This window comes from Nansenia antarctica, assembly GCF_963989245.1.
Source record: "Nansenia antarctica genome assembly, chromosome: 2".
Lineage (NCBI taxonomy): Eukaryota > Metazoa > Chordata > Actinopteri > Argentiniformes > Microstomatidae > Nansenia > Nansenia antarctica.
In genome coordinates, this window is record NC_137675.1 from 8,715,147 (window position 1) to 8,787,235 (window position 72,089).

The following is a 72,089-nucleotide window of genomic DNA, read 5'->3' on the forward strand; positions in this document are numbered from 1 at the left end:
GGGCTTTAGTCAATGATTATACACTTTCAAATGTTTGTAATGAAACGCGTCATGGTGACTATTAGGCCTATCGAGAACAATAATTGACAGTGTTTAGGCCTGCATGTTGATAATGAAATAGATTTGTTGCAAACATTTTGGATGTAAACATACATAGTAATAATTTCAATTTTTCATGTAATTTCCCATTTAGGTAAATGTGTTATTTGATATGCATGCATTTTATCTTGCGTGTTTACAAACACCCCCAATTAAATTTCAAGCATTTCTAGTTGACAGATAATATCTGAACCAGTAAAGCCACTGAGGACCAGCCGACTCACTATTGTTTTCCATTTATTCTTTAAGGATAAATCATTTCTAAAATATTTCACCCCTTGAGTCAGCCTGCACTCGATGGGTGTAACATAGCCAACTTGGCCCTGATGTGACACTTTCAAAATGGTTTGCACGTGTCATCTTATTGACTCTTCCTAAAAGAAAATACACATTTCAAATACATGTCCTTTGCCTTGTAGAGCTGTAGAACAACGCTGTTCAATTGCAAAACGTTGCAAAACGTTATGGCAGCTGAACGCGCCCCCAGGTCTGGAGCAGGAGGCGGAGGGCTGTGCTTGTTTACCAACAGTGTGACAGCTCGTAGCCGCCTGGGAGCTCAGCAGCGACTGGTCCTGTACGACGCAGACCCGACCGGTAAGTCAGAACACTTTTCTTTCTTTATCTATCGGATCTTTACTAGATGTTCGTGGTGGTTGCAAATACCAACATTGGAAAATGTTCTCGCATGTTGTGAACTCGTGCCTTGCTGTGTAACGTTACCTATCCAGCCATCCGGTGAATCCTCTTCAGACAGAGTCAGTGTGTCTGTGGTCTGGGAGGTCTGGCTATGCTGCTGTAGGCTACACTGTCTGCATCCAGGAGCCTCGGAAACGATCGTAGCTCGTAGCTCGTACTCACTTTTGTTGCCAGCTGTTTAGACATTAACAGCTGTGTACTGAGTAATTTTCAAAGGACAATAAATCTATACTGTTATTCAAGCAGCACACTGACTACTTTAAGTTATATCAAAGTTTCAGTAGGATAATGTTATCCCCTGAAAGGATATAACAGAATATTTGCAAAAATCTAAAGGGTGTACTCACTTTTGAGATATACTGTACTGTACAACTCGTTTGGTCTCAGGAGCTGTTTCTCCGATGCTACATCACTACTAGACTGTCTACAACACTACTAGACTGTCTACAACACTACTAGACTGTCTACATCACTACTAGACTGTCTACAACACTACTAGACTGTCTACATCACTACTAGACTGTCTACATCACTACTAGACTGTCTACATCACTACTAGACTGTCTACATCACTACTAGACTGTCTACATCACTACTAGACTGTCTACATCACTACTAGACTGTCTACAACACTACTAGACTGTCTACATCACTACTAGACTGTCTACAACACTACTAGACTGTCTACATCACTACTAGACTGTCTACATCACTACTAGACTGTCTACAACACTACTAGACTGTCTACAACACTACTAGACTGTCTACAACACTACTAGACTACAACACTACTAGACTGTCTACATCACTACTAGACTGTCTACATCACTACTAGACTGTCTACATCACTACTAGACTGTCTACATCACTACTAGACTGTCTACATCACTACTAGACTGTCTACAACACTACTAGACTGTCTACATCACTACTAGACTGTCTACAACACTACTAGACTGTCTACAACACTACTAGACTGTCTACATCACTACTAGACTGTCTACATCACTACTAGACTGTCTACAACACTACTAGACTGTCTACAACACTACTAGACTGTCTACATCACTACTAGACTGTCTACATCACTACTAGACTGTCTACAACACTACTAGACTGTCTACATCACTACTAGACTGTCTACATCACTACTAGACTGTCTACAACACTACTAGACTGTCTACATCACTACTAGACTGTCTACATCACTACTAGACTGTCTACATCACTACTAGACTGTCTACAACACTACTAGACTGTCTACATCACTACTAGACTGTCTACATCACTACTAGACTGTCTACATCACTACTAGACTGTCTACAACACTACTAGACTGTCTACAACACTACTAGACTGTCTACAACACTACTAGACTGTCTACAACACTACTAGACTGTCTACATCACTACTAGACTGTCTACATCACTACTAGACTGTCTACATCACTACTAGACTGTCTACATCACTACTAGACTGTCTACATCACTACTAGACTGTCTACAACACTACTAGACTGTCTACATCACTACTAGACTGTCTACATCACTACTAGACTGTCTACATCACTACTAGACTGTCTACATCACTACTAGACTGTCTACATCACTACTAGACTGTCTACAACACTACTAGACTGTCTACATCATTACTAGACTGTCTACAACATGACTAGACTGTCTACATCACTACTAGACTGTCTACATCACTACTAGACTGTCTACATCACTACTAGACTGTCTACATCACTACTAGACTGTCTACATCACTACTAGACTGTCTACATCACTACTAGACTGTCTACAACACTACTAGACTGTCTACATCACTACTAGACTACATCACTACTAGACTACATCACTACTAGACTGTCTACAACACTACTAGACTGTCTACATCACTACTAGACTACAACACTACTAGACTGTCTACATCACTACTAGACTGTCTACATCACTACTAGACTGTCTACATCACTACTAGACTGTCTACAACACTACTAGACTGTCTACATCATTACTAGACTGTCTACAACATGACTAGACTGTCTACATCACTACTAGACTGTCTACATCACTACTAGACTGTCTACATCACTACTAGACTGTCTACATCACTACTAGACTGTCTACATCACTACTAGACTGTCTACATCACTACTAGACTGTCTACATCACTACTAGACTGTCTACAACACTACTAGACTGTCTACATCACTACTAGACTACATCACTACTAGACTACATCACTACTAGACTGTCTACAACACTACTAGACTGTCTACATCACTACTAGACTACATCACTACTAGACTGTCTACATCACTACTAGACTGTCTACATCACTACTAGACTGTCTACATCACTACTAGACTGTCTACATCACTACTAGACTGTCTACATCACTACTAGACTGTCTACATCACTACTAGACTGTCTACAACACTACTAGACTGTCTACATCACTACTAGACTGTCTACAACACTACTAGACTACATCACTACTAGACTGTCTACATCACTACTAGACTGTCTACATCACTACTAGACTGTCTACATCACTACTAGACTGTCTACATCACTACTAGACTGTCTACATCACTACTAGACTGTCTACAACACTACTAGACTGTCTACATCACTACTAGACTGTCTACAACACTACTAGACTGTCTACAACACTACTAGACTGTCTACAACACTACTAGACTGTCTACATCACTACTAGACTGTCTACAACACTACTAGACTGTCTACATCACTACTAGACTGTCTACAACACTACTAGACTGTCTACATCACTACTAGACTACATCACTACTAGACTGTCTACATCACTACTAGACTACATCACTACTAGACTGTCTACATCACTACTAGACTGTCTACAACACTACTAGACTGTCTACATCACTACTAGACTGTCTACAACACTACTAGACTGTCTACAACACTACTAGACTGTCTACATCACTACTAGACTGTCTAAATCACTACTAGACTGTCTACATCACTACTAGACTACATCACTACTAGACTGTCTACATCACTACTAGACTACATCACTACTAGACTGTCTACATCACTACTAGACTGTCTACATCACTACTAGACTGTCTACATCACTACTAGACTGTCTACATCACTACTAGACTGTCTACAACACTACTAGACTGTCTACATCACTACTAGACTGTCTACATCACTACTAGACTGTCTACAACACTACTAGACTGTCTACATCACTACTAGACTACATCACTACTAGACTGTCTACATCACTACTAGACTACATCACTACTAGACTGTCTACATCACTACTAGACTGTCTACAACACTACTAGACTGTCTACATCACTACTAGACTGTCTACAACACTACTAGACTGTCTACAACACTACTAGACTGTCTACATCACTACTAGACTGTCTACATCACTACTAGACTGTCTACATCACTACTAGACTACATCACTACTAGACTGTCTACATCACTACTAGACTACATCACTACTAGACTGTCTACATCACTACTAGACTGTCTACATCACTACTAGACTGTCTACATCACTACTAGACTGTCTACAACACTACTAGACTGTCTACATCACTACTAGACTGTCTACATCACTACTAGACTGTCTACATCACTACTAGACTGTCTACATCACTACTAGACTGTCTACATCACTACTAGACTGTCTACAACACTACTAGACTGTCTACATCACTACTAGACTGTCTACAACACTACTAGACTGTCTACAACACTACTAGACTGTCTACATCACTACTAGACTGTCTACATCACTACTAGACTGTCTACAACACTACTAGACTGTCTACATCACTACTAGACTGTCTACATCACTACTAGACTGTCTACATCACTACTAGACTGTCTACATCACTACTAGACTACATCACTACTAGACTGTCTACATCACTACTAGACTACATCACTACTAGACTGTCTACATCACTACTAGACTGTCTACAACACTACTAGACTGTCTACATCACTACTAGACTGTCTACAACACTACTAGACTGTCTACAACACTACTAGACTGTCTACATCACTACTAGACTGTCTACATCACTACTAGACTGTCTACATCACTACTAGACTACATCACTACTAGACTGTCTACATCACTACTAGACTACATCACTACTAGACTGTCTACATCACTACTAGACTGTCTACATCACTACTAGACTGTCTACATCACTACTAGACTGTCTACAACACTACTAGACTGTCTACAACACTACTAGACTGTCTACATCACTACTAGACTGTCTACATCACTACTAGACTGTCTACAACACTACTAGACTGTCTACAACACTACTAGACTGTCTACATCACTACTAGACTGTCTACATCACTACTAGACTACATCACTACTAGACTGTCTACATCACTACTAGACTGTCTACATCACTACTAGACTGTCTACATCACTACTAGACTGTCTACAACACTACTAGACTGTCTACAACACTACTAGACTGTCTACATCACTACTAGACTGTCTACATCACTACTAGACTGTCTACATCACTACTAGACTGTCTACAACACTACTAGACTGTCTACATCACTACTAGACTGTCTACATCACTACTAGACTGTCTACAACACTACTAGACTGTCTACATCACTACTAGACTGTCTACATCACTACTAGACTGTCTACATCACTACTAGACTGTCTACATCACTACTAGACTGTCTACATCACTACTAGACTGTCTACATCACTACTAGACTACAACACTACTAGACTGTCTACATCACTACTAGACTACAACACTACTAGACTGTCTACATCACTACTAGACTACAACACTACTAGACTGTCTACATCACTACTAGACTGTCTACATCACTACTAGACTACATCACTACTAGACTGTCTACATCACTACTAGACTACAACACTACTAGACTGTCTACATCACTACTAGACTGTCTACATCACTACTAGACTGTCTACATCACTACTAGACTGTCTACATCACTACTAGACTGACTACATCACTACTAGACTGTCTACATCACTACTAGACTGTCTACAACACTACTAGACTGTCTACAACACTACTAGACTGTCTACATCACTACTAGACTGTCTACATCACTACTAGACTGTCTACAACACTACTAGACTGTCTACATCACTACTAGACTGTCTACATCACTACTAGACTGTCTACATCACTACTAGACTGTCTACATCACTACTAGACTGTCTACATCACTACTAGACTGTCTACAACACTACTAGACTGTCTACATCACTACTAGACTGTCTACAACACTACTAGACTGTCTACATCACTACTAGACTGTCTACAACACTACTAGACTGTCTACATCACTACTAGACTGTCTACATCACTACTAGACTGTCTACATCACTACTAGACTGTCTACATCACTACTAGACTGTCTACATCACTACTAGACTGTCTACATCACTACTAGACTGTCTACAACACCACTAGACTGTCTACAACACTACTAGACTGTCTACATCACTACTAGACTGTCTACATCACTACTAGACTGTCTACATCACTACTAGACTGTCTACATCACTACTAGACTGTCTACATCACTACTAGACTGTCTACATCACTACTAGACTACAACACTACTAGACTGTCTACATCACTACTAGACTACAACACTACTAGACTGTCTACATCACTACTAGACTGTCTACATCACTACTAGACTGTCTACATCACTACTAGACTGTCTACATCACTACTAGACTGTCTACAACACTACTAGACTGTCTACATCACTACTAGACTGTCTACATCACTACTAGACTGTCTACATCACTACTAGACTGTCTACATCACTACTAGACTGTCTACATCACTACTAGACTGTCTACATCACTACTAGACTACAACACTACTAGACTACAACACTACTAGACTGTCTACAACACTACTAGACTGTCTACATCACTACTAGACTGTCTACATCACTACTAGACTGTCTACAACACTACTAGACTGTCTACAACACTACTAGACTGTCTACATCACTACTAGACTGTCTACAACACTACTAGACTGTCTACATCACTACTAGACTGTCTACATCACTACTAGACTACAACACTACTAGACTGTCTACATCACTACTAGACTACAACACTACTAGACTGTCTACAACACTACTAGACTGTCTACATCACTACTAGACTGTCTACATCACTACTAGACTGTCTACATCACTACTAGACTGTCTACATCACTACTAGACTGTCTACAACACTACTAGACTGTCTACATCACTACTAGACTGTCTACATCACTACTAGACTGTCTACATCACTACTAGACTGTCTACAACACTACTAGACTGTCTACATCACTACTAGACTGTCTACAACACTACTAGACTGTCTACAACACTACTAGACTGTCTACATCACTACTAGACTGTCTACATCACTACTAGACTGTCTACATCACTACTAGACTGTCTACATCACTACTAGACTGTCTACATCACTACTAGACTGTCTACATCACTACTAGACTGTCTACATCACTACTAGACTGTCTACAACACTACTAGACTGTCTACAACACCTATTGGTTGATTCTGAGATCTCAAAGTAACACAAGTTTCCTTGTGGGACATTTTGGATTCCTCTACTTTGGAGGAGCACTTGAATGCAGCATAACTCCAGCCTTAGGACTACATCATGAGTGGGCAAAGACGCATATTGGACTATACAAAAAACACTTGACTATGTCTCGAAAGTGGAATGGAAAACAGTCAGCAGAGTCTCTAGCAACCACACCTGCTGTTGGTTGTTAGCCTATTTCCTTCACACACTGTGGCCTGCCCTCACAATTTGCATTAAGTCACACGCACACAAACATACACACATTACTTCCTGTGTCTGTCTTTGAGAACACACACACACACACACACACACAAACACACACACACACACACACTACTTCCTGTGTCTGTCTTTGAGAACACACACACCACACACACACACACACACACACACACACACACACACATTACTTCCTGTGTCTGTCTTTGAGAACACACACACACATCCACTGCCTCTGCCTCTCACAAACCTAGCCTCTCGGGGTGTAACGATTCACAAAACTTTCGGTTCTGTACGTACCTCGGTTTCTAAGTCACGGTTAGGTATGTTTTCGGGGTAAAAAACCCCGAAAACATTTGTATTTGTTTATGTAAATAAACAGTGGTTTACTTAACAACCTATTAATAATAATATAGTACAATTTACTGAAATGTAAATCAAAATGAATATTCTCTCAATAAAGAATATAATAAAATAAACATCTGTTAAGGTGCAGCATTTAGAAAATTAACTGTACTGTACTTGTATTCACATAAGCAGCTTTCAACATCACATTAGGACATTCCAGCTTGTATTGATATTCATTGTATTTTCTCTGCAATATGTGCAGCTGTTGTGCTATGGTGGAAGAAAGACACAACATTTATGACCGCCTAGCACCCTGGACACCTGGTTGATTCCTGTTGCTTTTTGTGCTGCTAAATACATTTTGTGTGCAAACATCCAATTTGGGGGCCCAGTCCAGCTTCACTGATTTCATTGACAATATTTCTAGCATTATCTGTTGTGTCTGGAATTGTGCTTCCTGGCCTCTCCAACTTCCATTCTGACACTACCTCCTTCAGTACCTCTGCCAGATGTGTGTGTGCTGTTCATAAATGGCTCTTATAGTAGGATCAATAGGCTCGGCTGTTCTAGTGTTAAGGGATGCTGGAGGAACCTCCATCTCTAGTATGACCGCGTTCGCCATAACGACTGCTAAAAAAAACTGACTATATCTGTGTGTGCGCATGCTACTGGAAATCGCTCTGGAAATGTGATCAGCACTCATAGCAGCCTCTAGTCCAATCAAATGACTTGGTCGCTCTATGACGTTGAACCACTGTGAGCAAATTTACGAACACACTGACAGCATTTTTTACTTCAAATAAAAATAAAACGCGCTGTACGAATACATGAACCGTTACACCCTTCCTAGCCTCCTGCAGTCGTTTCATACAGAGCATGAAAGCTAGCCAGATGGTTAGCCTTGACTTTGTGTTGTAGAGTTGGATGAAGTAGAGTTGAATGTCTCCCAGACATTGATCCGACATTTTCTGTTTTTCCTACTCAATATTTGTGGTTGGGATTGGATGAGGTTGATGTTAAATGTGTTAGCCTGGACTTTGCCCGGCTCTGCAGAATGAGCTGGGTCACGTTGTTCCAGATCTGATTTGACAGCGCCACCAAAGAAAGGCTCCTTTCACATAGCCTGTCAACGCTGCCTCCAGTAAGCAGTCTGTGTATTGTGTTCGAGCCTTGATGACATGTGAGAAACGGAGGGTCTTGTGGGTAGCTAAGCAACTGGACAGTCTCGGGAGGGTGAGGTTGGGGTCGAGACGGGGTGGAGATTAGCAGGATTATAGATTATACAGGAGGGCATCTGTTAAATAGAGCCTGTAACATCCAGGCTAGGTCCACCACTACTTCCTGGAAACAGTTTGTCTACACGTCCATGTACTATAACTGTACTATAAATGTACTATAACTACTATAAATGTACTATAACTGTACTATAAATGTAGGATACTATAACTAGATACTTCATACTATAACTGTACTATAACTGCTATAAATGTACTATGTACTATAACTGTACTATAACTGCAAATGAAATTATCTTATTTGAAGTATTGAGTTGGGAGTGAACCATTTTGGTCGTCTCTTGGTGCAAAATTCTGCTTGACTACATGGAAGGGGCAAGCCATGCGATAACAAAAATCTCTCTCTCCCTCTCTCAGTCATGTCACGCCGTAGTTCTCGCTTGAGTGGGCACTACCAGACGGACGAAGACTCTGACAGTAACGTTAGCAGCATCTCTTACAAAGAGAGCCCTGTGAGGTGTGTGTGTGTGTGTGTCACACTTGATGTAGAGGCAATAGCATTAGCAAGGTATGCAAATCCTTGTGTACTAATGTTCTCTGTCCCCCCATCCACTCTCACTCTCTCTCTCTCTCTCTCTCTCTCTCTCTCTCTCTCTCTATCTATCTCTCTCTCTCTCTCTCTCTCTCTCTCTCTCTCTCTCTCTCTCTCTCTCTCTCTCTTAGATACAATAAGCGGAGAACAGCGCATAAGGCAGCTTCCTCTCGCACCGCTAGTCGGACTAACAGCACAGCCAGTTCTGCAAGCACTTCCAACATCAGAGATGAGCCAATCATCAAAGCTGTGGATTATATTGGTACTGATGAGATCACTTTGTACTTGCAATCCATCAATCAATGCAGAACAGATTACTTGACACTCCCCTCAATAGTATGTGAACCTCAATAAAATAAAAGTGTTAGTGGTATTTGTAATGTAAAAAAATGTCACTCGTCCTCTTCTAACTATCCTTTTCCCCACTCTAACCCCCCCCCCCCCTCCTCTCTCCCACCTTCCCTTCCTCTTTCTGTCAGGCATGGAGCCCAGGAAGAAGAGACAGGCAGTGGCCCCCTCCAGTATGACCCCAGCACCTGCTACTGTTCTGGCCCCAGCCCCGGCCGTGCCCCCCAGGGTGAGTCTGGCCCCAGCCGTGCCCCCCAGGGTGAGTCTTCCTCCCCCAAGCCTGCACACGTCCAGTGAGGGCCTCTCCAGTCAGTCAAGCCACCGAGCCCAAAGCCAGAGTAGCACTGACACCTCTGGGTACTCTTCCTCTGATGGCTCCCAGAGTAACAGGACTACCACTGCCAGCTGTGGTAAGTACAGTGACAAATTGAATTTAGTTTAAATTAGTTTAGACTGAATTTTGCATACTTTCAGAACTTTCTTATTCCTGCATACACAAAATGCCTACTTAATGGTAGGCAGTATGAGTATTCGTACACAGGACATTGGCCCACAGTTTTTTGTACTTCCTTGGCCAGGCTTGGCCTCATCTCAGGCAGCAACACAGAGGGGCACAATGGATGTGATCTGCTCTTATGGTAAATGATGGATGGATGGATGGATGGATGGATAGATGGATGGATCTTTTTTCATTTGTATGCCTCTTTCTGACCTGAACATGCCATTGCTGAATACACCCAAAATATATTTTTTAAAAATTATAATAATTAAACAAATGTACAATGTCTGTTTTTACCAACAATCTTACAATTAGCACAAAATCTTGCTTCCGCAAACCATTTCACAAACACTTCCGCAAACGTTGATCCCATTGTTTGTGTGTGCGTGTGTGTGTGTGTACGTGTGTGTGTGTACGTGCGTGTTTATTGCAGTGTGCATGTGCATGTTGTGGTGTGTATGCAGATGTGTTGCGTTGCGGTGTGTATGCGCACGTTGGTCATGTGTGTGTGTGTGTGTGTCTGTGCATGTGTGTGTGTGTGTGTTTGCGTGCGTGCGTGCATGTGTTTAATCGAGTAATGTATACTTAACAATTAGCATTATCTCTCTCCTGTAGATCATTTGTTAGCATTACTTGTTTGTTTGTTGACATTAGCCTTTTTCTCTCTCCCTGTAGCTGGTGCGTTGTTCAACATTGGTGTGAGGAAGGCCATCGTGCTTCTACTTCTCTTGACATTCGGTGAGTGTCACTTCACATCCATTTCATTCTAGATTCATAAGTCCTACTTGTGTGGTGTTACTAGCCCACCAGCAAGCTATTCACAGTGATATAGTATATGATGTGACCTCTTTGGCCCTATTAGTACATTTTCCACAAAATATTTTTAGTGCCTTTTGAAGTACATATCTTCTGACCACCTGACCTACCACATCATTAACATGTAGGGTTAGGTTATCCTAAAGACGTTTCCAAGACATAAATAGACTTGACAAACAAATGAATAAAAAATGTGTTTAAACTACAGACCCGCGATTGTGCTGCTAGCAACAGATTTCCACGTTGTTTAATTTCAATTTGCATATCTGATTGCCCTCTTTCCATGGACGTAATTAAAAGAGAAGTTTCTATAAATCACTGTTATAGTATTGTCATTATTACAGATTTGCAACACTAGGTCAACACATAGCGCCCTCCTATGTCTTGGGGAATGGAACTACCAACAAAAAAGCAAGTTAAGAATGTTTTCATGCCTTACTTACGGCAATTGAAAAATGTGTAGCCTGTAGATATACACATGCACAGGGATGTCACACACTGAATAACTAATAAATTGACAGAGGGGCGGGACAAAAACAATATCCGGCATATGCAGTCACACAATTATGTATGAATTACCAATAATTAGGGATGGGAATTGATAAGATGTTATAGATACCAATGCAACACAATCTACAAATAGAATACGACCCACACATGCAGACAAATCATTTTGCATTCATTCAAATTCAGTTTTTTAAGTACAAGTCACTGAATTCTATTTGTGCATCATGATGTGTGGATTTTGAATCTATTTGTAGATCGTGTTTTCTATCTGTGGATCGTGAAGAGTAAACAAACTCTGGTTTTCAAATCAATTTGTAGATCATGCTGTGCATTTACAATACTTTTGAGATCGATAGTGAGTGGTTGAATACTGTCCTTGTTGAATACTGTCCTTGTTGCCACTAAATAAAACTTTACACTCCAATACTACACCGTAGAGTTTGACGTCAGACGCAGAGTTTGACGTCATGACTCATTAGTTTTTGCAACGCAAAACTGTAAGAAAAATATGGCAGCATCAATAAAAGGAATCGATATCCTTGGAGGCGTACGATTCCGATTGATCGAACAATTTGAAACCGGTTCTCAACTGGAACCAGTTCTCGATTCCCATCCCGAACAATAATTTATTTCACCAGTTAACATGGCAAGCTAATATCATGAATTTCAGAGACAGACATTGTAGCTTTGTCACTAGCAGCTTGGGTGCTGTTTCAATCAACCGACAGCATGGAGCATGTTGCAGATTTGTTGAGGATAGTGGAGCATACCACTTGATAACGTATTCAGTCCTATTTTCTATTCTCTGATTCTCCCTTCTCCCTCTGGCTCTCAGGCGTTTGGTGCTTGTTTCCTCTATTGACCATCCAGACTCAGAACCCCAGCACGTTTGTCATCACGCTGCCTTCCAAGGAAACGGTAAGGCAAACTTCATTCATTGTTTAACAGATTTAATTGTCAGAAAAGTGAGGCGAGCGAGGGAAGAAAAAAATAAAGAAAAAACTATCAGAATGTAGAGTGTACGAAGATCCAGCTTAGATGGAAAAGTATGAGAAATATTCTATGCTACACGATTATTAAACACATTAACATTAATGAATTTGGTGTCTGTAGGCTTGATCTTATCTTAAGTTATTGGTGTTTTGGTTATAGAAAGGTGAAACAGTTGTAATTAAGTCAAGTCATATTTATCCAAATCCAGGGGGAGGGGTATACAGTATACATTATTTGTAATGTTTGAGCTTTATTGAGAATGTTGTGATTATTGGCCATGTTTGACCTAAAACCTATAAAGCATATTCAAGTGTAGCCTAATGAATGAATGATGAAATAACAGCTGTTTTAAGACCTCAGTCAGACCTCAGTCAGCCAGTGTGTCTATCTTGCATTGAATAGCACTAAACACAGCTGTAATATGAAATCTGTAGTAGAAATCTTCTCGTTTTGTTAATCAGGTCTTGCCTAAAGCCTGGTACACACATAAAGATTTTCTAAATCTTAACAGATTTTTTATCTGAGAGAGACCCCACACATGAAGATAAAAAATCATGGATTGAACAGTTTTGATCGTATTGTGTGTGGTGTGTACCGATATTCTCAATACAGCACACAACATACATAAAGATCTGTCCTACGACAGTCTAGAGTCTCGTCACTCAAGCCAGAAATCTCGAAAATCTCGAAAGAAGTCAGCTCGCTTCTTGATTGGCTACATTCCATCCACGTCACAATCGGACTCGGGAGAAGGGTTGCCAGATGGGATTGACATTTTCCAGCCTAACCACAGTCTAAAAATTCCACCAAAAAAACTGCCCATCTGGCAACCCTGCTCGAGAGTTGTTGGGACTCGGGAGTTGCCCACACACAAGAGGACTTTTGATCGTAAATATTGAACACGTTTAATATTTAAGATCGTCGGCCCGACCATTTTCAGAGCAGATTGTCAGGAGAAATTGACTCTTAAAGCCTGGTACACATATAAGGATTTTCGAAATCTTAACAGATTTTTTATCTGAAGCGGGGTACACACATACGGATTTTCTGCGATTTCAGCGATTTTCGGATGTCTGAAAACAACAGAAAACGCCCGGTTATCAGATGGATCTTAAAATTTTCCTATAACAGAATCCTGGGGTGTGAGGTGTGTTAAGAGTCAATCTCTCCCGGCAACCTGCTCGGAAAATGGGCGTGGCCGGCAATCGTAAATGTGAAATGTGTTCAATACTTCCGACCAGAAATCATAGGGTTGCCAGATTGTTTGGTGGAATTAGCGGTTTTAGACTGTGGTTAGGGTGGAAAATGTCATTCCCATCTGGCAACCCTGCTCGCCAATCAGGAAGCGAGCTGACTAGTCAGGGTACTACGTTAGATAATAATAACTTTATTTGTATAGCGCTTTTCCTGCAAACGTTGCGGCTCAAAGTGCTTTAATCATTATATAATCTTAATTTAATTATTTTGTAATTTAAAGGCAATATTAAAAGGATGGGTTCACGTGAGATTTCTGGCTTGGGGAACGAGACTCTAGAGTCCGGAATCTGTCGTTCCCCACGCCCATTTTCCGAGCAGGTTGAGAGTTGAGAGTTGATTGCACAATTGAAGAGAATTGACTCTTAACACACCTCACACCCCAGGATTTTGTTATAGGAAAATGTTAAGATCCATCTGACAATCGGGCGTTTTCTGTCGTTTTCTGTCGTTTTCAGACATCCGAAAATCGTGCCAAAACCGGCCAAAAACTCCTTATGTGTGTACCACCCTTAACACACAACAGGATAATCTTGTAGGATAATCTTTAGAGCCATCCGATAATCAGGCGTTTGCTGTCCTTGGTCAGAAGGGGAGAAACTGGCCAAAATCGTCCAGATTACCTTTATGTGTGTACCAGGCTTTATATACAAATCTGAAGTAACTGAGAATCCTAACTTGGAGTTCTCTCTCTTGCTCCGCTGTCAGCTTTAATGTTTCAGCTGCTGTGCTGCTAATTGCACCTACTGCTTGCGCTGAACCTAGAAAATACATAATTTAATTTGGGGGCCATATGCTATCGCCTACTTCATCCCATGCTTTGTGCCATTTTTCTAAGTGACGCAGGGCATCTGTTAAACCATTACTGAAGTTTGTACAGCATAAGGCATAATTGTAGTGTATCGCTGGGCCCTCCAGGTTTTCCTGGTTCATGTGGTAGAGAAAATAGATGAGGGTAGAACATTCCTCCCTTTGCCATCTACCTCTTAACTTTTTGTCTTCATTTGTGTGATATATTGGTTCTCTGCCATAAAGGTGTGTCAAAAGAGCTACACATAAAATGTTCATTGTATGTTACATACAGCATATAAAGGTACGGCCACTTTGTTGTCAAATCGTAACTCTTTACAGAAAGTAGGCAAATAAAAACTATTGTTGTGTCCAAAGCAAATATTTATTATGACCTGTTCACTTGACATGTCGGGATCTTATCTCAGTGGTCTGGGTACTTGATTTCGAGATGCAAGTTAGCTATTGTAGTACTCGAAGACTTGTACACAAACCACGCATGTGTAGTCTCAAAACCACACAAACCACTCCTTTAAATCTCCAATCTCTTTCTACAGGATGTTACTGCTGTCATAAATGCAGCTCTGGAAGACAACATCAATAACATACTGAGAGAGATTGAAATTCTGAAGCATAAGGAACACCAGCAGATACTTGTCTCAGAGGTGAGAAGTCTGACCCTTCCCACTTCCTGTCACTGCTTGAAACGCAAAATGTGGCTGAATCTCAAAAGTCGATTCCTATACACTCTCTCTACTAACCTCTACACAGTAGTTGAAATGTGTCTCTCAAAACTGTAACAGCAAGAAGGCGAATACATTTCCTTGACATGTGAAGATGCGTGCAACTGGACAAGGACTGTCTTATATCTGACCACTGTGTCTAGGAAAGACCATTGGGTTACCCTTTATAGAGCTTTGTTCAGCCAGTATTTACTACGAATTTATGTGGTAACAATGTTGTAACAAGGGTTACTTTCTGGTCATTACCTCAATACATTTGACACAGTTGTGAGTGTCATTAATCTAGAATATCATATAATATCAAGAGTAACTATGCTACACTATCTAAAGTCGTTGATGTACACTAATGTCTCCAGTCAGGTAGAAACAGCAGAGGTATGCCACCAAAGGATGTATGTTGTGGTTGTTTATATTATATTTTATTTTGCATATGTACAGATAACGTGACCAGTCGCAAAAATAGCCTAAAACCGATTTTTGATGCTTTTCATGAGTGTCTCCATTTTTAGGATTGTGGAGAAGATGAAAGCAGGTTTGGCAGCCAAATATCAACATGATCATGTCAGTGTGACAGAGCTGCACGCTTGTTGTAGGTTGTTAGGGTTGCGCCAGATGGTGATGGACTGAGAGGTCAGACAATTAAATCTCCTCCTGCCATAGGCTTCAAGTCGAGTCCAATTCTGAGTTGTTTTGAAAACAGACAGCTCGACAGAGAGAGAGAGAGAGCTGTGGGCAAGATTAGTGCCTGCTTTATACCGGGTGGTAAAATAACTTATACCGACTTTTGAGATTCAGCCATCAGTCTCAGACCCATCGGGAATAAGGCTGTGATTTCCTCCTGAGACATCTACTACCCCCCTGTACTGTCCCTCCTGAGACATCTACTACCCCCCTGTACTGTTTCTCCTGAGACATCTACTACCCCCCTGTACTGTCCCTCCTGAGACATCTACTACCCCCCTGTACTGTCCCTCCTGAGACATCTACCCCCCTGTACTGTTTCTCCTGAGGCATCTACTACCCCCCTGTACTGTCCCTCCTGAGACATCTACTACCCCCCTGTACTGTCCCTCCTGAGACATCTACTACCTCCCTGTACTGTCCCTCCTGAGACATCTACTACCCCCCTGTACTGTCCCTCCTGAGACATCTACTACCCCCCTGTACTGTTTCTCCTGAGACATCTACTACCCACCTGTACTGTTTCTCCTGAGACATCTACTACCCCCTGTACTGTTTCTCCTGTGACATCTACTACCTCCCTGTACTGTCCCTCCTGAGACATCTACTACCCCCTTGTACTGTTTCTCCTGAGACATCTACTACCCCCCTGTACTGTTCCTCGTGAGACATCTACTACCCCCAACTGTTTCTCCTGAGACATCTACTACCCCCCTGTACTGTTTCTCCTGAGACATCTACTACCCCCCTGTACTGTTTCCCCTATGTCTAGCACGACGACTGCCAATGGCCCCAAGCCTGAGCAGAGATTACTTTCTCTGACTGGCTATGACTGGTGGATAGATGATTCACTTACTTAGTCAAATGTATTTGTTGTAAGTCGCTTTGGACAAAGGCGCCTGCTGAATGCCATAAATGTAAATGTAAATTATGTGTTTTTATCACCTCCCCACAGATGGTAAAAAGACTGCAGTCTGACATAACAAATGTGGGAGTGAGAGTTAAGAGGTGAGTCTGTCTGATACCGAACATGATTGCGTGTACTGTCGACTAAAAAACATTATCAATGGAGATTTCCATGATGTGATTTTGTCCAGGACTAAGCCTAGTCTGTTCCCGGGAAACTGCCCCTAAAGGTTTATTGTACTGCATTGTCCTGTCTGTAGTGTGGACTCTGAGCATCGCACACACCTTGATCAGGAGATGGCAGACCTCAGAGCAGAACTCACAGTGGAACAAGCCGGGATCCGCTCCGTCGCTACCGTGCTGGGCCAGGAGATGGCAGACCTCAGAGCAGAACTCACTGTGGAACAAGCCGGGATCCGCTCCGTCACTACCGTGCTGGGCAAGGAGATGGCAGACCTCAGAGCAGACCTCACAGTGAAACAAGCCGGGATCCTTTCTGTCACTACCATGCTGGGCAAGGAGATGGCAGACCTCCGGGCCGAACACACCAGCGTACTGGCAATCACCGCCGTGCTGAGCCAGGAGATGAGGGACCTCAAAAGAGTCACCACTTTCCTCAGACAGAGGGTAGAGTCCCAGGAGGGCCAGACTGCCATGGTAATGCCTGTTTCTCATTCCTGTATGTCTCTTACCATTTAATTTTCTCCAAAATACAGCTATTTCAACAACTGCTTAATAGGTCAGGTCATGCTCAGTGAATACAGTGCTGACATTTTTATGACTGCCAGAGTTGCAAGATTGGCAGTTTGCTGCTGCATGTCTACAAGCATCTTAACTCTTTGTGTGTGTGTGTGTGTGTGCGCGTGTCATGCATTAAACAGTTTGGTCAGGATTGCAGTCCTCCAATGGCAGAGAGAATGCCTGACTTCGCCTTAGAGTCACAAGGTTTGTGATTCACTGCTCATTAGCATCTAGATGTGGTGTTTCATTTGAATGTGACACATGTAAATGCTTACCACATCATACATTATATACTCACTGAGAACTTTATTAGGAACACTATACTAATACTGTGTAGGGCCTCCCTTTGCTCTCAAAACAGCCTCGATTCTTTGTGGCATTGATTCCACAAGATGTTGGAAACATTCCTTTGAGATTCTGGTCCATGATGACATGATTACATCACACAATTCATGCAGATTTTTTAGGTGCACTTTCAAACTGTGAATCTCCTGTTCTACCACATCCCAGACAACGTCACTGACGTTTGCTGAGTGTACTAGAATGTAGACTATTGAATGCTCAGAGCTGTGTGTATGTGTGTGTTTGTGCAGGTGCCAGCGTGGTCAGCACTAGGTGTTCTGAAACCTACCGAACCCGGTCAGCCTGTGTTACGTTGTTTGGGTTTCCGTTGTGGTATCCATCAGAGAGTCCACGGACAGTTATCCAGGTACCAACTTCTCTCTCTTGCTGTCTCTTTCTCTCTCTCTTGCTGTCTCTTTCTCTCCGTCTCTTTCTCTCTCTTTCTGTCTCTTTCTCTCACAAAAATAGGCTAAATAATAATTACGTTTAAAATATAGTATTTACTAGGTATTTTTGGGTGGAGATAAAACAAAAACATGGGTGATGTTGGAATAAAGAAATGCATGACAAACTGGTTAGAGGAACTAGTTTTCTTTTTACTTTATTATAACATCTCAGCTTTGTTTTGATGATTTCTGAATAAGATTAAATTAATATATAATTATAATATTGTAGCTAGTATTCATATTCAAGCTAGTCTGAAGACCCAGTCACATTTAATAATATTAGTTTCCACACAAAGGTTTGGCAGAGACTTAAAACTTTTGTTTGTTAATAGCAAAGCATATTTATATTGATAATCTGACTCCAATGTAATTATCACTAAGTGCAAAGAATATTTAGTGCAAGAGTGGCCAAATAGAATGAATCAAATGAGGCGAGCAGAGAGAGATAGAGATGACCACAGGTCATGATGAGAACCTCATAACAGGACACAGGAAGGAGAAAGAATGTATCCTGTTGCCCATGTTATATAGATTTACGTACTTAAATTAGGAGCTGTTTAGCAGGTAGACCAATCGGAATTCATTTTGACACTTCAGAGGGGGAAAGAGAACTGAAGAAGATACGGGCAGAATTGAAGTTCTCCCACTTCACCGGTAACCTTCTCCAAACCTCACCTCCCATTAGGGTCACCATGTCTTACAGCCTGGTAAGTGCTGGGCGTTCCATGGGGCGCAGGGTTCCTTGGTGATCGCCCTGTCCCACCCCGTCCTGATCAGTCACGTCACCCTGGACCACCTGCCTCGCTTCACCTCCCCCACAGGACACATCGACAGCGCCCCCAAGGACTTCCAAGTCTATGTGAGTCACCTTTAACCTCTTACACCCCAACCTGAGTAATACACATTTCTAGGAGTAATATTAGACAGTAAATTCTGTTAGAAATCTCATAAGATACGTTAGATCCAAAGTATCAAGGAGTGTATTGTGTAGGGCAAAACATATTCTGGAACAGAGGATGTTGTATACTCTTTATTGTTGTCTTGTCTTACCAAAATATGATTTGAGTTACTGTGTGGAGATATGGGGGAATGCATACAAAAGCACTCTAAAACCATTGATTACACTACAGAAAAAAGCTATGAGAATTGTACATACGGTCGGATTTCGTGATCACACAAATAACTTGTTCCTAATGTCAAATGCCTTAAAGCTCATGGACTTATTCAAATTTAAACTGTCACAGTTAATGTATAAAGCAAAGACTCATGAACTCCCAGGTAACATAAAAAAAATATTTATAGAGAGGGATAAGGGATATAATTTGAGAGGTAACCACAACTTTAACAAGGGTTATGCTCGCACCAATCTCACTAACTCATTTTGTGTTGTTTCAGTATTAAGAATGGAAAATTATGTTTATTTATTTATTTAGTGTTGTTTCAATATTAAGAATAAAAAATTATTAGTACTGTTGATACAGAAATGTATGAATTAATTAACTGGATTATATAATTTAAGTATAATTGTTCTCACTTGAGAGTGACGGATAGGGGTAGGACATGATAAGCGTAGGCTTCATCCTACTCTCTTTCGAACATTGATAGGCCTGTACTCTTCGTATTAGTTATTTGTTCTTTTATTATTTTAAATCATGTTCAAAATAAAAAGATTCATTCATTCATTCATACATTAATAAATTAAATCTATTGTGTATGACACTACACAGAGGAATTCAGAGCAATACACTGAGGTTTAATGTTAATGATGCATTTCCCCACATTTGTACTGGTATTCACTGTTGTTGATGCCTCCATTGCTGTTGCTGATCCCCTGTCCATGTTGCTTATTTTGATACTTTATTTTGCCTGGCACAATGAAACCAATGGAATAGTCATTTGAGTAAGTAGTCCAATTGAGTAAACGCTCAAAGTATTTGAAAGCTTTTCATGAACCATACATGCTGCTAGCTCCTTATGATTCCACTTTTGAAGGCTGTTGTGTAGAGTAACTGATGTTACTTTTTCAAATCTCAACACAATGTTTTCCCTGTTGGCCAGCCATTTCACAACTGCGGATCGGTCCTTCAAGAAAGATGTCTCTTTAAAAGTGCATCAAAAGACTCTCTCTTTCTATCTATTCCTCCTTCTCTCTCAGGGAATGTCTACTGAGGGTGAAGAGGGAAGGTTACTTGGAACATTCATATATGACCAGGCAGGAGAGTCCATCCAGACCTTCAAACTGCCTGTGAGTGATAGACTCCACTAAAGTGCTGTACCAATAGATGGATTTCATGTTGGTACGTGAATGCATGAGTTGTGAGCTGAGAGCGATAACATTGAAGTACATAGGGAACATAGTACCAAAAAAAGTGTTCAAACATTCTTAATAGATGTTTGTGGTGATGTTTGTGGTCGCACATGAAATCCATCAATAGAGACACATGTAGAGATGTTCTTCAGCTTGACTACCCTAGCATTCATCCACTCTTGCTCGCTCCCATTTTTCTCCACCCCTCTATCCCTCAACCTCCCAAATGTTGTTCCTTCTTTCTCTCTCAGGACCGTAATGGCACCCCATATCGCTATGTTGAGCTGGCTATCCTCAGTAATTGGGGTCACCTGGAATACACCTGTGTGTACCGCTTCCGTGTGCATGGACAGATTGCATCCTTGTGAGACACACCCCAATCATCCATCCAGAGTGTGTGTGTGGGGGGGGGGGGGACTTTTAGCATCAAGTGTTGTATTTAAAGTGCAGTCGGTAGTTTTATTTCATAGTGAATGGAAATAAAGGACTGACCAGTTAGAACTGAGTGCACAATGATTTGCTTACATAGAACTAAGTTTGTTTTTTAATGTGTATGGTTAAATGTGTATGTGTCGATCGCTCCAGAACTTTGGAGCCTGTACCGACTTTTGGCCATAAGAGACAAAGATGTTTTTTGGGCTTGTATGGAGCAAAGAGGTGCATAGCACAACACAGCTTTTCACAAAGAAGGAACTGGTCCCAGTCCCCACTGTGTCAGCTATACTCAGGGCTCCCAAAGCTTGTGTTAACTCAAACTGCCTCTGACCTGTACACACACACACACACACACACACACACACACACACACACACACACACACACACACACACACAGTTTGACTCAAACTGCCTGACCTGTACACACACCACACACAGACAGACAGACAGACAGACAGACACACACACAGTTTGACTCAAACTGCCTCTGACCTATATACACACACACACACACACACACACACACACACACACACACACACACACACACACACACACACATAAACAAACCCAAATATGTTTTAAAACACACATGCAAACATAAAGGTTTAGTGATTTAAGTCATCGATGTATATTTTGCTGTATTATATGATGTATTTTTTGCTAATATATTGTTCATTACTGTTATAAGACATAAGGTTATAACCTAATGTAAATGTATTTTTAATAACAAAAAGTCTCAAAGCACCTTACACATTGCACATTTCCTTACACCAAAAAATGCAGCGTAGTTTAACCTTTTACATTTCACATGACTTTGTAGCTTATTTTTTCTTTTTGATTCTTTACTCAATTTTGGCTTCTTACCAATTTTACTGTTATACTTGAATTACTGTTTCGTGACCTCAACAAACCTTTGTCAATTTCAGTGTTGTCAGAAGGTAGTTTGTACAATAACAGGGTTTCTACCTCTAAACATTTGTAAACAGCACAGAAGTAACCTACTTATTGATTGATTTAAAGAACCAGGAATGTATTTTATGTTTTTCTTGTAACATGATTGTTTTTGTATATTTGCAGTATTATAGATTACACGTTTACAGTAATTTGAGTACATGTGGTATACTAAATAAAGATGAAGAATGATTGCAATGAAGGTACTGTACATGTGATTAACTCTGAATAGCACTTCTCAAGACGTTAACTACAAGGACTTGTTACTCGATTGTTTAATTGTTTTTGTTTTATTGCTTAAAGATATTAGGCCTTTAAGATGGACTCAGCTATGTTAACATTCGACTCCAGTGAAAGTGATCTTTCTTGCAGTCATGTTTCTTAATTTTGTATTATTTCATGAAGTAGTTTTGATGTATTGAACTACTTTTTCAAAGTAGCTTTAGTTTGGCAAACTATACTTCTTTCAAGGGTAGCTTTGGTGTAATTTAACTCCAACGTAATTGGACATTTTGTTAACTACATTTTCCGAGTAAGTCCAAATTGATGAGGCCTATTTCGCTTAAATGCTCTTTCATAAATAATGAACAATAATGAGGCCTATGCACAGGGGCCTCATTTATAGAACGTGCTTAGATCAAAATGTTGATCTTACCCGTGTCGTACGCAGAAATCCACGTCAACGTAGTGATTTATACAATTTCAATGTGAGTCGATTTGAACGTGGAAACGATCAAAACTCTACGTCGTGTTTTTGACTTGCGTACGCACATTACCTACTGGTTATGCAGTTATTACAGGCATGTGAGACGCTCTGCCTACTGTCATTCATGCAAGTGGCTCGTAATAAAATTAACGATGTTGTTATCAGCCGAGAAAATAAGTTTAATTCAAGATTTAAAGGGAACTATTGTTTATGATTGTATTTCAGTCTTTCTTTATATCCCTCCGGAGCTGTCTATCTCTCTTCAACATGCCTATATATACGCGCTCCACAACGGACCTTGCCCGGCCACGCGCTAAATGATACTGGATTTCGAGTTGAGTCGGGATGAGGGGGAATGGCACCCCCCCTGAAATAAAAACAGTCCAAATCATCCCCCGTCTAAAACTGCCATCCCCCCTTTCCATCCCTTATGTCATTTTATCAATGAACGAGGTATTACTGCCCTCTCCCGCTTCCAGACGCACGCCTACCCTATAATATAGTATTAACGCCCTGTGATAGCGGCTCAAATAGCGGCTGAATGAAGCCAAGTGCTATAATATAATATAATACAGACAGTACATAATATTATCAGTATTGTCTGTCTGTATTATATTACTGAATATATAACAGAATATTAACGCAGTAATAACACTGTAGTAATGCAATAACATGGTAATACAGTAATAATGCAGCAAAAACATGGTAAAACACTAATAATGCAGTAATAACATGGTAAAGCACAGTATTAATTCAGTATTAATCAGGGGTGAAAGTGGTTTGAGTTTCTTACAGGAACTATAGGCTACTACCCCAACCTTCATCGTTTCATATAGTTCTCCTCCTGCCCCCAGCTTCATGCATCCCTGAACACACACATCGTGGTGTTGGTGTCGAAATTAGAAACACTTTAGGGCTGCCAAGTTTCACCAAAAGTTTGGAGTGAGAGTTTTTGGTGGTGGAGCGACCCAAAACTGTGCACGTTTTGGTAGCGGCGGCCCCTCTCTCCCACCCAATTATTTGTGCTAGTTTCCTGCAATTTTAAACCAGCACAAGAAATGAAAATAATTGGAACATTTGATAAAACAAGAGAAATTCAGATAATAATATATATAAGTCTTAATAAACAAATACAGTAGCCTACAGAGTCTAAAACAAAATTGGGCCTCATCAAGTGAACTCAACCCCTTGGTCAGCAGCAGAAAGACCCTTGGTCATCATCTTATATACAGTGCATTGCTCATAGATGGCTATCATGTTATACAGTACATACCAGGGTTTTTCCTGGGTCAGAATCAAGCCTTGGAGGTTGATGTTGTGCGCGCGCAGTGCGCCCAATTTTTCTTTGAGGGACCCCCAATTGTTGTATTTGTATTGTAAATTGTAATTATTATTAATAATAATAATAATAATAATACGATGCGATTTGAAAGTACCAGTAGGCTACCAGGGTTGCCAGGTGGAATTGACAATTTCCAGCCCAACCAGTCTAAAAGCTGTCGAATCCACCCGTCCAGTGTGACCAAAAGTAGCCCAATCTGGCAACACGGCTTGCTTATGGAAGCATATAGTGGACTAAATTCAAATGTTAATGCAATTTGAGATTGCATTTGCATGTTCCACTTTTGCATGCATTCTTTCAGACAATATTCAAATTCAAATGCAATTCTAATGAGCGGATGTGTTTCCTAGAACATATAAATGCAATTGCTAATCACATTATTGCATTACAATTTGAATATTGACTCAAATAACGCAGGCAAAAGTGGCAAATGAATATGCTATTTTGGGATTGCATAGTCATTTTCACATTAGAATGAACTTTTGAATTTTGTCAGCTACAAAGCAGCGCATGACTTTGAAAATTAAATGTCAAATGGCTTTGCATTATCATTTTAATATTGACAGCGAATGTGCAAATCAGGTACATGAAAATGAAAATGCTAATCATTGGAATTGCATTTGAATTTGAATATTGTCTGAAAGAATGCATGCAAAAGTGGAACATGCAAATGCAATCTCAAATTGCATTAACATTTGAATAAAGTCCACTATATGCTTCCATAATTGCTACGTTACATGCAGCTCGCGTGAACACAGGTTCTTCCATTAGCGCTCGCCTCCCGCTTCGATTGCAGACTGAAGTTAACGAGCGTGCAGAAAGATGCCACGAAACTCGTGTCCGGTAGCTTTCTTTAAAGGAATTTCAAGTCCCGCAAAACGAGAACTGGTTGAAATGTGTGAGTCTCACGGCCACCTACTGTAAGGTGCGACTGTCCCCCCGCCCCCGGCGCGACTGTAATCCCGGTCGGACTGTCTCAGTGCCCAGTGCTGCCCACCCAACCACGTCGCGTCGCGTCGGGTCTACTGTAAAGCGGGTTAACATGTTCTTTTCAAAGGTATTAAAATAGACACAAGGAAACATAACGTCAGCCATGTGTTTCCTTGTTGGAAATGATGGATCGTGAATCGTGATTGCTTCTGCACTCTGCAGCAATCGGATTTTGATTGACAGGCAGCTGCATCTCTTCCCCCAACGGCGTTCCGGCACAGAAAGTCTTGCCGGAACGCAGCACCGGACCGTTCCGGCCCACTTTCACCTATGGTATTAATGCAGTAATAACATGGTAATAACACCAATAATGCAGTAATAACATGGTAAAGCACAGTATTAATGCAGTAATAACATGGTAAAACACAGTAATAATTCAGTAATAACACTAATAATGTAGTAAAAAATTAAATAATAACACAGTAATATGGAGTAATAGCATGTTATCAAACACTGTAATAACGCAGTAATAACATGGCGATAACACTAATAATGCTCTGAGACTGGCGGAAGAGGTCATTCAGTGTCCAAAAAACATTTGAACAATGCAAGCGACAGGAATGAATACGAGGTGAGGGTGCCAAAAAGGCTGTTTGAAAATAAACCCTGCCACACGTCATCTCTATTCAGAAGAAAACTAAACCAAGCGACTCTTGTGGGACTCGAAACCAGAACCTTTGAATCCCGACCACTGAGAATGTGATGAAGATGCAAATCTAATCTCATCTAATATCATCTAATCTAAAGATGCAATTTAAATAATATAAAGACACTTTGATTTGAGAAATCAACATCGCCTGTTTCGATATGTAACCCCTTTTTGACTTGTCTCGATAATTAGTGGAAAGTGTGATTTGGCCTTACAGTACAACATAAGGCATGATTTTGTTAACTGCACCCTGTGAGCAAGGTACAAACCTGTGTGGGGAGACTCATTGGATTTTAAGTCCAATGCCTTAAAAACCTGGCCATTACAGCTGGCCGCTGATTTTCATTGTTACTTAAAGTTTTCTTACCTTTCTACTTACAAGGGCAATGGCCCAATGCCCTTACAGGAAATGAAATCACGAAGGCATTGGGAACCACTTTTGCGTTCACACCTGTTAAAAGAAGCAAACCTAACCTCTAAATAGTACAAAGTTAAACATGACACATTTCATCACATTTTAAAGCAAGATTTACACTTTTTACAGTTTCTAAATAATAAAACAAGGAAATATATATGAGCAATAACATATAGTGGGCCTGCGACAGCAAGCACAATACAAAACAACTTGTTCCGTCTGAAGCCACAATACTGGGACCATTCGTGACTGGGTTACAGGCAGTCAAATACTAGGCGAACGTGTGTGCAAGACACAAATAAACTTGGACTTTATGCATTTCAAGTGGCATCTTTGTAATCATGAGGACGTAGTCATGTCTAAGAATGCATTTCACCATGTAAATTCCCCAAATAGTGAAAATACCACCGCTCATCCGTGATCAGACTTAGCTGAGGTGCTGCAGCTGAAAAGTATTGAATAGAGTGCAAAAAATCAGCAGCTGCACACTCAAATCTGTGCAATCATGTTTATTGCGAGCTTTCGGTCTCCAGTCAAAGACCATGTAGACAACAGCTGTAAAACAAGTTTGTATGACGCAGTTTGACAAGACTGAAAAGACACGCAATGCATTTTGGGGAAGTTGAGTAGGAATAGCATGGGTCGAACTCTTACTCAGAGATTCTGGATAATCTAGTTTCTACAACAGCATGTTTGGATACTGGATTCTGATTGGCTAGCAACAGTGGTAAATACCCCAACTCCCTTCAGTTCCCAACCGCATTTCCAATATCAATGCGCCTCCCAATCAATCTGATTAAGAACACCTGTGCTGACTTGGCTCAAAGGCAAGTGAATGTGGCCTAGCCTACAATGCAATCGTTGATCTTGTTTATGGGACTTCGCCTCGTGCCACAACCCTGTACCAGTGGTAAATGTCTCCACAACCCCCTTCCTCTCATGGTAAATTGCTTACATCCATACTAGATTTCTTGCATACTCATTTCACATACTGTACAGTGTGAATCAAGGCTGCCACGATTAGTCGACTAGTCACGACGACGTCGACTACCAAAATCGTCGCCGACATATTTGGTAATCGCCGTAGTCGCATGTTTTTTTGGAGCTGAAATAAGCGTTTTTTTTTTTTTTTTTGCCTAGCACCAGGAGAGCCCCCCCTCCCAAATGTCGTTGTTTGGTACCTGTACTATATCAATGACAATAAAGACCATTCATTTAATTCGATAAGCATTCGTTTTTCTTCCCTGAAGCTGCCACTGGCTAGCGTCTCCCAGTGTCTTTGATGTACATGCGCAGTGTCGGTCATCCGGGGCACACGTGACTTCCCCGGAAAAACAAACAGAGAAATGTCTTCCTGTGTGGGAGCATTTCAAACCACAACGTTGAAAAAAAGAATGTAAAATGTAAAATTTGCAAAGCTGAACTCGCTTATCATGGCAGCACGTCTATGATGCGCGAGCATCTAAAAAGGAAGCACGTTGTGGCAGATGACGAGGAAGACGATGGCTCGTCTCGGTAAGCTAGTTAGCTTGTTATTGGCTAACGATATCGTTACGTTAAAAGCTTTCTTACATTATTTTATGTTGTCATCAAAGCGATACTTATCAAATAGCTAAAAATGTTGTCTTAACGTTACAGTGCTAAGAAGGCGCGTTCTACTATGAGATGAGTGAAGCAAAGCAAAACTTTTGTACTCTGTACAAGTATTTGTTTTTGTTTTTGTATTCTTTTGGTTGCCTAGTGCCTAGCCTACCTCATTTTACTCAGCAGTGTGCACCCTCTACTACTCTTTACATTACATTACATGCAAGTGATGCCAGAAATAAATCTGCAAAGTTCATTAAAATATCTATTTTTGAGTAAACTATCATTTTAATTGTCTTTATTTTTAGTTAGCACATGCCTACAACAACAACTAACAACTTCAAGCTAAATTTAGAAGATGATTTAGAAGATGATAGCTAAATAAGAGCGATTGAGTAATTGTGCGATAAGCTGTAATTTATGATCCGATTAGTCGACTAATCGTTAAAATAATCGGTGACTAGTCGACTATGAAAATAATCGTTTGTGGCAGCCCTAGTGTGAATGCACTGCATACTCAAAATATACGTCATACCTAGTATGAATAGTATGCTAGTATGCCAATCCGAAACACAGCCATAGACAGAGGCACACACAAGAATGCCGTTCTAGCGGCAGCCATAACAACACCAGTACTTCAAGCATCCTGCAACTGCAGCTCAACAATTCATTTTATGGGAATAGCAGGTTTCCAGAGATGAGCTGAGTCCATGGACATAAAGAGGGACATTGTTGTTTCTGCGCTGTGAGCAGGGTTTGAACCTGCGCAGGGAAACCCCATTGGATTTCAAGTCCAACGCCTTAACCACTCGGCCATCACAGCGGTGATAGCATATCTTCTACACCACCTGGTCATTAGTAAAGACAGTCTTTTCAAGAGCGAGATGTGGACCAGTTTGCTTATTGAGGAAGTCTGATATAGACATTTTTTAATATCATTTCACAGAAGGCATGTGATGAAGATGCAATTTACATTACACAAAGACACTTTGATTTGAGAAATCAACATTGCCTATTTTTCCTTTGTTCTGTTTAGATATGTAAACCCTTTTTGACTTGACCCGACCATTAGTGGAAAGTGTTACAATATAAGGCGTGATATTGTTAACTGTTGCATGATATTGTTAACTGCATCCTGTGAGCAGGGTAAAAACCTGTGCGGATGAGACTCATTGGATTTTAATTCGAATGCCTTAAGGATCCGGTGCGAAGGGCAACCCAGCCAGCATGACAAGGTGGCCGAGTGGTTAAGCCGATGGACTGCTAATCCATTGTGCTCTGCACGCGTGGGTTCAAATCCAGTGGCGGGCGGTGCATTTCACACCTAGGCCTTCAGTGATGTCTGACACATTCCTACCTGAATTATTCTACCTCTTAATACCATCGTTATGACGCCATGGCTCTAGAAACTAGACAGAAACACAGTATAACCGGGCGTTGCATCACCTTAACATAGTACAACAAGTACAACAGAGTTATATTAATATTTCCGAAGCATTTTTAATCAATAAATCCGCATTTACAATTAAGAGTGTTAAACTAACATCTTTAAGATCGCTACATTACCCACGTCTGTCGTCTCGTCCACCATAATAGCGACAAAGGGTGCCTTTTTAATCTCCATTTTGATCTTCAGCAATAGCAAAAATCTGGTAGTTTTGTATTTTGCCTGACGTCCCAGTAAACACTTTGTTTGTGGACAGGTGGTAATGTAAATCTGAAAGATTCTAATATAGTAGCATTTACTACACTGCTGGCAAGGCGTAGAATTTTACTAGGATGGAAATCTCCAACTCCTCCTTCAATAGCCATGTGGCTTACAGACATAATGCACTTCCTAAAGTTAGAAAAGATTAAGTTCACGCTTAGAGGTTCAACAAAAAAATTCTACTTGCACTGGCAACCGTTCATTACATATTTTGAGAACCTGACAGCACTTCCTACAAACTGATGCTTTTGTAACCAAGCAGTTTGTTGTCTGCCTTGGCCTCTGAGACCATGACATTTCCAAATAAAACTGACACTAACTTACCTATGAATATATTGTAGCTCATGATCTGACGCCTGAATATTACTTATGTAAGCAGCAATCTCCTACTACATCATTTATACAACCTAGCAGAATTCCTTATGATATTATTCCCCCCCCCCAATTTTTCTTCTACATTTTATTGTTATAATTTGTTCGTGTATATGTATGTATATATGTATATATGTATGTATGTATGTATGTATGTATATATGCAGGGGTGCACATAACTGGTGCGCCAGTGCGCATGCGTCGCCAAAATGCATGCTGCGCGGAAGATCAGCGGCATGAACGCGCTCTTGCGCACCAACAGCTGGGAGCGCTGGGAGAGGAATTTACTTCCTCAAAATCCACCTGCTGACTGCTGCATCACTGCAAGCCCCGTAACGCCATCACAACGACCACGGCGACTCCCCTCACGAAAACATTCGGAAAGTATCGTAACTTGTACTTTCATTCCGCGTATCGCGTATCGCACGGTTATCACGCCAACACGTGACAATTCAGTCCCGAACGACTCGTCGCTAAAAGGAAAAACAACACCAAGGAACTTCACGTTTCTTTTCTCTGAAGCTTTCAAACGTTCAGACGTTTGTTTTACAGCTTTATCGCACTTTATCGCACCTAGACCCCTGACCCAGGGAATATGGTTGGGAATTCTATTAGAAAGAAAAAAAAGACTTTGTTGCACAATCAAAATAATGAGCTATTTAAAGTGATAGCCTACACAACATCCTCTACCATGGTTGAAATTGAGGACAGTGATAACTTACAGCAGTCAAGAGAGCAGTGATGATGATGATTAAGCTTGTAGCATAAATAAATGCTTAGGCTGTAACTTTTTGTTGAAAAGTTGATTTCAGTGTTTACAGAACAGAGCAGTGCTTAAAGAGATGTCAGTTGATTTCATTGTGTTTAAAGAACAGACATTCAGTTAGTGCTTAAAGAGATGTCAGTTGATTTCATTGTGTTTAAAGGAGTCTGACAGACTTTCATGCTTAAAGAGCAGTCATTTGATTTTGCATTTGTTTCTTTTGTTTTGCACACAATCATTTGTTCGTTCATCTTTATTTATGAATAAATGTCGTTTTGCTAATATAAGTTATCCATGTATCCCTTTTTTATCCATCCTGTGGGCGGGTCGTGACTCGCGAGCTCGGGGAGCATCCCTAGGTGCTCCTCTGAGCACTGGCCCCAAAAAGTTATGTGCACCCCTGTATATATGAATATATTTTAAAATATATATAATTTCTTATAATTTAGTTTTTATCTATTTCTTTACTTAACGTTTTTTTTTGGTAACTTGTTTATATGTGTGTGTGACTGGATGGACAGATCTATATGTATATATGTATGCAGACATGTTTAAGAGGGAGGGGTGGGTGGAGGGCAGGGAGAAAAACAGAAAATATTCATGCCTTTTTCAATGTACATGACATCTATACTGGAATAAAAAAATATTATAAAAAAAATAAAAAATAAAAATAATGTAAATCTGGGTTGTTTTCAGCAAGAAAAGAAAGAAGCTCAACGTAGTTTCCTCTGTTTGTGGACTCGGCGCTTTCATCGTGTCCCCTAAATGAAAGTTATTGTTTACCCAAAAACAGGACACAATCGATCAGTCTTTTCAGTATGTCCCTATTTTTGCTCACCCTTTCGTTGTGGAGCTCCGTTTCCCTGCGCACTTGTTCGTTGAGCTGTAAATCCACTCGGGTGTCCCCAAAGGTGTTCAAAAGTCCCACATCTACCGGCATAGTTACGCATCTCAATAGTGAATATCAATAGTGCGTATCCAATCAAAAGACGTGCTGGGTGCTGACATCATTGAGCCTTACAGCAGGCGCCGTTGTAGCTATTGCTCACCAACTCGAAATCTACGTAGGTTTCCACTAGGTACGCCACAGGTTTTCTCGTTCAACGTTAAGTTACAGGTCGTATTCGCGGCACAGTTTATTGTGCAGGCGGGCAGATTTTGGAGCTCCCTGGCAACACATTTTGATTGGATAAAAGCTCTAACATAAAGGCCAGCCCTCCAAATCTCAATCGGAGACTGGAAGCAGCGCAACCAAGAGGAAAGCTATGACATGAAGAGAATAGACTATGGGGAATCATTAATACATATTTGTGGAAAAAATATATTAAAATAAAATGTATATTCTGATGATGTTTAGGCCAGCAGAGAAGGCCTTGCTGGCCCTGACGGCACACCACTGTTCAAATCCCATCCTCGTCGTATAACCTTGCTGTTTTCCCACCGATTGGAAAACCGTGTAAACAGAAGAGATAGCGGCGGTGGAGAAACAATTCAAAGCACGCAGCACTTCATTCGTAGAGCACTTTCAAAGGGGGCATCATGCAATAGCTTCTTTGAACACACAGACAGCATCAAAATCGAAGGCACAGGCGTGGTTGGAACCCATGATTGTAACGAGACTGCAGTGTCATTCCAGCGCCTTTGAAACTGCAGGCATGGGCCCCTTGGGAAAAGGGAACCTAACTTGCATTGGCCAGGAATTGAACCAGGATAAACTGCTTAGAAGGAAGCTACGTTCGCCACTATACCACCAATGCACTGATGACAGATGGGACGGACCGCAACAATGATATGACCATCTAGGACTCAGCAGTGCAAGTGCTTACATGTAAATCAGTGACAATCAAATGACAACAAAATGTATACCTTTACCTCGGGGGTATTCCATCAACGTTGTTAAAGGAAAATCCCTGCTTATTTGTGGTAAGTATCGCGAGAGGTGCCGCGTGCTTTGAATTGTTTCGCCACCACTGCATTTTGGGGAAGTTGAGTAGGAATAGAATGGGTCGACCGCATACTCAGAGATTCTGGATAATCTAGTATCGTACTAGATTTCTCGCATACTCAAATTTCACATACTATTCAGTGTGAAGGCACTGCATACTCAAAATCTACGTCATACCTAGTATGAATAGTATGCTAGTATGCCAATCCGAAACACAGCCATAGACAGAGGCGCACACAAGAATGCCGTTCTAGCGGCAGCCATAACAACACCATTACTTCAAGCATCCTGCAACTGCAGCTCAACAATTCATTTTATGGGAATATCAAGTTTCCAGAGATGAGCTGAGTCCATGGACATAAAGTGGGAAACGGTTGTTTCTGCGCTGTGAGCAGGGTTCGAACCTGCGCGGGGAAACCCCATTGGATTTCAAGTCCAACGCCTTAACCACTCGGCCATCACAGCAGTAATAGCATATCTTCTACACCACCTGGTCATTAGTAAGGACAGTCTTTTCGAGAGCTGGGCATGGACCAGTTTGCTGATTGAGGAAGTCTGATATAGACATTTTTAAATATCATTTCACAGAAGGCATGTGATGAAAATGCAATTTACATTACACAAAGACACTTTGATTTGAGAAATCAACATTGCCTATTTTTCCTTTGTTCTGTTTAGATATGTAAACCCTTTTTGACTTGACTCGACCATTAGTTGAAAGTGTTACAATATAAGGCGTGATATTGTTAACTGTATCCTGTGAGCAGGATAAAAACCTATTGGGCCATCATGACGAGGTGGCCGAGTGGTTAAGGCGATGGACTGCTAATCCATTGTGCTCTGCACGCGTGGGTTCGAATCCCATCCTCGTCGTATAACCTTGCTGTTTTCCCACCGATTGGAAAACCGTGTAAACAGAAGAGATAGCGGCGGTGGAGAAACAATTCAAAGCACGCAGCACTTCATTCGTAGAGCACTTTCAAAGGGGGCATCATGCAATAGCTTCTTTGAACACACAGACAGCATCAAAATCGAAGGCACAGGCGTGGTTGGAACCCATGATTGTAACGAGACTGCAGTGTCATTCCAGCGCCTTTGAAACTGCAGGCATGGGCCCCTTGGGAAAAGGGAACCTAACTTGCATTGGCCAGGAATTGAACCAGGATAAACTGCTTAGAAGGAAGCTACGTTCGCCACTATACCACCAATGCACTGATGACAGATGGGACGGGCCGCAACAATGATATGACCATCTAGGACTCAGCAGTGCAAGTGCTTACATGTAAATCAGTGACAATCAAATGACAACAAAATGTATACCTTTACCTCAGGGGTATTCCATCAACGTTGTTAAAGGAAAATCCCTGCCTATTTGTGGTAAGTATCGCGAGAGGTGCCGCGTGCTTTGAATTGTTTCGCCACCACTGCATTTTGGGGAAGTTGAGTAGGAATAGCATGGGTCGACCGCATACTCAGAGATTCTGGATAATCTAGTATCGTACTAGATTTCTCGCATACTCAAATTTCACATACTATTCAGTGTGAAGGCACTGCATACTCAAAATCTACGTCATACCTAGTATGAATAGTATGCTAGTATGCCAATCCGAAACACAGCCATAGACAGAGGCGCACACAAGAATGCCGTTCTAGCGGCAGCCATAACAACACCATTACTTCAAGCATCCTGCAACTGCAGCTCAACAATTCATTTTATGGGAATATCAAGTTTCCAGAGATGAGCTGAGTCCATGGACATAAAGTGGGAAACTGTTGTTTCTGCGCTGTGAGCAGGGTTCGAACCTGCGCGGGGAAACCCCATTGGATTTCAAGTCCAACGCCTTAACCACTCGGCCATCACAGCAGTAATAGCATATCTTCTACACCACCTGGTCATTAGTAAGGACAGTCTTTTCGAGAGCTGGGCATGGACCAGTTTGCTGATTGAGGAAGTCTGATATAGACATTTTTTAATATCATTTCACAGAAGGCATGTGATGAAAATGCAATTTACATTACACAAAGACACTTTGATTTGAGAAATCAACATTGCCTATTTTTCCTTTGTTCTGTTTAGATATGTAAACCCTTTTTGACTTGACTCGACCATTAGTGGAAAGTGTTACAATATAAGGCGTGATATTGTTAACTGTATCCTGTGAGCAGGATAAAAACCTATTGGGCCATCATGACGAGGTGGCCGAGTGGTTAAGGCGATGGACTGCTAATCCATTGTGCTCTGCACGCGTGGGTTCGAATCCCATCCTCGTCGTATAACCTTGCTGTTTTCCCACCGATTGGAAAACCGTGTAAACAGAAGAGATAGCGGCGGTGGAGAAACAATTCAAAGCACGCAGCACTTCATTCGTAGAGCACTTTCAAAGGGGGCATCATGCAATAGCTTCTTTGAACACACAGACAGCATCAAAATCGAAGGCACAGGCGTGGTTGGAACCCATGATTGTAACGAGACTGCAGTGTCATTCCAGCGCCTTTGAAACTGCAGGCATGGGCCCCTTGGGAAAAGGGAACCTAACTTGCATTGGCCAGGAATTGAACCAGGATAAACTGCTTAGAAGGAAGCTACGTTCGCCACTATACCACCAATGCACTGATGACAGATGGGACGGGCCGCAACAATGATATGACCATCTAGGACTCAGCAGTGCAAGTGCTTACATGTAAATCAGTGACAATCAAATGACAACAAAATGTATACCTTTACCTCGGGGGTATTCCATCAACGTTGTTAAAGGAAAATCCCTGCTTATTTGTGGTAAGTATCGCGAGAGGTGCCGCGTGCTTTGAATTGTTTCGCCACCACTGCATTCTGGGGAAGTTGAGTAGGAATAGCATGGGTCGACCGCATACTCAGAGATTCTGGATAATCTAGTATCGTACTAGATTTCTCGCATACTCAAATTTCACATACTATTCAGTGTGAAGGCACTGCATACTCAAAATCTACGTCATACCTAGTATGAATAGTATGCTAGTATGCCAATCCGAAACACAGCCATAGACAGAGGCACACACAAGAATGCCGTTCTAGCGGCAGCCATAACAACACCATTACTTCAAGCATCCTGCAACTGCAGCTCAACAATTCATTTTATGGGAATATCAAGTTTCCAGAGATGAGCTGAGTCCATGGACATAAAGTGGGAAACTGTTGTTTCTGCGCTGTGAGCAGGGATCGAACCTGCGCGGGGAAACCCCATTGGATTTCAAGTCCAACGCCTTAACCACTCGGCCATCACAGCAGTAATAGCATATCTTCTACACCACCTGGTCATTAGTAAGGACAGTCTTTTCGAGAGCTGGGCATGGACCAGTTTGCTGATTGAGGAAGTCTGATATAGACATTTTTTTATATCATTTCACAGAAGGCATGTGATGAAAATGCAATTTACATTACACAAAGACACTTTGATTTGAGAAATCAACATTGCCTATTTTTCCTTTGTTCTGTTTAGATATGTAAACCCTTTTTGACTTGACTCGACCATTAGTGGAAAGTGTTACAATATAAGGCGTGATATTGTTAACTGTATCCTGTGAGCAGGATAAAAACCTATTGGGCCATCATGACGAGGTGGCCGAGTGGTTAAGGCGATGGACTGCTAATCCATTGTGCTCTGCACGCGTGGGTTCGAATCCCATCCTCGTCGTATAACCTTGCTGTTTTCCCACCGATTGGAAAACCGTGTAAACAGAAGAGATAGCGGCGGTGGAGAAACAATTCAAAGCACGCAGCACTTCATTCGTAGAGCACTTTCAAAGGGGGCATCATGCAAAGGAAAATCCCTGCTTATTTGTGGTAAGTATCGCGAGAGGTGCCGCGTGCTTTGAATTGTTTCGCCACCACTGCATTTTGGGGAAGTTGAGTAGGAATAGCATGGGTCGACCGCATACTCAGAGATTCTGGATAATCTAGTATCGTACTAGATTTCTCGCATACTCAAATTTCACATACTATTCAGTGTGAAGGCACTGCATACTCAAAATCTACGTCATACCTAGTATGAATAGTATGCTAGTATGCCAATCCGAAACACAGCCATAGACAGAGGCGCACACAAGAATGCCGTTCTAGCGGCAGCCATAACAACACCATTACTTCAAGCATCCTGCAACTGCAGCTCAACAATTCATTTTATGGGAATATCAAGTTTCCAGAGATGAGCTGAGTCCATGGACATAAAGTGGGAAACTGTTGTTTCTGCGCTGTGAGCAGGGTTCGAACCTGCGCGGGGAAACCCCATTGGATTTCAAGTCCAACGCCTTAACCACTCGGCCATCACAGCAGTAATAGCATATCTTCTACACCACCTGGTCATTAGTAAGGACAGTCTTTTCGAGAGCTGGGCATGGACCAGTTTGCTGATTGAGGAAGTCTGATATAGACATTTTTTAATATCATTTCACAGAAGGCATGTGATGAAAATGCAATTTACATTACACAAAGACACTTTGATTTGAGAAATCAACATTGCCTATTTTTCCTTTGTTCTGTTTAGATATGTAAACCCTTTTTGACTTGACTCGACCATTAGTTGAAAGTGTTACAATATAAGGCGTGATATTGTTAACTGTATCCTGTGAGCAGGATAAAAACCTATTGGGCCATCATGACGAGGTGGCCGAGTGGTTAAGGCGATGGACTGCTAATCCATTGTGCTCTGCACGCGTGGGTTCGAATCCCATCCTCGTCGTATAACCTTGCTGTTTTCCCACCGATTGGAAAACCGTGTAAACAGAAGAGATAGCGGCGGTGGAGAAACAATTCAAAGCACGCAGCACTTCATTCGTAGAGCACTTTCAAAGGGGGCATCATGCAATAGCTTCTTTGAACACACAGACAGCATCAAAATCGAAGGCACAGGCGTGGTTGGAACCCATGATTGTAACGAGACTGCAGTGTCATTCCAGCGCCTTTGAAACTGCAGGCATGGGCCCCTTGGGAAAAGGGAACCTAACTTGCATTGGCCAGGAATTGAACCAGGATAAACTGCTTAGAAGGAAGCTACGTTCGCCACTATACCACCAATGCACTGATGACAGATGGGACGGGCCGCAACAATGATATGACCATCTAGGACTCAGCAGTGCAAGTGCTTACATGTAAATCAGTGACAATCAAATGACAACAAAATGTATACCTTTACCTCGGGGGTATTCCATCAACGTTGTTAAAGGAAAATCCCTGCTTATTTGTGGTAAGTATCGCGAGAGGTGCCGCGTGCTTTGAATTGTTTCGCCACCACTGCATTTTGGGGAAGTTGAGTAGGAATAGCATGGGTCGACCGCATACTCAGAGATTCTGGATAATCTAGTATCGTACTAGATTTCTCGCATACTCAAATTTCACATACTATTCAGTGTGAAGGCACTGCATACTCAAAATCTACGTCATACCTAGTTTGAATAGTATGCTAGTATGCCAATCCGAAACACAGCCAAAGACAGAGGCACACACAAGAATGCCGTTCTAGCGGCAGCCATAACAACACCATTACTTCAAGCATCCTCCAACTGCAGCTCAACAATTCATTTTATGGGAATATCAAGTTTCCAGAGATGAGCTGAGTCCATGGACATAAAGTGGGAAACTGTTGTTCCTGCGCTGTGAGCAGGGTTCGAACCTGCGCGGGGAAACCCCATTGGATTTCAAGTCCAACGCCTTAACCACTCGGCCATCACAGCAGTAATAGCATATCTTCTACACCACCTGGTCATTAGTAAGGACAGTCTTTTCGAGAGCTGGGCATGGACCAGTTTGCTGATTGAGGAAGTCTGATATAGACATTTTTAAATATCATTTCACAGAAGGCATGTGATGAAAATGCAATTTACATTACACAAAGACACTTTGATTTGAGAAATCAACATTGCCTATTTTTCCTTTGTTCTGTTTAGATATGTAAACCCTTTTTGACTTGACTCGACCATTAGTGGAAAGTGTTACAATATAAGGCGTGATATTGTTAACTGTATCCTGTGAGCAGGATAGAAACCTATTGGGCCATCATGACGAGGTGGCCGAGTGGTTAAGGCGATGGACTGCTAATCCATTGTGCTCTGCACGCGTGGGTTCGAATCCCATCCTCGTCGTATAACCTTGCTGTTTTCCCACCGATTGGAAAACCGTGTAAACAGAAGAGATAGCGGCGGTGGAGAAACAATTCAAAGCACGCAGCACTTCATTCGTAGAGCACTTTCAAAGGGGGCATCATGCAATAGCTTCTTTGAACACACAGACAGCATCAAAATCGAAGGCACAGGCGTGGTTGGAACCCATGATTGTAACGAGACTGCAGCCTTTGAAACTGCAGGCATGGGCCCCTTGGGAAAAGGGAACCTAACTTGCATTGGCCAGGAATTGAACCAGGATAAACTGCTTAGAAGGAAGCTACGTTCGCCACTATACCACCAATGCACTGATGACCGATGGGACGGACCGCAACAATGATATGACCATCTAGGACTCAGCAGTGCAAGTGCTTACATGTAAATCAGTGACAATCAAATGACAACAAAATGTATACCTTTACCTCGGGGGTATTCCATCAACGTTGTTAAAGGAAAATCCCTGCTTATTTGTGGTAAGTATCGCGAGAGGTGCCGCGTGCTTTGAATTGTTTCGCCACCACTGCATTTTGGGGAAGTTGAGTAGGAATAGCATGGGTCGACCGCATACTCAGAGATTCTGGATAATCTAGTATCGTACTAGATTTCTCGCATACTCAAATTTCACATACTATTCAGTGTGAAGGCACTGCATACTCAAAATCTACGTCATACCTAGTATGAATAGTATGCTAGTATGCCAATCCGAAACACAGCCATAGACAGAGGCACACACAAGAATGCCGTTCTAGCGGCAGCCATAACAACACCATTACTTCAAGCATCCTGCAACTGCAGCTCAACAATTCATTTTATGGGAATATCAAGTTTCCAGAGATGAGCTGAGTCCATGGACATAAAGTGGGAAACTGTTGTTTCTGCGCTGTGAGCAGGGTTCGAACCTGCGCGGGGAAACCCCATTGGATTTCAAGTCCAACGCCTTAACCACTCGGCCATCACAGCAGTAATAGCATATCTTCTACACCACCTGGTCATTAGTAAGGACAGTCTTTTCGAGAGCTGGGCATGGACCAGTTTGCTGATTGAGGAAGTCTGATATAGACATTTTTTAATATCATTTCACAGAAGGCATGTGATGAAAATGCAATTTACATTACACAAAGACACTTTGATTTGAGAAATCAACATTGCCTATTTTTCCTTTGTTCTGTTTAGATATGTAAACCCTTTTTGACTTGACTCGACCATTAGTGGAAAGTGTTACAATATAAGGCGTGATATTGTTAACTGTATCCTGTGAGCAGGATAAAAACCTATTGGGCCATCATGACGAGGTGGCCGAGTGGTTAAGGCGATGGACTGCTAATCCATTGTGCTCTGCACGCGTGGGTTCGAATCCCATCCTCGTCGTATAACCTTGCTGTTTTCCCACCGATTGGAAAACCGTGTAAACAGAAGAGATAGCGGCGGTGGAGAAACAATTCAAAGCACGCAGCACTTCATTCGTAGAGCACTTTCAAAGGGGGCATCATGCAATAGCTTCTTTGAACACACAGACAGCATCAAAATCGAAGGCACAGGCGTGGTTGGAACCCATGATTGTAACGAGACTGCAGTGTCATTCCAGTGCCTTTGAAACTGCAGGCATGGGCCCCTTGGGAAAAGGGAACCTAACTTGCATTGGCCAGGAATTGAACCAGGATAAACTGCTTAGAAGGAAGCTACGTTCGCCACTATACCACCAATGCACTGATGACAGATGGGACGGGCCGCAACAATGATATGACCATCTAGGACTCAGCAGTGCAAGTGCTTACATGTAAATCAGTGACAATCAAATGACAACCAAATGTATACCTTTACCTCGGGGGTATTCCATCAACGTTGTTAAAGGAAAATCCCTGCTTATTTGTGGTAAGTATCGCGAGAGGTGCCGCGTGCTTTGAATTGTTTCGCCACCACTGCATTTTGGGGAAGTTGAGTAGGAATAGCATGGGTCGACCGCATACTCAGAGATTCTGGATAATCTAGTATCGTACTAGATTTCTCGCATACTCAAATTTCACATACTATTCAGTGTGAAGGCACTGCATACTCAAAATCTACGTCATACCTAGTTTGAATAGTATGCTAGTATGCCAATCCGAAACACAGCCATAGACAGAGGCGCACACAAGAATGCCGTTCTAGCGGCAGCCATAACAACACCATTACTTCAAGCATCCTCCAACTGCAGCTCAACAATTCATTTTATGGGAATATCAAGTTTCCAGAGATGAGCTGAGTCCATGGACATAAAGTGGGAAACTGTTGTTTCTGCACTGTGAGCAGGGTTAGAACCTGCGCGGGGAAACCCCATTGGATTTCAAGTCCAAGGCCTTAACCACTCGGCCATCACAGCAGTAATAGCATATCTTCTACACCACCTGGTCATTAGTAAGGACAGTCTTTTCGAGAGCTGGGCATGGACCAGTTTGCTGATTGAGGAAGTCTGATATAGACATTTTTAAATATCATTTCACAGAAGGCATGTGATGAAAATGCAATTTACATTACACAAAGACACTTTGATTTGAGAAATCAACATTGCCTATTTTTCCTTTGTTCTGTTTAGATATGTAAACCCTTTTTGACTTGACTCGACCATTAGTGGAGTGTTACAATATAAGGCGTGATATTGTTAACTGTATCCTGTGAGCAGGATAAAAACCTATTGGGCCATCATGACGAGGTGGCCGAGTGGTTAAGGCGATGGACTGCTAATCCATTGTGCTCTGCACGCGTGGGTTCGAATCAAATCCTCGTCGTATAACCTTGCTGTTTTCCCACCGATTGGAAAACCGTGTAAACAGAAGAGATAGCGGCGGTGGAGAAACAATTCAAAGCACGCAGCACTTCATTCGTAGAGCACTTTCAAAGGGGGCATCATGCAATAGCTTCTTTGAACACACAGACAGCATCAAAATCGAAGGCACAGGCGTGGTTGGAACCCATGATTGTAACGAGACTGCAGTGTCATTCCAGCGCCTTTGAAACTGCAGGCATGGGCCCCTTGGGAAAAGGGAACCTAACTTGCATTGGCCAGGAATTGAACCAGGATAAACTGCTTAGAAGGAAGCTACGTTCGCCACTATACCACCAATGCACTGATGACAGATGGGACGGGCCGCAACAATGATATGACCATCTAGGACTCAGCAGTGCAAGTGCTTACATGTAAATCAGTGACAATCAAATGACAACAAAATGTATACCTTTACCTCGGGGGTATTCCATCAACGTTGTTAAAGGAAAATCCCTGCTTATTTGTGGTAAGTATCGCGAGAGGTGCCGCGTGCTTTGAATTGTTTCGCCACCACTGCATTTTGGGGAAGTTGAGTAGGAATAGCATGGGTCGACCGCATACTCAGAGATTCTGGATAATCTAGTATCGTACTAGATTTCTCGCATACTCAAATTTCACATACTATTCAGTGTGAAGGCACTGCATACTCAAAATCTACGTCATACCTAGTTTGAATAGTATGCTAGTATGCCAATCCGAAACACAGCCATAGACAGAGGCACACACAAGAATGCCGTTCTAGCGGCAGCCATAACAACACCATTACTTCAAGCATCCTCCAACTGCAGCTCAACAATTCATTTTATGGGAATATCAAGTTTCCAGAGATGAGCTGAGTCCATGGACATAAAGTGGGAAACTGTTGTTTCTGCACTGTGAGCAGGGTTAGAACCTGCGCGGGGAAACCCCATTGGATTTCAAGTCCAAGGCCTTAACCACTCGGCCATCAAAGCAGTAATAGCATATCTTCTACACCACCTGGTCATTAGTAAGGACAGTCTTTTCGAGAGCTGGGCATGGACCAGTTTGCTGATTGAGGAAGTCTGATATAGACATTTTTAAATATCATTTCACAGAAGGCATGTGATGAAAATGCAATTTACATTACACAAAGACACTTTGATTTGAGAAATCAACATTGCCTATTTTTCCTTTGTTCTGTTTAGATATGTAAACCCTTTTTGACTTGACTCGACCATTAGTGGAGTGTTACAATATAAGGCGTGATATTGTTAACTGTATCCTGTGAGCAGGATAAAAACCTATTGGGCCATCATGACGAGGTGGCCGAGTGGTTAAGGCGATGGACTGCTAATCCATTGTGCTCTGCACGCGTGGGTTCGAATCCCATCCTCGTCGTATAACCTTGCTGTTTTCCCACCGATTGGAAAACCGTGTAAACAGAAGAGATAGCGGCGGTGGAGAAACAATTCAAAGCACGCAGCACTTCATTCGTAGAGCACTTTCAAAGGGGGCATCATGCAATAGCTTCTTTGAACACACAGACAGCATCAAAATCGAAGGCACAGGCGTGGTTGGAACCCATGATTGTAACGAGACTGCAGTGTCATTCCAGCGCCTTTGAAACTGCAGGCATGGGCCCCTTGGGAAAAGGGAACCTAACTTGCATTGGCCAGGAATTGAACCAGGATAAACTGCTTAGAAGGAAGCTACGTTCGCCACTATACCACCAATGCACTGATGACAGATGGGACGGACCGCAACAATGATATGACCATCTAGGACTCAGCAGTGCAAGTGCTTACATGTAAATCAGTGACAATCAAATGACAACAAAATGTATACCTTTACCTCGGGGGTATTCCATCAATGTTGTTAAAGGAAAATCCATGCTTATTTGTGGTAAGTATCGCGAGAGGTGCCGCGTGCTTTGAATTGTTTCGCCACCACTGCATTTTGGGGAAGTTGAGTAGGAATAGCATGGGTCGACCGCATACTCAGAGATTCTGGATAATCTAGTATCATACTAGATTTCTCGCATACTCAAATTTCACATACTATTCAGTGTGAAGGCACTGCATACTCAAAATCTACGTCATACCTAGTATGAATAGTATGCTAGTATGCCAATCCGAAACACAGCCATAGACAGAGGCACACACAAGAATGCCGTTCTAGCGGCAGCCATAACAACCCCATTACTTCAAGCATCCTGCAACTGCAGCTCAACAATTCATTTTATGGGAATATCAAGTTTCCAGAGATGAGCTGAGTCCATGGACATAAATAGGGAAACTGTTGTTTCTGCGCTGTGAGCAGGGTTCGAACCTGCGCGGGGAAACCCCATTGGATTTCAAGTCCAACGCCTTAACCACTCGGCCATCACAGCTGTGATAGCATATCTTCTACACCACCTGGTCATTAGTAAATACAGTCTTTTCGAGAGCTGGGCATGGACCAGTTTGCTGATTGAGGAAGTCTGATATAGACATTTTTTAATATCATTTCACAGAAGGCATGTGATGAAAATGCAATTTACATTACACAAAGACACTTTGATTTGAGAAATCAACATTGCCTATTTTTCCTTTGTTCTGTTTAGATATGTAAACCCTTTTTGACTTGACTCGACCATTAGTGGAAAATGTTACAATATAAGGCGTGATATTGTTAACTGTATCCTGTGAGCAGGATAAAAACCTATTGGGCCATCATGACGAGGTGGCCGAGTGGTTAAGGCGATGGACTGCTAATCCATTGTGCTCTGCACGCGTGGGTTCGAATCCCATCCTCGTCGGATAACCTTGCTGTTTTCCCACCGAATGGAAAACCGTGTAAACAGAAGAGATAGCGGCGGTGGAGAAACAATTCAAAGCACGCAGCACTTCATTCGTAGAGCACTTTCAAAGGGGGCTGATTGAGGAAGTCTGATATAGACATTTTTTAATATCATTTCACAGAAGGCATGTGATGAAAATGCAATTTACATTACACAAAGACACTTTGATTTGAGAAATCAACATTGCCTATTTTTCCTTTGTTCTGTTTAGATATGTAAACCCTTTTTGACTTGACTCGACCATTAGTGGAAAGTGTTACAATATAAGGCGTGATATTGTTAACTGTATCCTGTGAGCAGGATAAAAACCTATTGGGCCATCATGACGAGGTGGCCGAGTGGTTAAGGCGATGGACTGCTAATCCATTGTGCTCTGCACGCGTGGGTTCGAATCCCATCCTCGTCGTATAACCTTGCTGTTTTCCCACCGATTGGAAAACCGTGTAAACAGAAGAGATAGCGGCGGTGGAGCAACAATTCAAAGCACGCAGCACTTCATTCGTAGAGCACTTTCAAAGGGGGCATCATGCAATAGCTTCTTTGAACACACAGACAGCATCAAAATCGAAGGCACAGGCGTGGTTGGAACCCATGATTGTAACGAGACTGCAGTGTCATTCCAGCGCCTTTGAATGGGAATATCACGTTTCCAGAGATGAGCTGAGTCCATGGACATAAAGTGGGAAACTGTTGTTTCTGCGCTGTGAGCAAGGTTCGAACCTGCGCGGGGAAACCCCATTGGATTTCAAGTCCAACGCCTTAACCACTCGGCCATCACAACCCCATTACTTCAAGCATCCTGCAACTGCAGCTCAACAATTCATTTTATGGGAATATCAAGTTTCCAGAGATGAGCTGAGTCCATGGACATAAAGAGGGAAACTGTTGTTTCTGCGCTGTGAGCAGGGTTCGAACCTGCGCGGGGAAACCCCATTGGATTTCAAGTCCAACGCCTTAACCACTCGGCCATCACAGCGGTGATAGCATATCTTCTACACCACCCCATCATTCATTCATTCATCATTCATTCATATCAGACTTCCTCAATCAGCAAACTGGTCCATGCCCAGCTCTCGAAAAGACTGTCTTTACTAATGACCAGGTGGTGTAGAAGATATGCTAGACATTTTTTAATATCATTTCACAGAAGGCATGTGATGAAAATGCAATTTACATTACACAAAGACACTTTGATCTGAGAAATCAACATTGCCTATTTTTCCTTTGTTCTGTTTAGATATGTAAACCCTTTTTGACTTGACTCGACCATTAGTGGAAAGTGTTACAATATAAGGTGTGATATTGTTATCTGTATCCTGTGAGCAGGATAAAAACCTATTGGGCCATCATGACGAGGTGGCCGAGTGGTTAAGGCGATGGACTGCTAATCCATTGTGCTCTGCACGCGTGGGTTCGAATCCCATCCTCGTCGTATAACCTTGCTGTTTTCCCACCGATTGGAAAACCGTGTAAACAGAAGAGATAGCGGCGGTGGAGAAACAATTCAAAGCACGCAGCACTTCATTCGTAGAGCACTTTCAAAGGGGGCATCATGCAATAGCTTCTTTGAACACACAGACAGCATCAAAATCGAAGGCACAGGCGTGGTTGGAACCCATGATTGTAACGAGACTGCAGCCTTTGAAACTGCAGGCATGGGCCCCTTGGGAAAAGGGAACCTAACTTGCATTGGCCAGGAATTGAACCAGGATAAACTGCTTAGAAGGAAGCTACGTTCGCCACTATACCACCAATGCACTGATGACAGATGGGACGGACCGCAACAATGATATGACCATCTAGGACTCAGCAGTGCAAGTGCTTACATGTAAATCAGTGACAATCAAATGACAACAAAATGTATACCTTTACCTCGGGGGTATTCCATCAATGTTGTTAAAGGAAAATCCATGCTTATTTGTGGTAAGTATCGCGAGAGGTGCTGCGTGCTTTGAATTGTTTCGCCACCACTGCATTTTGGGGAAGTTGAGTAGGAATAGCATGGGTCGACCGCATACTCAGAGATTCTGGATAATCTAGTATCATACTAGATTTCTCGCATACTCAAATTTCACATACTATTCAGTGTGAAGGCACTGCATACTCAAAATCTACGTCATACCTAGTATGAATAGTATGCTAGTATGCCAATCCGAAACACAGCCATAGACAGAGGCACACACAAGAATGCCGTTCTAGCGGCAGCCATAACAACCCCATTACTTCAAGCATCCTGCAACTGCAGCTCAACAATTCATTTTATGGGAATATCAAGTTTCCAGAGATGAGCTGAGTCCATGGACATAAATAGGGAAACTGTTGTTTCTGCGCTGTGAGCAGGGTTCGAACCTGCGCGGGGAAACCCCATTGGATTTCAAGTCCAACGCCTTAACCACTCGGCCATCACAGCTGTGATAGCATATCTTCTACACCACCTGGTCATTAGTAAATACAGTCTTTTCGAGAGCTGGGCATGGACCAGTTTGCTGATTGAGGAAGTCTGATATAGACATTTTTTAATATCATTTCACAGAAGGCATGTGATGAAAATGCAATTTACATTACACAAAGACACTTTGATTTGAGAAATCAACATTGCCTATTTTTCCTTTGTTCTGTTTAGATATGTAAACCCTTTTTGACTTGACTCGACCATTAGTGGAAAATGTTACAATATAAGGCGTGATATTGTTAACTGTATCCTGTGAGCAGGATAAAAACCTATTGGGCCATCATGACGAGGTGGCCGAGTGGTTAAGGCGATGGACTGCTAATCCATTGTGCTCTGCACGCGTGGGTTCGAATCCCATCCTCGTCGGATAACCTTGCTGTTTTCCCACCGAATGGAAAACCGTGTAAACAGAAGAGATAGCGGCGGTGGAGAAACAATTCAAAGCACGCAGCACTTCATTCGTAGAGCACTTTCAAAGGGGGCTGATTGAGGAAGTCTGATATAGACATTTTTTAATATCATTTCACAGAAGGCATGTGATGAAAATGCAATTTACATTACACAAAGACACTTTGATTTGAGAAATCAACATTGCCCATTTTTCCTTTGTTCTGTTTAGATATGTAAACCCTTTTTGACTTGACTCGACCATTAGTGGAAAGTGTTACAATATAAGGCGTGATATTGTTAACTGTATCCTGTGAGCAGGATAAAAACCTATTGGGCCATCATGACGAGGTGGCCGAGTGGTTAAGGCGATGGACTGCTAATCCATTGTGCTCTGCACGCGTGGGTTCGAATCCCATCCTCGTCGTATAACCTTGCTGTTTTCCCACCGATTGGAAAACCGTGTAAACAGAAGAGATAGCGGCGGTGGAGAAACAATTCAAAGCACGCAGCACTTCATTCGTAGAGCACTTTCAAAGGGGGCATCATGCAATAGCTTCTTTGAACACACAGACAGCATCAAAATCGAAGGCACAGGCGTGGTTGGAACCCATGATTGTAACGAGACTGCAGCCTTTGAAACTGCAGGCATGGGCCCCTTGGGAAAAGGGAACCTAACTTGCATTGGCCAGGAATTGAACCAGGATAAACTGCTTAGAAGGAAGCTACGTTCGCCACTATACCACCAATGCACTGATGACAGATGGGACGGACCGCAACAATGATATGACCATCTAGGACTCAGCAGTGCAAGTGCTTACATGTAAATCAGTGACAATCAAATGACAACAAAATGTATACCTTTACCTCGGGGGTATTCCATCAATGTTGTTAAAGGAAAATCCATGCTTATTTGTGGTAAGTATCGCGAGAGGTGCCGCGTGCTTTGAATTGTTTCGCCACCACTGCATTTTGGGGAAGTTGAGTAGGAATAGCATGGGTCGACCGCATACTCAGAGATTCTGGATAATCTAGTATCATACTAGATTTCTCGCATACTCAAATTTCACATACTATTCAGTGTGAAGGCACTGCATACTCAAAATCTACGTCATACCTAGTATGAATAGTATGCTAGTATGCCAATCCGAAACACAGCCATAGACAGAGGCACACACAAGAATGCCGTTCTAGCGGCAGCCATAACAACACCATTACTTCAAGCATCCTGCAACTGCAGCTCAACAATTCATTTTATGGGAATATCAAGTTTCCAGAGATGAGCTGAGTCCATGGACATAAAGTGGGAAACTGTTGTTTCTGCGCTGTGAGCAGGGTTCGAACCTGCGCGGGGAAACCCCATTGGATTTCAAGTCCAACGCCTTAACCACTCGGCCATCACAGCAGTAATAGCATATCTTCTACACCACCTGGTCATTAGTAAAGACAGTCTTTTCGAGCGCTGGGCATGGACCAGTTTGCTGATTGAGGAAGTCTGATATAGACATTTTTTTATATCATTTCACAGAAGGCATGTGATGAAAATGCAATTTACATTACACAAAGACACTTTGATTTGAGAAATCAACATTGCCTATTTTTCCTTTGTTCTGTTTAGATATGTAAACCCTTTTTGACTTGACTCGACCATTAGTGGAAAGTGTTACAATATAAGGCGTGATATTGTTAACTGTATCCTGTGAGCAGGATAAAAACCTATTGGGCCATCATGACGAGGTGGCCGAGTGGTTAAGGCGATGGACTGCTAATCCATTGTGCTCTGCACGCGTGGGTTCGAATCCCATCCTCGTCGTATAACCTTGCTGTTTTCCCACCGATTGGAAAACCGTGTAAACAGAAGAGATAGCGGCGGTGGAGAAACAATTCAAAGCACGCAGCACTTCATTCGTAGAGCACTTTCAAAGGGGGCATCATGCAATAGCTTCTTTGAACACACAGACATCATCAAAATCGAAGGCACAGGCGTGGTTGGAACCCATGATTGTAACGAGACTGCAGTGTCATTCCAGCGCGCGCCTTTGAAACTGCAGGCATGGGCCCCTTGGGAAAAGGGAACCTAACTTGCATTGGCCAGGAATTGAACCAGGATAAACTGCTTAGAAGGAAGCTACGTTCGCCACTATACCACCAATGCACTGATGACAGATGGGACGGACCGCAACAATGATATGACCATCTAGGACTCAGCAGTGCAAGTGCTTACATGTAAATCAGTGACAATCAAATGACAACAAAATGTATACCTTTACCTCAGGGGTATTCCATCAACGTTGTTAAAGGAAAATCCATGCTTATTTGTGGTAAGTATCGCGAGAGGTGCCACGTGCTTTGAATTGTTTCGCCACCACTGCATTTTGGGGAAGTTGAGTAGGAATAGCATGGGTCGACCGCATACTCAGAGATTCTGGATAATCTAGTATCATACTAGATTTCTCGCATACTCAAATTTCACATACTATTCAGTGTGAAGGCACTGCATACTCAAAATCTACGTCATACCTAGTATGAATAGTATGCTAGTATGCCAATCCGAAACACAGCCATAGACAGAGGCACACACAAGAATGCCGTTCTAGCGGCAGCCATAACAACCCCGTTACTTCAAGCATCCTGCAACTGCAGCTCAACAATTCATTTTATGGGAATATCAAGTTTAATGAGATGAGCTGAGTCCATGGACATAAAGAGGGAAACTGTTGTTTCTGCGCTGTGAGCAGGGTTCGAACCTGCGCGGGGAAACCCCATTGGATTTCAAGTCCAACGCCTTAACCACTCGGCCATCACAGCTGTGATTGCATATCTTCTAAACCACCTGGTCATTAGTAAATACAGTCTTTTCGAGAGCTGGGCATGGACCAGTTTGCTGATTGAGGAAGTCTGATATAGACATTTTTTAATATCATTTCACAGAAGGCATGTGATGAAAATGCAATTTACATTACACAAAGACACTTTGATTTGAGAAATCAACATTGCCTATTTTTCCTTTGTTCTGTTTAGATATGTAAACCCTTTTTGACTTGACTCGACCATTAGTGGAAAGTGTTACAATATAAGGCGTGATATTGTTAACTGTATCCTGTGAGCAGGATAAAAACCTATTGGGCCATCATGACAAGGTGGCCGAGTGGTTAAGGCGATGGACTGCTAATCCATTGTGCTCTGCACACGTGGGTTCGAATCCCATCCTCGTCGGATAACCTTGCTGTTTTCCCACTTGATGGCCGATTGGAAAACCGTGTAAACAGAGGAGATAGCGGCGGTGGAAAAACAATTCAAAGCACGCAGCACTTCATTCGTAGAGCACATATAAACGGGACATCATGCAAGTGCTTCTTTGAACCCAGAGACAGTTTCAATATTGAAGGCACAGGCGTGGTTGGAAGCCACAATTTTAACGAGACAGTCCAGCACTATCAGAACTGCAGGCATGGGCCCCTCGGCAAAATGGAACCTAACTTGCATTGGCCAGAAATTAAACCAGGATAAACTGTTTGGAAGGCAGCTATGTTCACCACTATAGCACCAATGCACTGATGACAGATGGGAGGGACCGCAACAATGATATGACCATCTAGGGCTCGTTGGTCTAGGGGTATGATTCTCGCTTCGGGTGCGAGAGGTCCCGGGTTCAAATCCCGGACGAGCCCTTTGTTGTAATCTTGAACCAGCTGGGATGACGACATCCACCATCACCACTTCAGCAGATGGGGCCCGGGTCACTATGTCAGCATTGCACACAGGCTAATGAGAAAGTCCCTGCTTTATTCCGACAGGGCGTACACGTCCCGCCACCTGAGGCTCTGTTGTGCGGGAGGGGCAGCCATTAGTCTATATATATACACTACCGTTCAAAAGTTTGGGGTCACCCAGACAATTTCATGTTTTCCATGAAAACTCACACTTTTATTTATCAAATGAGTTGCAAAATGGTATAAAAACACCCGCGATAACTTAATCGTGGAGAATTTTAATTATTTGAATAATCGTCATAATCGTATGTTATGAATAAACTGTGTTTAACAAATGTCTGGCGCTATTTTTCAGCCTAGGCTACATTACTTTTGCAGTCAAGTTAGCGACTGTTACTGTAATATAATTGCAATTCCTCACATGAGCCGCGCGCGAATATCCTCACAGAACTTGTCTCGCGCTATTGTTCAGCCTGCATGGGTAACGTTACTGTCAAGTCAGCCTTGTCAGTCAGTCACTAGGTAACGTATGCTAGCCTTCTCACCATGGCTGGTGAAAAACTTTAGACGGGATACTGTCATTGGCCTTCCTTGTTATTACCAGGCAGTGACAGTCTATGGCTGCAAAAGGCATGGTCGCCCCTAAGCTTTAGCAAATATATTGTGGTTTACTTAATACTGTTCAGCACTTGAGGTTACATTCAACGCATGACTTGTGCTATAGGCTAAATACAATGATTAAAGCGGCAAGTAGCAAGTCAAATCAAATCATTAGGTGTTTTTTATTGGTTTTTATAAAAACACAACACCGTATATACAATCAATTAATCAAACAATCAGACATTTAAGACATTACATTCAACAACAACCAACATTAAACTAACTAAAGTGCTCAGTGTTCAGTGTATTGTCCAGTGTAGTGTAATGTTCAGTGTTCAGTGTTCAGTGTCCAGGTTCCAGTGTCGGTAGGAGGCAGGGGTAAAAAACCTGTTCGCTGTGCATCCGGGAAAAAAATTCCCCTGCAGCCCTCTAGTTGTAGAGCGACTACTATCCAGTTTGCCCACCAGTGCAAAGCCGTGGCTCCCCCACCTCCCTCCCCCGAGGGACCCCACACACCCGACTCACCCGACCCGCCCCACCACCGGCGCATCCGGCCCAGCCCACCAGGCTCAGACTCCTGTAGCCCTTCACGAGGCTAGCCGGACCAGGCGCCCCAGCGGCGGAGCAGATCGAGCACGCAGGCCGACCGGAGGCCCCTGAGGAGAGGCCCAGAGAGCTCGGCGCATGGCAGGCAAGCAGAGGCGAAAAACCTGTACACAGCTTATCCAGGGAAAAAGCTCCCTGGCTCTTCTCAGCTTGTTCCGGGCTGGGGGTTGGGGGTTGGCGGGTAGGGGACTGGGCCTGTAGCTGGGGGCCTGGAGTTGGGGGGGGGGGGCCCGGAACAGGGGGTTTGGGGTCGCTGAGTTGGAACCTGGGGTTGGTGCTGGGGTGACGTGGTGGTTCCCGCCGGTCTCTGCTCCTGGGTCTGGAAGCCTGGGTAGGTGTCAGAGCTGGATATGACATGTGCCTGAAAAGATACAGGAGTGAGAGAAGGGAGGTGTGCATGGTTTGTGTAGTGTGCATTTTGGTGTCAGGCGGGTGATCAGTACTTCCCTGTGACCCAGTGGTGTTGGTCATCCTGGTGCTGGTGGTGCTGGCAGAGACGGCTGGTTCGGCTGTGGGTTGTGTGTGGTGATATTCTGGTGAGGGTAGGAAGTGGGTCAGTGCTGTGTACATGTGTAGGTGGTGGAAGGTGCAGTAAACTTCCCTGTTGGTGTTGTGCGCTGCTCCTCTCCTGGTCCTTGTGATGGTGATACTGCTGACCAGGGCTTGTGCTGGAACGGTGGTGAAGGTGATAGTGCAGGAACTGGTGGTGTAGTGAGGTAGGCCCGGGGTGGGGGGGGGTTGGGCGATGCGGCGCGGCATGGGGGGGGGGTTTAGAGGATGACGTCCTTCCATCTCTCCACCCCCCACACCGCTCTTGCTTGATCCGGGTTATTTTTAAAGTCAACAATAGCATGGTCCCTGAGGCAGAGGGTGATTCTCCTCCTCAGGGTTGTCAGGTGGACGCTCTGTTTCTGATAGAAATCTCTCAAATCAAATCATTAGGCACGTAACATCCATGCTGTATAAACACATGACAACCGTCCGTTATTTCCCGAACTTTGCCCGAACCCCCTGCGAGGACCCGGGGAACAACGGTACGCTCCCCGCGGCTGCTATCAGACTGGCCGCGGGAGTGAGTGTTGAGGGAGAGAGGAGACGGCAACCCTCGCTCGCCATAGACTGTATCCCTACTCGTCTCTCCTGAGCTCGGTTGTAACGTGAACCGTGGAATACAGGATATGTTAGATGCTTTACAGTAATTCCCCAAATGACCAGAAAAGGAAGTTAGATTTGTCGCTGGTCGCTTTTGACTAATTAAGTCGCCAAGGGGCTCTGGAAGTTGGCAACACTGGGAGTGCGTTCTTTAAACTTCCTTGGGTACGTTAATGAAAGGTGCTGATTGGCCGAAAAGGAATTGCTCTTTCTTAAGGACCCAGATTATGGCCAGAGATATGTGACACTAGAATCTGAATTTGAATTACTGACTTAAATGTCCTAAAAATACAACAAAATCTAAGTTAAAGTGATTACAGTGTGTTTTATTGGCATTAAAAAAATTTAAAAATTAAAAAATAAAAATCTCGCGATAATATCGTGGATCGCGATTATTTCGCCCACGATAATCGTGACATGACATTTTCTAATCGTCCCATCGTCCTAATTTGTACATGCAAAATGCACCCAGACATCTGCCTTTAAGCCTGGTGGTGACTTGAGTGTCCCTGCCATCGCCATGTTTTTAGATTTTACAGTGTTGAGACCTCTCGTTGCGTGAGATGATAAATTATTGTAGCGTGAGATCTGGCCACGAGATCTTGTTGCGGGTTGAAGCTGCAAGCAGGAAAATGCATGAAAGATTGATCTCGGGATTTATGAATCGATAAACGCTCATTCAATGAAGATCGATTCAGAATCGGGAAATCGATTTCTTGAACCCAGCCCTACTGTGAGGCGTCTATTTCTCAAACTAGAGACTCTAATGTACTTGTCTTCTTGCTCAGTTGTGCACCGGGGCCTCCCACTTCTCTTTCTACTCTGGTTAGAGCCTGTTTGTGCTGTTCTCTGAAGGGAGTAGTACACACTGTTGTAGGAAATGTTCCGTTTCTTGGCAATTTCTCACATGGAATAGCCTTCATTTCTAAGAACAAGAATAGACTGTCGAGTTTCATATGAAAGTTCTCTTTTTCTGGCCATTTTGACAGTATAATTGAACCCACAAATGTGATGCTCCAGATACTCAACTAGCTCAAAGGAAGGCCATTTGTACAACTTCTCTAACCAGCAAAACCGTTTTCCGCTGTGCTAACATAATTGCACAAGGGTTTTCAAGGTTTTTCTAATCATCCATTCGTTTTTTAACGCGATTAGCAAACACAATGTACCATTAGAGCACTGGAGTGACGGTTGCTGGAAATGGGCCTCTATACACCTATGTAGATATTCCTTTAAAAACCAGATGTTTGCAGCTAGAATAGTCATTTTCCACATTAACAATGTATAGAGTGTATTTCTGATTAATTTAATGTTATCTTCATTGAAAAAAACAGTGCTTTTCTTTAAAAAATAAGGACATTTCTAAGTGACCCCTAACTTTTGAACGGTAGTGTATACTGTATATATATTAAATGTGCAATGAAGTTTGTTTTGATTTGATACACTTTATCCTATGCAAACCTGGCCATGGCAATAGCGGAGATGCAGGGACACAGAGCACAACACCACAGATGTCGCAAGTTTTGAGGGAGCATGCAATTGGCATGCTGACTCCAGGAATGTCCACCAGAGCTGTTGCCGGTGAATGGGATGTTCATGTCTCCACAATAAGCCGTTTCCAATTCCAATTCTCGGAGACGGCTTATGGTAAAGAAATGAACATTCAATTCATGGGCAACAGCTCTGGTGGACATCCTTGCCAATTGCACGCTCCCTCAAAACTTACGACATCTGTGGCATTGTGCTGTGTGATAAAACTGCACATTGTAGAGTGGCCTTTTATTGTGACCAGCCTAAGGCACACCTGTGCAATAACCATGCTGTGTAATCAGCATCTGGATATGCAACACCTGTCAGGTGGATGGATGCCGGACGCCTTGGGCTCTCTCGGTCTATGCCGGACGCCCTTCATGTTGTGCAAGGCACCTCAAGCCTCTTCAGCACCATTATCGTCTTAACGTCAATCATTCTTGGTAGAATTCAGCAGTTATCCTAGCATACGGTTATGACCGCTGCATTCTCGGACACAAAGTGACACTTTAAATAACGTGAAAAAATACTTTTGTGCAATATGACAACCCTAGTTGACTATCTGTGCAGTATAGTACAGTGGATTGTGTACATAGCCTTTATTTATGTAAACCAGCTCCTTACCTTCTTGTGATTTTATTCTTTTTCTAAAAGTGTTTTTTTTCCCTTTCCTAACACCAGGGGAGCCACCCCTCCTAAATTTCATTGTTTGGTACCTGTACTGTAGCAATGACAATAAAGTCCATTCCATTCCATTCCATTCCACATGAGTGGAGCTTGTCCATCACTTCTAACCTTTCTAAGATCAAAACATACAATCAACTGTGTAAACTTAACATATAGGCTAAAACATGTATCCAGACCATCCAACTTACTTCAAGTCAGACCATGAAAACTTGGAACACATTGGACATGAACTTATCACCCTTGGCTTAAGTTTCAAGACATAAATCAATAGATGCATGTGGTAGACTACATTGAGTCACCAATAATTATATAATAGACTATAGGCGCTTAAGGATAAGCCTCTAAATAGATGTAGGGATATATTTATAATAATAATAATAATAATAATAATAATAATAATAATTCAGACAGTCATAACAGGACTGGTCTGAGGGGAAGCCGATCTATTAGTCAAACAGCCGTTTCCTCAGATCTGAACCGTGATTTGCGTGACACAAACGATGGGGCGGAGTTCCGTTACCTCCATCCCATTCCATGTCCCATTCAATTGCAGTAGTCACATCGAGTTACTTTATAGTGAGAATATACTCCAATATGACTACAAGACCTATAGCTACGTTGGTCATTTGCCTTGATTGAATCCGATGAGTGACTACAGAGTGACTCGACAGCTACCTGTTGAATTGCTGTAAGTACATTGTGCATTTTCTTGCCTTTGTGGTGATCGCGGAAACATGTGCAGTGGCTGATTTACAAGAGTGCGTTTCGGAACTAATTTCACTCTCCATGTCTGAACTGTGACTGTATCACAGCTTGCATAAAGCACCTAAGATCATCTTTCAATTTAGCAATTAACTTTTCATATTTCTCCTCATATTTCTTCCACCTAGTTTTTCTGACCAGCTGACTACTGGTCCCAACCGCCACTAAGTGAGAGACACTCACTAAAAGACCCTCGACCCTGAGATTAAGAGTCTCATGCTCTACCGACTTATTTTTTTTTATTATCAAAAATGTATCATTTACATTATTTATACATAGGAAGGCATCAGCCCCCTATCTCAAACTCAAAGAAACTAATAAAATAAGAAACCTCAACAGTTCAAACCAACAAAAATAATAAAAACATCAATTCAAACCAACAAAAATAATAAAAACATCAATTCAAACCAACAACAAAAAACAAACAAACACAACAATTCATTCAAAATCATATACCAACCCTCCATCCTTCATCATTGTATAAATCACTACGTTGACGTGGTTTTCTACGTACGACACGTACGATCAACATTTTATCTGAGTACTTTCTATAAATGAGGCCCAAGGTCTAGGGATCTCATCAGGCTCACCATCCCAAAAGCCTGCACTGTTTTCGGCCGCAACTCCTTCCGTTTTGGTTAGGGTTAGTTAGAGGAAGCTGGAACTTAAGTCGACTATTAATCGCATTTCCATGGGGAATCTGAGGCATTTGCAATACAACCAAGACTTCCCTGAAAAGGAATACAAAGAGGATGAGCTGATCGTGGAGGAGAATCTGAAGAACCACAAGCTCAGAGAAGGAGTGTCTCAATGAGAAGCCCCCTGAATCAGCGAGCTCCCTGGGAAAAAACAAAAAAACTGAATCAGAGCTGTCAGTTGAACTCTCCCATCAGATGGAGGCCAAGAAGGAATTCCTAGCCACACTCGCCTCTTTATTCGGGACACTTCTTTCACTCCCCATCCATTGAGTTTTGAGTTTGACCAGCGCCAGGACCTGTACCAGGATCTGTGTTCCGCGCTGGATAAAGCAGTTTCAACGATGCAGAAATAACTTAAATGATTTATGGACAGTGTGTACGCTGATAAGATGCAGGGAATTTTTCCTGGATACACAGTGTACAGGTTTTTCGCCCTCTCCTCGGGGGGCCCAGGCCGCCACGTGTGCTTAGGCTGTTCCGCCGCTGGGGCACCTGCTTGGCTAGCCTGGTGCAGGGCTATTATGGTCTGTGCTTTGTTGGCCCAGGTGTGCAGGTGGTGGGGCGGGGCGGTGTGTGGGGCGGCTGGGGCCCCCCATGGGGGGGTTTGGGGGCCACTGCTGTGCGCTGGTAGACAAACTGGTAGTAGTCACTCTATGAGTAAAGGGCTGCAAGGGAATTTTCCTGGATGCACAGTGTACAGGTTTTTTACCTTTGCCTGCTTGCGTGCTCTGTCATCACGTGAAGCGCATTGAGTCACATCTTGTGTAATTTGCGTTCATATGGAAAATAATGTTAACGGTCCTAATGTTAAAAATCGACTTTGATCCTTGGAAACGATTATTCGAATAATCGATTATTCTGTCCCATCCCTAATATATAGACATAGCTGTGTGTACATTCACAGTATGGTGGGGGTTATATCTACAGTACAGTGTATTTCTGACCTAATGCCTTCTGGAATTATAGAACAATGTGATGTCACTACCAATAAATTGAAAAAGGTTTATGGCACTTGAGGTAAATAATGTATTGATAGAAAGACTTTTGGGATGTGTCAGAGTAACAGCACTGTATCTCACTAATGAAAGGGAAAATAATTGTTTCCGCCCGGTCTCGAACCGGGGACCTTTCGCGTGTTAGGCGAACGTGATAACCACTACACTACGGAAACACTGGAGACAACTCTCAACACCAGCAAGCTATGTGTTGTGAATTGAACTCATTATTGACAGGTTACGTTTTAGACAATAATCTCAGTACAATATAGTATTGTATATTGTATAATAATGTCACAGCTACAGAGAGAAACCACCATGGTACTTGAATGGTGAGATGGTGACGATGAAACAAACAAACAAACACACACACACACACACACACACATACACACACACACACACACACACACACACACAAAATGGCCAGATGATACTTATATTGAAATTATAAGTATCATGTAAGTTGTAATTACAACTTTTGACTTTGTTCAATGACATACAAACAGTATTGTTATTTTTTTTTTAAATAACTGTTGGTGAAATTGTTAATTATTCGATTTGCAAATCTGTTTTGGTTCAAAGACACACAACCAAGTTTTATTTAATCAGTTGGGGAATTGAACCACGGTCTCATTTTCTGTTTTTCCTTAGATCTAAGCATTGGTGGTTCAGTGGTAGAATTCTCGCCTGCCACGCGGGAGGCCCGGGTTCGATTCCCGGCCAATGCATCAACACATTTTGCTCTGCTGACTTTGTGCTACATATTTAGCTAACAATATATCACTATAGTGTAGTACTATAGTTACTAGTAACTTAACTATATAACCACTTTTTTATTGTTTTCCTAGAAGAGTAAAAGCTATTCTCCCCGTCAGGGAATTGAACCCCGGTGTCCCGCGTGACAGGCGGGGATACTGACCACTATACTAACGAGGAAGTGCCAGCATTTTATTAGCTTTTGAACTATAATTTTCTACTGAAACTTAGGGAAAGAAGTAGCTCTTCCTGTCAGGGAATCTTACCCGAAGATTATTTAAATGCAGTAAATTGAATCCCATTCATTTGCTAACAGTGCCACTGAAGTGTGGCAGAAACAACCATTACACCTGTAATGGTTTAGGTCTACCAGAGGTGGCACCATCAGATCAAATACAACCATCAGATCTAATACAACTAACAGATCTAATACAACTAACATAATACAACTAGGCCTAACAGAACTAATACAACTAAAATAACTAATACAACTAACAGATCTAATCCAACCATCAGATCTAATACAACCACCCTCCGATTCCTGGGGGTGCACATACAGGATGACCTGTCCTGGAAGAACAACACAGTAGCCACCATCAAGAAGGCACAACAGCGGCTCTACTTCCTGAGAGTCCTCAGGAAGGAACACAACAAGCAGGAGATACTGGTGGCCTTCTACCGCGGCGCAGTGGAGAGCATCCTCACCTACGGCATCTGCAACTGGTTCTCCAGCTGCACAACCGCGGAGATAAATGCGCTACAGAGAGTCGTGAGAACAGCCCAGAAGATCACCGGCGCCCCCCTCCCCTCTCTGGAAGAGCTGTACAACACAGGCTGTCTCAGGAAGGCCTCCAAGATCTCCAGAGACCCAACCCACCCTGGGTACGAACACTTTGCCCGGCTGCCCTCGAAAAGGCGGTACAGGACCATGGCCGCAAGGACAAACAGACTGAAGCACAGCTTCTACCCCAGGGCCATCCAGGCCCTGAACACAGCAAAGACCTAGGTTCTGGGCCCTGGACAGTCTGGACGGATTGATGGCAGCTGCTGGATTGAAAAAATCAGGTGTAGTGCTGAGGCACAAATGTGTACATTTCAAGCCTGCAAACTGCGACACTTTAAATGAATGTGCAATAACACTATGTGCAATATGACAACCCTAGTCGTCTTACCTGTACAGTATAGTATAGTGGATAGTGTACATAGCCTTTATTTATGTAAACCAGCTCCTTTCCCTTCCTGCTTTCCTAGCACCAGGGGAGCCACCCCTCCCAAATTTCGTTGTTTGGTACCTGTACTATAGCAATGACAATAAAGACCATTCATTCATTCATTCATTCATTAGATCTAATACAACCATCATTGATTCCTTGCATTGTCTCTCCTCTGGGAAGTAAGGTGATTTCACGCGCACGCGCACACACGCACGCACACACGCACGCACGCACACACACACACACACACACACACACACACACACACACACACACACACACACACACACACACACACACACACACACACACACACCAAGCCTACCATAGATGACTGTAGGAAAGATGACTTGGTGCAGATAGCAAACTGTCATTGTGGGTGAATTGGGGGAGAAAGAACTTGTGCTGGCTCAGGCAGTCTCCTGTGTTGGAAGATGATGTTGCACCGAATCTGTGCAAGCATGAGGGTGATCCTTAGGAGGGTTAGGGGGCAGGTGAACAGTTTAAGGGTGAATCCCAATTCACCCCTCCGGCTCCGTTTTCACCCCTTCGGCTCCGTTTTCACCCCTTCGGCTCCGTTTTGCGCGTTCACGTGTAGGGGTAGTGGCGTCCCAATTCATTTTACATGGAGTGGTAGCACTAGGGCTAGGGCTATCCATGGCTCCATTTGGAGAAAATCTGGACCCACGTTCCATTCGGAGCCATGAGACTCCCTTCCGGCATGCATTGCGAATCATCTACAGAAATGTTATTTTCGCTCTCGTAAATACGGAAGCTAGCCTGAAATGTCATTTACTTTTTCTGTAATTACTTATTAATAAAGATTTGAAAAATTATGATAACCATCTTATTATCTTAGTTTAATGTCATTTCAATGCATTATAGACATTTTCTTTATAACAAGCATAACAAAAAAATTGCTTTTATGTCGAGGTGCTGTGTCTAACGTTACAGGCTGATTAGTGGCCGACAGTCGCGCATATGACATATTTCCATGTCTGATGGCATATGACACCTACTAATGTAATTTCAATGCATTATAGACCTTTTCTTTACAACAAGCATAACAAAAAAATCGCTGTTATGCCGAGGTGCTTAACATAGAAAGTTCCACAGTCCAGCGCGCTCGGGACAGCGGGCAGGACACCGGAGCCAGCAGAACACCGGAGCACTCATATCTGCGCGTTTGTCACAGGCTGACAGTCACCGTGTTCCGCTGCCCCGACGTCAGTCCCATGGAAGTGTCAAGCACAGCCTTCCCCATAGAAATACATCGGTGCGCGATTTACATTTCAGAGATGTGCAATCATGTTTATTTCGAAATAAATTATTACCTGTGGTGTTTGACAGCATGATAGGCGCGAATTTCCCCCCCTTGGTGGTATATGACGCTATAGTTGTTATTATACCAAAACAACCGGCAATCTAATCCGAGCAGTTGTTATTATGTACTATTATCGATGGATGTGCCATTTTTGAAATCTGTGTGTCATGTATTTTTCCATGTTTCCCTTTGATGGCATATGACGCCGTACATAAAGTTCAGCTGCGAAGTTGTTGCACTGTTGTCCTATATCAGTGCAGACCGGCAGCATAGGAGCACAGGTTTCATACAGGTTAGAGCTTATTCTGTCATGGTCTGATAATGAAGCATTGTTCTTTTTTATTTTATGACTTGTTTGATCGATTGATAGCGTTCAAGTTCATTCAAGTTGTGAATGAATCGCAAGCGTCAATGCTTTTCTACGACACTACGGATGACGTATCAGTCGTGAAGGGTTGTCCCATTTCTTAGGGGAACCACTACGGCTTGTGGCTCTGTTCGGAGGCCTTGGCTCCAAAGCGAGTGACTCCAAAACGAGCCGAAGTGGTAGAAAAGAGAATCGGGATTGGGCCTAAGACACCACTGCTCAAAGGGGGAGAGATCACCATACTTCCTTTTGTGTACGGTCTGGGGATTCGCTCAGCTTAGTTAGCGATCCTTTGGCGCCCTCTCTCTGCGATCTTGTGTATAGGTTTTGTGTAGTCTCTCATTAGCTGAAATTTAGCGCACCTGGTCTCGTTACTTCCCGGGTGTGTATATACAGTATGCTCTCTATTCCCCATTGTCTTTGTCAGATGTTCGTTTCATGTTGTGTGAACCTGTTGAGCCTGTCCTCAAAGCCTTACCTTACCATGTTGGAAGTTTAGTACTGAGATTGACTTTTGCTGAGGACTGTCGTTTGTATTGTGCTCTTTATTATTTTCTATTCGATTTTGGAGTGTTTCTCCTCTTTTGTTTTCTCGTATTCTAGTACGGTTGTTCTGTGATCCTGAATATTCCTCTAGTAAAAGAGTAACTTTATTTTTGATTCAACAACTTGCCTACGTCTCCTTTGATCTGCTCTGCATCTGGGTCCAAAGAACTATAGTAACTCTAATAACAATTTTGATCATTCCCTGATTCTCCAATGAGTTTTGAGTAGGAGGCGAAGAAAGAGGAAGCAGGGAATCAGAGTAACAGCAGAGTACCCCACTGGTGAAAGGGAAAATAATTGTTTCCGCCCGGTCTCGAACCGGGGACCTTTCGCGTGTTAGGCGAACGTGATAACCACTACACTACGGAAACTCTGGAAAGAGCCTTCACCGCTGCTGAACTCATTCACTCGTTTGGGAACGCTTTCCTTGAGTTCAAGCAGTGGTTCTCAACCTGCTATACGATGGCCCAATATTTATGTCTTCAGACTCTGCTCCCATTGGAGAAGGCCCAAGGAGGAACTTCAGACTCTGCTCCCATTAGAGAAGGCCCAAGGAGGAACTTCAGACTCCAATCCCATTGGAGATGGCCCAAGGAGGAACTTCAAACTCTGCTCTCATTGGAAGAGAAGGTCCAAGGAGGAACTTCAGACTCTGCTACCATTGGAGGAGAAGGCACTTGGCTCGATTTAGAGCCACAAGAAAAAATACATCTCTCCCCGTCGGGGAATTGAACCCCGGTCTCCCGCGTGACAGGCGGGGATACTGACCACTATACTAACGAGGAGGTGGTGTGTGCTTGTGACTGGGTTCGATTCTCAAAATAACAAAGAAAGCCTTTAAGCCTTTGCTCATCTGGGGCCTCCTTTATAAAGCTTGCGTACGCAAAAAAAGCGTCCATACGCAACTTTGACACAACTTTAGGGATTTATAAAAAATCAACATGGTGTGAAAATGAATATGAAAGGGTTTCAATCTTTGTCATTGCACAGAGTGCAGAGTGTATGCTCTAGGCAAGAGGTGAGACATCGAGACATTGATTAACCCTGGAGGAACTAGGGGCTCAAGGACACTGCGACATGTGGCTAGTCGGGATTCGAACTGCTGCGGAATGCCAACTTTGTGATCATTTGATGCCGGCTCTACCGCTGAGCCACAGCCGACCGCAAAATAGTTTGGAGGATGCGGGCATCGATCCCGCTACCTCTCGCATGCTAAGCGAGCGCTCTACCATCTGAGCTAATCCCCCAGTTGAAGCTGTATACATGACTTAGCTGTACCTATATTCACTCTCGTCCTGTACACGTCACACAGTCCACATATCTTTGTGATCTTCTCTCCACCACCTCGTCTTGTCTTGTCTTGTCTTGTCTGTGTCACAAGAGTGGTACCACCACTGGTTCCTTTTTCAAAAGATGGCAAAGTCGCAGCATTTTCCATGCAAGGTGTTGTTTATTTGGCCCGTGCAGACAAAGACAAAGCATACATATACCACAGCATCCTGGCTCTCCCAAACTCCCACTCCCTAGGGTTTACTCTGGGGCCCCACTTAAACTCTAAGCCCCGCCCCCTTGGAAGTTCACATACCATCATTAGTTAATGCCAAACTAACTTCAGTTGTCTGTAAATACCATATTCTACTATATTAACAACACAAAGTATTTTACAGTACAGTACACACATCCACATACATGTCAAAACACATTAACCACAACAATACCCACAAACCGTCAATTAACACTTGGTCTATGCTGGTTCTTGAACACACCCATCCCAGCCCCATGCGCACGCATTATAAGACCCGCCCCCTCTCGACAGCGCTGTTTGGCCGATCTCCGCTACACCCCGGAAGACTGAATGGTAGGGAACGGGGAGTGTGTACGTGTGTATATGGCCTGTCCGACTTACGGCCAAGCTCCACCATGGCCATCGAGCGTTGCGTCAAATGTGCGTTGCGTCCGGAATTGGGATCAAATGCATTGTAATCAATGAAAGGTGCTCCACCTGCTGCGTTGCGTCAGCGTTGCGTTGCGTCCGATGGCTGCGTCCAAAGTAAACATTCAAAAAAGTTAGATTTTTGACGGTGGACGCAGACGTCACAATGAGACCAATTGTATATTTACAATTGTAGTTGTTGGTTATAATTGTATAGCCTATTGGTTGTTTTCTGGTGTTGTTTTATTGTTTTGCTCTGTTTGTAGTGCACTTGATATTATGATATATATATTATAATTTTTTTATCAGCTGTTAAATCACCACAGCGGTTAATAGAGATAATACCAGATGTGGATAAATTAAGCTATACGTACCCATAATTGAAGAAAGAGATGTTGTAAGAGAATGTAGGTGCTCTCCTGATCCAGAAATTCCTGCTATGAACGTCTCTGTTAATAACCGAGCGCTCCTCGCGCTTCGCGGGCTCCTCGCGCTCGGTGGAGCATATGACAGTATGACAATTCCTACTTGACTGGGGTCACACTTTATTCCCTTATAGATTATCCACAGCTGCTCAAACTATCAACTGCAACTCTGTTGATATGTAACTAGATTTATGGTTAAGGATAGGGTTAGATTTAAGGTTAGGGCAAGGTTTAGGATTAGTGGTTAGTTAGTTGAAATGTTGTTGACAGTTAGTTGAACATCTACTGAACTAGCAACTATCTATTTGGGAATATGTAGATAAAATATTACCCTGATTGGAAAATGTTCTGTATGATGTTGTTATTGTTGCGGACATATTGCAGTCAAGGGTGAAATTATTCCCGTATACAAAAAATGACAGTGGAGCTAGAGTAGAACGTTGACGGTGACGCAACGCAGCAGGTGGAGCTTGGACAACGGGAAGTTGACGCAACGCCGATGGCGAGTTGACGCAACGCAGCAGGTGGAGCTTGGCCGTTAGTCGGCAGGTCGTGACGGCATCTCCGTCACAGTCTGCTTTCTGCTCCGGAGTTTTTCACAGTTTTTTCGAAACTACAAACTACAAACATGGAATTGATAAGCTCGTCTCTCAACACAATTGACAAAAACAATTCTACACGAAACTCAGGATACGGCAGCCTGTGTGCACTTTTGCGGACGTGTCCTTATTTGGATTAATGATAGCAGGATATCTGCTATTTGGCCTGAGCATTGTCCTGGTCTATCGGAAAATTGTTAAACGAAATAGGCAGAGTGGTGAGTAATCAACTGTCTTGATATCTGAATAAAATCACAAGATGGAAGGCTTGTTGAAAAGCTCACTACTTTGCAGGACGAAGTTAGGAGATCTAGCGCAGACTATAGACGACAATGACGTCTACCATTTGGATTTATGATAGCAGGTCATCTCAACCTGCTGTGCTATCGAAGAATTCCTAACCCAAACCAACTAATCTCCATTCCGGCCCCCCCCTGCTCGGCCTACAAGGCCGTCTGCAGAAAACTTGCCAAGAAGATTCACATGCAAAACCCTAACCCTTCTACACCCCCCCCCCTCCCCCATCCCTCATGGACACCTGTTGTTGACTTTTGACTGGCCAGATCGAGGTGTTATCGCGATGACACTCTGCAGTCGCCGAGATTGGATTTCCGCCAGGGACTCACAAACATGGACATGCACCTGCACCCCCAGGTGTTTTCTATTGTAAAGTGCTTTGAGTTGCATTTCATGTACGAAAGACACTATATAAATAAAGTTTTACTTACTTACTAATTACTATCTATGAAGAAAAACAGGCATGGGACTTTGCCGTGCATACTATTTGATAAATCTGAATGTTGGTGTTGCTGAAAGTTCTTGCTTGTCTACGTACGCAAGCGTTTTACGTCAGTTCTACACAAAGCTTTATAACTGAGGCCCCTGGTGCTTCCAGGATGCTACGTCTATAGCTAACTATTTTCTACCACTGGTTTGCTAATAACACATTTCCAACTCCTAGTGGGAATTGAACCCTCACTTCCTCACTAGTGGGAATTGAACAAGCAAGTTTTTGAATTCATTCCCTATATACTCTGTCATCAAAGCATTGGTGGTTCAGTGGTAGAATTCTCGCCTGCCACGCGGGAGGCCCGGGTTCGATTCCCGGCCAATGCATGAGCACATTTTGAATGGGTGCATCACTACCAGGACACATACAGCAGACGGTGTGTTAGCAAAGCCCGGAGGATCATCAAAGATCCCAGTCACCCCAACCAGTCTGTTTGAACCGATACCGTCCAAACGGCATAGCCTCTTCCGGAGGCTCAAGGCCAAAACTCTGCCTGTTCTCGAACAAAATCACGTTGTCCCTGGGTGGGCTCACAATGTGCCCTCCTGGATGGTGTTTTTTCATATCCCCCTCCGTAGGCGCTGTGGCTTAGTTGGTTAAAGCGCCTGTCTAGTAAACAGGAGATCCTGAGTTCGAATCTCAGCGGAGCCTTTTGTGGGGTTAGTGGTAGGACAAAGATCCCTTACAGAGGCAAGATCCCAGTCACCCCAACCAGTCTGTTTGAACCGATGCCGTCCAAACGGTGTAGCCTTTTCTGGGGCATCATGGCCAAAACTCTGCCTGTTCTCTAACAAAATCACTTTGTACTTGGGTGGGCTCACAATGTGCCCTCCTGGATGGTGTTTTTTCATGTCCCCCTCCGTAGGCGCCGTGGCTTAGTTGGTTAAAGCGCCTGTCTAGTATCCATCGGAGAGCATCCATCGGAGAGCATCCATCGGAGAGCATCCTCACCTTCGGCATCTCCAACTGGTACCACAGCTGCACGGCAGCGGAGAGAAACGATCTACAGAGAGTCGTGAGAACAGCACAGGGGATCACCGGCGCCACCCTCCCCTCTCTGAAGGAGCTGTATGAAACACGCTGTCTCAGGAGGGCCTCCAAGATCTCCAAGGACCCGACCCACCCTGGGCACGAACACTTTGTCAAGCTGCCCTCGAACAGGAGGTACAGGACCCCGGCCGCTAGGACAAACAGACTGAAGGACAGCTTCTACCACAGGGCCGTCAAGGCCCTGAACACAGAAAAGGCCTAAGTTCTGGGCCCAGGACAAGTCCGGACGGATTGTAATGGCAGCTAGTGCTGAGGCACAAACATGTACATTTTCAAGCCTGCAAACTGTGACACTTTAAAAAAATGTGAAAAAATACTTTCTTGTGCAATATGACAACCCTAGTTGACTATCTGTGCAGTATAGTACAGTGGATTGTGTACATAGCCTCTATTGATGTAAACCAGCTCCTTATCTTCTTGTGATTTTATGCATCTATGCTTTTTCCAAAATGTGTTTCTTTTTCCTTTCTTAAACACCAGGGGAGCCTCCCCTCCTAAATTTCGTTGTTTGGTACCTGTACTGTAACAATGACAAATAAAGTCTATCTATCTATCTATCTATCTATCTAGTAAACAGGAGATCCTGAGTTCGAATCTCAGCGGAGCCTTTTGTGGGGGTAGTGGTAGGGCCGGTGATCGGAAGGTCCTGAGTTCAACTCACACCTGGGAAACCACCACTTGGGTTCCCTTGAGTAAGGCACTTAGCCCTAAGTTACTCCAGGGAGAATGTCCCTTAAATTGTAATTCGCTTTGAATAAAAGTGTCTGTTAAATGTAAAATGTCTTCCGCATTTGAACCCAACCCCCCGCAAAAAAGGGTCCAACAAGTGTATCCGTACAAGTCTCTGTGGCGCAATTGGTTAGCGCGTTCGGCTGTTAAGCGGAAGGTTGGTGGTTCAAGCCCACCCAGGGACGAATGCTTTTTAAGTTGAACTCAAGCAGCTGGTGGTGGACTTCAGGAAGAATAGTCGGGAACAGGACCCCATTACCATCAATGGGTCTGCCGTTGAGAAGGGAAGCAGCTTCAAGTTCCTAGGTGTTGTCACCTGGGACGTGCACATCAAACAGGTGGTGAAAAAGGCCCAGCAGCACCTCAGGTGACTTAAGAAGTTTAGCGTGGGGACCTAAACTAAAAAAAGTTTAGGGAACTTGAAGCAAGTTTTTTGCTAGATTGTTCCTAGGAGGATCTTCAAACTCTGCTCCCACTGGAGAAGGCACTAGGAGGAACTTCAGACTCTGCTCCCATTGGAGGAGAAAGCACTATGGGCAACTTCAGACTCTGCTCCCATTGAAGAAGGCACTAGGAGGAAGTTCAGACTGCTCCAATGAGTTTTCAGAAGGAGGTGAGGAAAGAGGACACAGGGAATCAAGGGTATTGACAGAAGGTGTTTTGGGATGTGTCAGGGTAACAGCACTGTACCCCATGGGTGAAAGGGTAAGAAAATGTTTCCGCCCGGTCTCGAACCGCTGGAAAGGGACAGAATACATCGCAATTAAACCAATGACATGGTGTCATGTCATGTTTTCTTTAATGAAATTAATTATTCATCATCAAAACATGTTGTGTTACATGAAACATTTAATTGATTAAGACTTTAAAAAAGAAAATATTTTGGACAGTAATGTCCTCAGGTGGATTCGAACCCACGGCTGAAAAGACGGCAAGAAAGGGTCAATAAAAGGTCAAATCTCCGTTACGGGAATACTCGACTGGCCGTGATCGGAAGGTCCTGAGTTCAACTCACACCTGGGAAACCACCACTTGGGTTCCCTTGAGTAAGGCACTTAGCCCTAAGTTACTCCAGGGAGAATGTCCCTTAAATTGTAATTCGCTTTGAATAAAAGTGTCTGTTAAATGTAAAATGTCTTCCGCATTTGAACCCAACCCCCCACAAAAAAGGGTCCAACAAGTGTATCCGTACAAGTCTCTGTGGCGCAATTGGTTAGCGCGTTCGGCTGTTAACCGGAAGGTTGGTGGTTCAAGCCCACCCAGGGACGAATGCTTTTTAAGTTGAACTCAAGCAGCTGGTGGTGGACTTCAGGAAGAATAGTCGGGAACAGGACCCCATTACCATCAATGGGTCTGCCGTTGAGAAGGGAAGCAGCTTCAAGTTCCTAGGTGTTGTCACCTGGGACGTGCACATCAAACAGGTGGTGAAAAAGGCCCAGCAGCACCTCAGGTGACTTAAGAAGTTTAGCGTGGGGACCTAAACTAAAAAAAGTTTAGGGAACTTGAAGCAAGTTTTTTGCTAGATTGTTCCTAGGAGGATCTTCAAACTCTGCTCCCACTGGAGAAGGCACTAGGAGGAACTTCAGACTCTGCTCCCATTGGAGGAGAAAGCACTATGGGCAACTTCAGACTCTGCTCCCATTGAAGAAGGCACTAGGAGGAAGTTCAGACTGCTCCAATGAGTTTTTTTTAGAATTCTCGCCTGCCACGCGGGAGGCCCGGGTTCGATTCCCGGCCAATGCATGAGCACATTTTGAATGGGTGCATCACTACCAGGACACATACAGCAGACGGTGTGTTAGCAAAGCCCGGAGGATCATCAAAGATCCCAGTCACCCCAACCAGTCTGTTTGAACCGATACCGTCCAAACGGCATAGCCTCTTCCGGAGGCTCAAGGCCAAAACTCTGCCTGTTCTCGAACAAAATCACGTTGTCCCTGGGTGGGCTCACAATGTGCCCTCCTGGATGGTGTTTTTTCATATCCCCCTCCGTAGGCGCTGTGGCTTAGTTGGTTAAAGCGGCTGTCTAGTAAACAGGAGATCCTGAGTTCGAATCTCAGCGGAGCCTTTTGTGGGGTTAGTGGTAGGACAAAGATCCCTTACAGAGGCAAGATCCCAGTCACCCCAACCAGTCTGTTTGAACCGATGCCGTCCAAACGGTGTAGCCTTTTCTGGGGCATCATGGCCAAAACTCTGCCTGTTCTCTAACAAAATCACTTTGTACTTGGGTGGGCTCACAATGTGCCCTCCTGGATGGTGTTTTTTCATGTCCCCCTCCGTAGGCGCCGTGGCTTAGTTGGTTAAAGCGCCTGTCTAGTAAACAGGAGATCCTGAGTTCGAATCTCAGCGGAGCCTTTTGTGGGGGTAGTGGTAGGGCCGGTGATCGGAAGGTCCTGAGTTCAACTCACACCTGGGAAACCACCACTTGGGTTCCCTTGAGTAAGGCACTTAGCCCTAAGTTACTCCAGGGAGAATGTCCCTTAAATTGTAATTCGCTTTGAATAAAAGTGTCTGTTAAATGTAAAATGTCTTCCGCATTTGAACCCAACCCCCCGCAAAAAAGGGTCCAACAAGTGTATCCGTACAAGTCTCTGTGGCGCAATTGGTTAGCGCGTTCGGCTGTTAACCGGAAGGTTGGTGGTTCAAGCCCACCCAGGGACGAATGCTTTTTAAGTTGAACTCAAGCAGCTGGTGGTGGACTTCAGGAAGAATAGTCGGGAACAGGACCCCATTACCATCAATGGGTCTGCCGTTGAGAAGGGAAGCAGCTTCAAGTTCCTAGGTGTTGTCACCTGGGACGTGCACATCAAACAGGTGGTGAAAAAGGCCCAGCAGCACCTCAGGTGACTTAAGAAGTTTAGCGTGGGGACCTAAACTAAAAAAAGTTTAGGGAACTTGAAGCAAGTTTTTTGCTAGATTGTTCCTAGGAGGATCTTCAAACTCTGCTCCCACTGGAGAAGGCACTAGGAGGAACTTCAGACTCTGCTCCCATTGGAGGAGAAAGCACTATGGGCAACTTCAGACTCTGCTCCCATTGAAGAAGGCACTAGGAGGAAGTTCAGACTGCTCCAATGAGTTTTCAGAAGGAGGTGAGGAAAGAGGACACAGGGAATCAAGGGTATTGACAGAAGGTGTTTTGGGATGTGTCAGGGTAACAGCACTGTACCCCATGGGTGAAAGGGTAAGAAAATGTTTCCGCCCGGTCTCGAACCGCTGGAAAGGGACAGAATACATCGCAATTAAACCAATGACATGGTGTAATGTCATGTTTTCTTGAAAATGAAAATTAATTATTCATCATCAAAACATGTTGTGTTACATGAAACATTTAATTGATTAAGACTTTAAAAAAGAAAATATTTTGGACAGTAATGTCCTCAGGTGGATTCGAACCCACGGCTGAAAAGACGGCAAGAAAGGGTCAATAAAAGGTCAAATCTCCGTTACGGGAATACTCGACTGGCCCCACTTGGGTTCCCTTGAGTAAGGCACTTAGCCCTAAGTTACTCCAGGGAGAATGTCCCTTAAATTGTAATTCGCTTTGAATAAAAGTGTCTGTTAAATGTAAAATGTCTTCCGCATTTGAACCCAACCCCCCGCAAAAAAGGGTCCAACAAGTGTATCCGTACAAGTCTCTGTGGCGCAATTGGTTAGCGCGTTCGGCTGTTAACCGGAAGGTTGGTAGTTCAAGCCCACCCAGGGACGAATGCTTTTTAAGTTGAACTCAAGCAGCTGGTGGTGGACTTCAGGAAGAATAGTCGGGAACAGGACCCCATTACCATCAATGGGTCTGCCGTTGAGAAGGGAAGCAGCTTCAAGTTCCTAGGTGTTGTCACCTGGGACGTGCACATCAAACAGGTGGTGAAAAAGGCCCAGCAGCACCTCAGGTGACTTAAGAAGTTTAGCGTGGGGACCTAAACTAAAAAAAGTTTAGGGAACTTGA

General features: G+C 43.1%; 1 protein-coding gene across 1 annotated transcript; it reads left to right on the top strand.

Moving 5' to 3' along the window:
- Positions 1 to 10,819: 10,819 nt before the first annotated feature.
- LOC308150947 (uncharacterized protein) lies at positions 10,820 to 21,605 on the top strand (the record flags this gene model as incomplete). The annotated part of the gene is made up of 11 exons (XM_080523738.1): positions 10,820 to 10,841; positions 11,378 to 11,440; positions 12,861 to 12,943; positions 15,619 to 15,726; positions 17,441 to 17,493; positions 17,652 to 18,048; positions 18,273 to 18,336; positions 18,726 to 18,841; positions 19,606 to 19,779; positions 21,076 to 21,165; positions 21,480 to 21,605. The coding sequence occupies 11 exons, from the start codon at positions 10,820 to 10,822 to the stop codon at positions 21,594 to 21,596; spliced, it is 1,287 nt and encodes a 428-aa protein (XP_080379864.1). The 3' UTR covers positions 21,597 to 21,605.
- Between the last annotated feature and the right edge of the window lie 50,484 nt (positions 21,606 to 72,089).